Genomic DNA, 72,089 nt, shown 5'->3' with positions numbered 1-72,089 from the left:
GAAAGTCTATACATATGCGTAGAAGACATGATTCTTTGAAATTACTAATCTCCACAGGCGTTATTTCCATAGATTGGACAAGGTCCAAGGAGAATATCGCGGACCCTTTGATGAAAGGTTTGCCCAAGGAGACAGTTAGTAAAGCATCAAAGGGGATGGGTCTTAGGCTCAAATAATTAAACTTGCCATGAAGGATACTCAACCTTGCTGATTGGAGATTCCAATAACAAGGTTTTAAATGAGACAACTAATTTATGGTGGGTAAAGGTAAACACTATCAGAGAATTTCATTCTCTGTCCCTTCCCTATGGTGTTGATGTGATAGTGTGACTGCATGTGGAGGATGACTTTTAATTAAGTCTTAATGAGTTCTATAGTTTCAATTTAAGATTGAACTGGGGTGTAGCAGTAAACACTCTTGATGGAATTCACCTATCTGAATGAGGAAGTGGGTCGCTTCCAATGAGAATGAAGCCGATTCTCTAAAGCATTTTGAGAAACATTATATGTCCAGGGCCAAAATGGACAAAATGGCACAAACTTAGCAACACTTGGAGGATATCATGCATGGATGTTATTAGAATTACACCAAACGCTAGCAGTTCAAGACATAGTTCACTGTCTAGCTAGTAGTTCCGGTAACTTCTCTCTAAGCAAGGTTCAAGACCTCATGGACACCTTTGCCTAAATGGTATTTTCCGTACTCTGATTTTTCGTTTTTTACCGAGATTTCATTCATGTGGGGGATTGTTGGAGAAAATGAGTTATTTAATAAATGATTTTTTGGTCTTGGTGTGGTTTGATCTCATGACCTAAGGGTCTAAGGATACTCACTCATTTTTGAGTGAATGAAATGGAACCTTTAGTCCCACATTGTGGAAAACTAAAGAGGTGCTCCACTATATTACCATGTTCTCATGGATATGTTGTAAAACAATGTGGGTGGAGCGGGTGGGGCGAAAAATACATGTTTGACCCATGCCCATGCGCGTGTACCAAGCACCAAGTCCGTGTCTACTTGAAATTATTTTTTGCAAGTTTTTAACTTGATAAATAATTTATTTAAGAGTTTTATTTATGGAAAAATTCCTTTTTTGTGTTTAATTGTTTTACAAGAAACAAAACTCGTTTTATAAGAAAAAACCTAAACCTAACTTGATTTGCAAGTTAATTTTCCTATAAATACAACTCGAAAATCTCTTTTCAAAATAAATGTTTGGACCCATGCCCATGCGCTTGTACCAAGCACCAAGTCCGTGTCTACTTGAAATTATTTTTTGCAAGTTTTTAACTTGATAAATAATTTATTTAAGAGTTTTATTTATGGAAAAATTCCTTTTTTGTGTTTAATTGTTTTACAAGAAACAAAACTCGTTTTATAAGAAAAAACCTAAACCTAACTTGATTTGCTAGTTAATTTTCCTATAAATACAACTCTAAAATCTCTTTTCAAAACACATGTTTCGACCCATGCCCATGCGCGTGTACCAAGCACCAAGTCCGTGTCTACTTGAAATTATTTTTTGCAAGTTTTTAACTTGATAAATAATTTATTTAAGAGTTTTATTTATGGAAAAATTCCTTTTTTGTGTTTAATTGTTTTACAAGAAACAAAACTCGTTTTACAAGAAAAAACCTAAACCTAACTTGATTTGCAAGTTAATTTTCCTATAAATACAACTCGAAAATCTCTTTTCAAAACACACAAGCAGCAACCATCTCTAGGTATTTTCTTCATCTTCTTGCTTTTATTTTCGTGCGGCGTTTTAAAGTTTCAATTGAGTCTGGAAAACTTATAGTAACTAAGGGCAATGATTATGTGGGTAAGGGTTATAAGACCGGGGGTCTTTACAAACTTAATGTAACATGTCCTGAAGTGAAATTGAATGATTCTTCTGCTTACATGTGTGTGAGTCTGAGTCAGTCTCATTATGTTGAATCCATACTTAAGAAATATAATCAGTTTGACTGTAAACCTGTCTGCACTCCATATGATTCTTCTTGCAAACTCATGAAGAATAAGGGTGTAGGTGTTAACCAACTTGAATACTCGAGAGTCATAGGAAGTCTGATGTATTTGATGAATTGTACGAGACCAGACATTGCTTATGCTGTGAGTAGGTTAAGCAGGTATACTTGTAATCCAGGGCAGAAACATTGGGATGCACTTAATAGAGTTCTAAAGTACTTGAAGTACACAATGACCTTTTGTTTGAATTACGAAGGGTATCCGGCCGTCCTTGAGGGATTTTGCGATGCGAACTGGATAGCAGAATCAGAGGAGTCTAAGCCTACGAGTGGATATGTATTCACTCTAGCAGGTGCGTCTGTATATTGGAAGAGTTCCAAACAGACATGTATAGCTCGCTCAACTATGTAGTCGGAGTTTATTGCGTTAGATAAAGCAGGAGAGGAGGCCGAATGGCTAAGAAACTTTTTAGAAGATATTCCTCTCTGGCATAGGCCTGTGCCAGCTATATCTATATATTGTGACAGCAAATCTGCAATAGGTAGAGCTAAGAATAGCTTCTACAATGGAAAGTCTATACATATGCGTAGAAGACATGATTCTTTGAAATTACTAATCTCCACAGGCGTTATTTCCATAGATTGGACAAGGTCCAAGGAGAATATTGCGGACCCTTTGACGAAAGGTTTTCCCAAGGAGATAGTTAGTAAAGCATCGAAGTGGATGGGGCTTAGGCTCAAATAATTAAACTTGCCATGAAGGATACTCAACCTTGATGACTGGAGATTCCAATAACAAGGTTTCGAATGAGACAACTAATTTATGGTGGGTAAAGGTAAACACTATCAGAGAATTTCATTCTCTGTCCCTTCCCTATGGTGTTGATGTGATAGTGTGACTGCATGTGGAGGATGACTTTTAATTAAGTCTTAATGAGTTCTATAGTTTCAATTTAAGATTGAAGTGGGGTGTAGCAGTAAACACTCTTGATGGAACTCACCTATCTGAATGAGGAAGTGGGTCGCTTCCAATGAGAATGGAGCCGATTCTCCAAAGCATTTTGAGAAACAGGATATGTCCAAGGCCAAAATGGACAAAACAGCACAAACTTAGCAACACTTGGAGGATATCATGCATGGATGTTATTAGAATTACACCAAACGCTAGCAGTTCAAGACATAGTTCACTGTCTAGCTAGTAGTTCCAGTAACTTCTCTCTAAGCAAGGTTCAATACCTCATGGACACCTTTGCCTAAATGGTATTTTTCGTACTCTGATTTTTTCGTTTTTTACCGAGATTTCATTCATGTGGGGGATTGTTGGAGAAAATGAGTTATTTAATAAATGATTTTTTGGTCTTGGTGTGGTTTGATCTCATGACCTAAGGGTCTAAGGATACTCACTCATTTTTGAGTGAATGAAATGGAACCTTTAGTCCCACATTGTGGAAAACTAAAGAGGTGCTCCACTATATTACCATGTTCTCATGGATATGTTGTAAAACAATGTGGGTGGAGCGGGTGGGGCGAAAAATACATGTTTCGACCCATGCCCATGCGCGTGTACCAAGCACCAAGTCCGTGTCTACTTGAAATTATTTTTTGCAAGTTTTTAACTTGATAAATAATTTATTTAAGAGTTTTATTTATGGAAAAATTCCTTTTTTGTGTTTAATTGTTTTACAAGAAACAAAACTCGTTTTATAAGAAAAAACCTAAACCTAACTTGATTTGCAAGTTAATTTTCCTATAAATACAACTCGAAAATATCTTTTCAAAACACACAAGCAGCGACCATCTCTAGGTCTTTTATTCATCTTCTTGCTTTTATTTTCGTGCGGCGTTTTACTTCCATCCCCGTTGCTGAGTTTAAGAGTGGGTAACTTGTATTGTGCTAATACAAGTTATATCGGGCAGTCTTATCCTGGACACATCTTTGCACGTTGGGGTTTAGCATTACTTCAGAGTATACCCGCGAACTAATGTCTTAAGGACAGCTTGTTCAACCTGTGATTCTGCCCTCATCAATTTGTTCGTGGTAGAGTTGTTTGATACGGTTCTTTATATTTATTGTTTGATACATCTGACGTTTCTTCTATTGTTGCAAGACTCCAAAAATCTTAACACATTATGGGTAACTCATCTGCATCAGAGGTTGCAAGAAAAGGAAAGGTCGGTCTGAAGCTCACATCTGGCAAGACTCTCACATTGAATGGAGTTCTTCATGTTCCAGACATCTGCAAAAATCTTGTTTCTTGTTCTGTTTTAGATGATAAGGGTTTTAAAGTTTCAATTGAGTCTGGAAAACTTATAGTAACTAAGGGCAATGATTATGTGGGTAAGGGTTATAAGACCGGGGGTCTTTACAAACTTAATGTAACATGTCCTGAAGTGAAATTGAATGATTCTTCTGCTTACATGTGTGTGAGTCTGAGTCAGTCTCATTATGTTGAATCCATACTTAAGAAATATAATCAGTTTGACTGTAAACCTGTCTGCACTCCATATGATTCTTCTTGCAAACTCATGAAGAATAAGGGTGTAGGTGTTAACCAACTTGAATACTCGAGAGTCATAGGAAGTCTGATGTATTTGATGAATTGTACGAGACCAGACATTGCTTATGCTGTGAGTAGGTTAAGCAGGTATACTTGTAATCCAGGGCAGAAACATTGGGATGCACTTAATAGAGTTCTAAAGTACTTGAAGTACACAATGACCTTTTGTTTGAATTACGAAGGGTATCCGGCCGTCCTTGAGGGATTTTGCGATGCGAACTGGATAGCAGAATCAGAGGAGTCTAAGCCTACGAGTGGATATGTATTCACTCTAGCAGGTGCGTCTGTATATTGGAAGAGTTCCAAACAGACATGTATAGCTCGCTCAACTATGTAGTCGGAGTTTATTGCGTTAGATAAAGCAGGAGAGGAGGCCGAATGGCTAAGAAACTTTTTAGAAGATATTCCTCTCTGGCATAGGCCTGTGCCAGCTATATCTATATATTGTGACAGCAAATCTGCAATAGGTAGAGCTAAGAATAGCTTCTACAATGGAAAGTCTATACATATGCGTAGAAGACATGATTCTTTGAAATTACTAATCTCCACAGGCGTTATTTCCATAGATTGGACAAGGTCCAAGGAGAATATTGCGGACCCTTTGACGAAAGGTTTTCCCAAGGAGATAGTTAGTAAAGCATCGAAGTGGATGGGGCTTAGGCTCAAATAATTAAACTTGCCATGAAGGATACTCAACCTTGATGACTGGAGATTCCAATAACAAGGTTTCGAATGAGACAACTAATTTATGGTGGGTAAAGGTAAACACTATCAGAGAATTTCATTCTCTGTCCCTTCCCTATGGTGTTGATGTGATAGTGTGACTGCATGTGGAGGATGACTTTTAATTAAGTCTTAATGAGTTCTATAGTTTCAATTTAAGATTGAAGTGGGGTGTAGCAGTAAACACTCTTGATGGAACTCACCTATCTGAATGAGGAAGTGGGTCGCTTCCAATGAGAATGGAGCCGATTCTCCAAAGCATTTTGAGAAACAGGATATGTCCAAGGCCAAAATGGACAAAACAGCACAAACTTAGCAACACTTGGAGGATATCATGCATGGATGTTATTAGAATTACACCAAACGCTAGCAGTTCAAGACATAGTTCACTGTCTAGCTAGTAGTTCCAGTAACTTCTCTCTAATGTTCCAGACATCTGCAAAAATCTTGTTTCTTGTTCTGTTTTAGATGATAAGGGTTTTAAAGTTTCAATTGAGTCTGGAAAACTTATAGTAACTAAGGGCAATGATTATGTGGGTAAGGGTTATAAGACCGGGGGTCTTTACAAACTTAATGTAACATGTCCTGAAGTGAAATTGAATGATTCTTCTGCTTACATGTGTGTGAGTCTGAGTCAGTCTCATTATGTTGAATCCATACTTAAGAAATATAATCAGTTTGACTGTAAACCTGTCTGCACTCCATATGATTCTTCTTGCAAACTCATGAAGAATAAGGGTGTAGGTGTTAACCAACTTGAATACTCGAGAGTCATAGGAAGTCTGATGTATTTGATGAATTGTACGAGACCAGACATTGCTTATGCTGTGAGTAGGTTAAGCAGGTATACTTGTAATCCAGGGCAGAAACATTGGGATGCACTTAATAGAGTTCTAAAGTACTTGAAGTACACAATGACCTTTTGTTTGAATTACGAAGGGTATCCGGCCGTCCTTGAGGGATTTTGCGATGCGAACTGGATAGCAGAATCAGAGGAGTCTAAGCCTACGAGTGGATATGTATTCACTCTAGCAGGTGCGTCTGTATATTGGAAGAGTTCCAAACAGACATGTATAGCTCGCTCAACTATGTAGTCGGAGTTTATTGCGTTAGATAAAGCAGGAGAGGAGGCCGAATGGCTAAGAAACTTTTTAGAAGATATTCCTCTCTGGCATAGGCCTGTGCCAGCTATATCTATATATTGTGACAGCAAATCTGCAATAGGTAGAGCTAAGAATAGCTTCTACAATGGAAAGTCTATACATATGCGTAGAAGACATGATTCTTTGAAATTACTAATCTCCACAGGCGTTATTTCCATAGATTGGACAAGGTCCAAGGAGAATATTGCGGACCCTTTGACGAAAGGTTTTCCCAAGGAGATAGTTAGTAAAGCATCGAAGTGGATGGGGCTTAGGCTCAAATAATTAAACTTGCCATGAAGGATACTCAACCTTGATGACTGGAGATTCCAATAACAAGGTTTCGAATGAGACAACTAATTTATGGTGGGTAAAGGTAAACACTATCAGAGAATTTCATTCTCTGTCCCTTCCCTATGGTGTTGATGTGATAGTGTGACTGCATGTGGAGGATGACTTTTAATTAAGTCTTAATGAGTTCTATAGTTTCAATTTAAGATTGAAGTGGGGTGTAGCAGTAAACACTCTTGATGGAACTCACCTATCTGAATGAGGAAGTGGGTCGCTTCCAATGAGAATGGAGCCGATTCTCCAAAGCATTTTGAGAAACAGGATATGTCCAAGGCCAAAATGGACAAAACAGCACAAACTTAGCAACACTTGGAGGATATCATGCATGGATGTTATTAGAATTACACCAAACGCTAGCAGTTCAAGACATAGTTCACTGTCTAGCTAGTAGTTCCAGTAACTTCTCTCTAAGCAAGGTTCAATACCTCATGGACACCTTTGCCTAAATGGTATTTTTCGTACTCTGATTTTTTCGTTTTTTACCGAGATTTCATTCATGTGGGGGATTGTTGGAGAAAATGAGTTATTTAATAAATGATTTTTTGGTCTTGGTGTGGTTTGATCTCATGACCTAAGGGTCTAAGGATACTCACTCATTTTTGAGTGAATGAAATGGAACCTTTAGTCCCACATTGTGGAAAACTAAAGAGGTGCTCCACTATATTACCATGTTCTCATGGATATGTTGTAAAACAATGTGGGTGGAGCGGGTGGGGCGAAAAATACATGTTTCGACCCATGCCCATGCGCGTGTACCAAGCACCAAGTCCGTGTCTACTTGAAATTATTTTTTGCAAGTTTTTAACTTGATAAATAATTTATTTAAGAGTTTTATTTATGGAAAAATTCCTTTTTTGTGTTTAATTGTTTTACAAGAAACAAAACTCGTTTTATAAGAAAAAACCTAAACCTAACTTGATTTGCAAGTTAATTTTCCTATAAATACAACTCGAAAATATCTTTTCAAAACACACAAGCAGCGACCATCTCTAGGTCTTTTATTCATCTTCTTGCTTTTATTTTCGTGCGGCGTTTTACTTCCATCCCCGTTGCTGAGTTTAAGAGTGGGTAACTTGTATTGTGCTAATACAAGTTATATCGGGCAGTCTTATCCTGGACACATCTTTGCACGTTGGGGTTTAGCATTACTTCAGAGTATACCCGCGAACTAATGTCTTAAGGACAGCTTGTTCAACCTGTGATTCTGCCCTCATCAATTTGTTCGTGGTAGAGTTGTTTGATACGGTTCTTTATATTTATTGTTTGATACATCTGACGTTTCTTCTATTGTTGCAAGACTCCAAAAATCTTAACACATTATGGGTAACTCATCTGCATCAGAGGTTGCAAGAAAAGGAAAGGTCGGTCTGAAGCTCACATCTGGCAAGACTCTCACATTGAATGGAGTTCTTCATGTTCCAGACATCTGCAAAAATCTTGTTTCTTGTTCTGTTTTAGATGATAAGGGTTTTAAAGTTTCAATTGAGTCTGGAAAACTTATAGTAACTAAGGGCAATGATTATGTGGGTAAGGGTTATAAGACCGGGGGTCTTTACAAACTTAATGTAACATGTCCTGAAGTGAAATTGAATGATTCTTCTGCTTACATGTGTGTGAGTCTGAGTCAGTCTCATTATGTTGAATCCATACTTAAGAAATATAATCAGTTTGACTGTAAACCTGTCTGCACTCCATATGATTCTTCTTGCAAACTCATGAAGAATAAGGGTGTAGGTGTTAACCAACTTGAATACTCGAGAGTCATAGGAAGTCTGATGTATTTGATGAATTGTACGAGACCAGACATTGCTTATGCTGTGAGTAGGTTAAGCAGGTATACTTGTAATCCAGGGCAGAAACATTGGGATGCACTTAATAGAGTTCTAAAGTACTTGAAGTACACAATGACCTTTTGTTTGAATTACGAAGGGTATCCGGCCGTCCTTGAGGGATTTTGCGATGCGAACTGGATAGCAGAATCAGAGGAGTCTAAGCCTACGAGTGGATATGTATTCACTCTAGCAGGTGCGTCTGTATATTGGAAGAGTTCCAAACAGACATGTATAGCTCGCTCAACTATGTAGTCGGAGTTTATTGCGTTAGATAAAGCAGGAGAGGAGGCCGAATGGCTAAGAAACTTTTTAGAAGATATTCCTCTCTGGCATAGGCCTGTGCCAGCTATATCTATATATTGTGACAGCAAATCTGCAATAGGTAGAGCTAAGAATAGCTTCTACAATGGAAAGTCTATACATATGCGTAGAAGACATGATTCTTTGAAATTACTAATCTCCACAGGCGTTATTTCCATAGATTGGACAAGGTCCAAGGAGAATATTGCGGACCCTTTGACGAAAGGTTTTCCCAAGGAGATAGTTAGTAAAGCATCGAAGTGGATGGGGCTTAGGCTCAAATAATTAAACTTGCCATGAAGGATACTCAACCTTGATGACTGGAGATTCCAATAACAAGGTTTCGAATGAGACAACTAATTTATGGTGGGTAAAGGTAAACACTATCAGAGAATTTCATTCTCTGTCCCTTCCCTATGGTGTTGATGTGATAGTGTGACTGCATGTGGAGGATGACTTTTAATTAAGTCTTAATGAGTTCTATAGTTTCAATTTAAGATTGAAGTGGGGTGTAGCAGTAAACACTCTTGATGGAACTCACCTATCTGAATGAGGAAGTGGGTCGCTTCCAATGAGAATGGAGCCGATTCTCCAAAGCATTTTGAGAAACAGGATATGTCCAAGGCCAAAATGGACAAAACAGCACAAACTTAGCAACACTTGGAGGATATCATGCATGGATGTTATTAGAATTACACCAAACGCTAGCAGTTCAAGACATAGTTCACTGTCTAGCTAGTAGTTCCAGTAACTTCTCTCTAAGCAAGGTTCAATACCTCATGGACACCTTTGCCTAAATGGTATTTTTCGTACTCTGATTTTTTCGTTTTTTACCGAGATTTCATTCATGTGGGGGATTGTTGGAGAAAATGAGTTATTTAATAAATGATTTTTTGGTCTTGGTGTGGTTTGATCTCATGACCTAAGGGTCTAAGGATACTCACTCATTTTTGAGTGAATGAAATGGAACCTTTAGTCCCACATTGTGGAAAACTAAAGAGGTGCTCCACTATATTACCATGTTCTCATGGATATGTTGTAAAACAATGTGGGTGGAGCGGGTGGGGCGAAAAATACATGTTTCGACCCATGCCCATGCGCGTGTACCAAGCACCAAGTCCGTGTCTACTTGAAATTATTTTTTGCAAGTTTTTAACTTGATAAATAATTTATTTAAGAGTTTTATTTATGGAAAAATTCCTTTTTTGTGTTTAATTGTTTTACAAGAAACAAAAATCGTTTTATAAGAAAAAACCTAAACCTAACTTGATTTGCAAGTTAATTTTCCTATAAATACAACTCGAAAATCTCTTTTCAAAACACACAAGCAGCGACCATCTCTAGGTCTTTTCTTCATCTTCTTGCTTTTATTTTCGTGCGGCGTTTTACTTCCATCCCCGTTGCTGAGTTTAAGAGTGGTTAACTTGTATTGTGCTAATACAAGTTATATCGGGCAGTCTTATCCTGGACACATGTTCACACGTTGGGGTTTAGCATTACTTTAGAGTATACCCGCGAACTAATGTGTTAAGGACAGCTTGTTGAACCTGTGATTCTGCCCTCATCAATTTGTTCGTGGTAGAGTTGTTTGATACGGTTCTTTATATTTATTGTTTGATACATCTGACGTTTCTTCTATTGTTGCAAGACTCCAACAATCTTAACACATTATGGGTAACTCATCTGCATCAGAGGTTGCAGGAAAAGGAAAGGTCGGTCTGAAGCTCACATCTGGCAAGACTCTCACATTGAATGGAGTTTTTCATGTTCCAGACATCTGCAAAAATCTTGTTTCTTGTTCTGTTTTAGATGATAAGGGTTCTAAAGTTTCAATTGAGTCTGGAAAACTTATAGTAACTAAGGGCAATGATTATGTGGGTAAGGGTTATAAGACCGGGGGTCTTTACAAACTTAATGTAACATGTTAGAAGTGAAATTGAATGATTCTTCTGCTTACATGTGTGTGAGTCTGAGTCAGTCTCATTATGTTGAATCCATACTTAAGAAATATAATCAGTTTGACTGTAAACCTGTCTGCACTCCATATGATTCTTCTTGCAAACTCATGAAGAATAAGGGTGTAGGTGTTAACCAACTTGAATACTCGAGAGTCATAGGAAGTCTGATGTATTTGATAAATTGTACGAGACCAGACATTGCTTATGTTGTGAGTAGGTTAAGCAGGTATACTTGTAATCCAGGGCAGAAACATTGGGATGCACTTAATAGAGTTCTAAAGTACTTGAAGTACACAATGACCTTTTGTTTGAATTACGAAGGGTATCCGGCCGTCCTTGAGGGATTTTGCGATGCGAACTGGATAGCAGACTCAGAGGAGTCTAAGTCTACGAGTGGATATGTATTCACTCTAGCAGGTGCGTCTGTATATTGGAAGAGTTCCAAACAGACATGTATAGCTCGCTCAACTATGTAGTCGGAGTTTATTGCGTTAGATAAAGCAGGAGAGGAGGCCGAATGGCTAAGAAACTTTTTAGAAGATATTCCTCTCTGGCATAGGCCTGTGCCAGCTATATCTATACATTGTGACAGCAAATCTGCAATAGGTAGAGCTAAGAATAGCTTCTACAATGTAAAGTCTATACATATGCGTAGAAGATATGATTCTTTGAAATCACTAATCTCCACAGGCGTTATTTCCATAGATTGGACAAGGTCCAAGGAGAATATTGCGGACCCTTTGACGAAAGGTTTTCCCAAGGAGATAGTTAGTAAAGCATCGAAGGGGATGGGGCTTAGGCTCAAATAATTAAACTTGCCATGAAGGATACTCAACCTTGCTGACTGGAGATTCCAATAACAAGGTTTCGAATGAGACAACTAATTTATGGTGGGTAAAGGTAAACACTATCAGAGAATTTCATTCTCTGTCCCTTCCTTATGGTGTTGATGTGATAGTGTGACTGCATGTGGAGGATGACTTTTAATTAAGTCTTAATGAGTTCTATAGTTTTAATTTAAGATTGAAGTGGGGTGTAGCAGTAAACACTCTTGATGGAACTCACCTATCTGAATGAGGAAGTTGGTCGCTTCCAATGAAAATTGAGCCGATTCTCTAAAGCATTTTGAGAAACAGGATACGTCCAGGGCCAAAATGGACAAAACGGAACAAACTTAGCAACACTTGGAGGATAACATGCATGGATGTTATTAGAATTACACCAAACGCTAGAAGTTCAAGACATAGTTCACTGTCTAGCTAGTAGTTCCGGTAACTTCTCTCTAAGCAAGGTTCAAGACCTCATGGACACCTTTGCCTAAATGGTATTTTTCGTACTCTGATTTTTCGTTTTTTACCGAGATTTCATTCATGTGGGGGATTGTTGGAGAAAATGAGTTATTTAATAAATGATATTTTGGTCTTGGTGTGGTTTGATCTCATGACCTAAGGGTCTAAGGATACTCACTCATTTTTGAGTGAATGAAATGGAACCTTTAGTCCCACATTGTGGAAAACTAAAGAGGTGCTCCACTATATTACCATGTTCTCATGGATATGTTGTAAAACAATGTGGGTGGAGCGGGTGGGGCGAAAAATACATGTTTCGACCCATGCCCATGCGCGTGTACCAAGCACCAAGTCCGTGTCTACTTGAAATTATTTTTTGCAAGTTTTTAACTTGATAAATAATTTATTTAAGAGTTTTATTTATGGAAAAATTCCTTTTTTGTGTTTAATTGTTTTACAAGAAACAAAACTCGTTTTATAAGAAAAACCTAAACCTAACTTGATTTGCAAGTTAATTTTCCTATAAATACAACTCGAAAATCTCTTTTCAAAACACACAAGCAGCGACCATCTCTAGGTCTTTTCTTCATCTTCTTGCTTTTATTTTCGTGCGGCGTTTTACTTTCATCCCCGTTGTTGAGTTTAAGAGTGGGTAACTTGTATTGTGCTAATACAAGTTATATCGGGCAGTCTTATCCTGGACACATCTTCGCACGTTGAGGTTTAGCATTACTTTAGAGTATACCCGCGAACTAATGCGTTAAGGACAGCTTGTTGAACCTGTGATTTTTCCCTCATCAATTTGTTCACGGTAGAGTTGTTTGATACGGTTCTTTACATTTATTGTTTGATACATCTGACGTTTCTTCTATTGTTGCAAGACTCCAACAATCTTAACACATTATTATTCCTTGTAACAATGGGAAAGAACGACGTTGAAAGACCACATAAGTTTAATGGAAAGGATTTCAAGAGATGGCAATCCAAGATGCTGTTTTATCTAAGCCATCATGAACTGGATTATGTACTTGTTCCACATGATGAATTGATGAATGCTGAAGCTTTAACTGAGGAGGTGATCGAGTATAACAAGCGGTGTAATTTTCTGGCGAAAAATCATATCATGAATGGTTTGGAAGATACGATGTATGATTTTTACAATGCTAAAGAAAATTTCAGTGCTTATGATTTGTGGACTGCGTTAGAAGCAAAGTATCAAGCGGAGACTTCAGGGAGCAAGAAATTTCTGGTGGTAAAGTTTATGGACTTTAAGATGACGAATGATAAGCCTGTTGTTGATCAATTCCTCGAATTTCAACAGATTATTAATGAGATTCTTGCTGAAGGTATGGTCATTGATGAGACGTTTCAAGTATCTGCGGTAATTGAGAAGTTACCAAGTTCCTGGTCTGAGTACAAGAAAAAGCTAAGACATGAAACTGGCGAGATCAACATGGTTGAATTAGGGAAGAAGATTCAAGTGGAAGAGTTGTTGTGCTCCAAAGATAAGAACGTGTCTTCTGCAAGGGACATGAGTAATAAAGCTCATATGACTGAACATAGATCTTCCAAAGCTGGAAAAGGTGAGAGTAACAATCGTAACTCTAAGCGTGGTCCTCCCAAGAAAGGTATGTTTCGAAAACCAGAGTCTAGCATTACTAAAATTAAGGGTGCTTGTTATGCGTGTGGAGTTACTGGCCATATGGAAGTTCACTGTAGACATCGTAAGGACAAGAAGGATAATGCTAACTTGGTTGAAAAGAACAAGGATGAGTTTTCTGCTGTAGTGTCTGAAGTTAATTTGGTGACCAATGTGATGGACTGGTGGGTAGACTCTGGAGATACCAAGCATGTTTGGGGGAACAGAGACCTGTTCACCTCCTACCAGAGGGTAGGGGAAGGAGAGAAACTCTATATGGGTAACTCATCTGCATCAGAGGTTGCAGGAAAAGGAAAGGTCGGTCTGAAGCTCACATCTGGCAAGACTCTCACATTGAATGGAGTTCTTCATGTTCCAGACATCTGCAAAAATCTTGTTTCTTGTTCTGTTTTAGATGATAAGGGTTTTAAAGTTTCAATTGAGTCTGGAAAACTTATAGTAACTAAGGGCAATGATTATGTGGGTAAGGGTTATAAGACCGGGGGTACAAACTTAATGTAACATGTCCTGAAGTGAAATTGAATGATTCTTCTGCTTACATGTGTGTGTCATCGAATGTTTGGCATGGTAGACTTGGTCATGTAAATTACAAATCAATGCATAAACTGGCTAGCGTAGGCTGCATGGTAGGCCTCAAAGATATTATATTTAAATGCAAAATGGTCCCCGGCAGCGGCGCCAAAAACTTGGTGGACCCGGAAAAGCGTATAAAATTGAGTGAAATGAAACGGCGGGCCTACAGTAATACCGCAAGTGCACGGTCGTCAGTTGTAGCTCGTGCAAGTACGGGTCGATCCACATAGACTGGGAGTGTTTTGTAGTGTTTAGCTATTTTGGGTTCTAGTTGGCTATTGGGCTTTAGGTATCAAAGGGTTGTGGTACCAATGGGTTATGAATACCCTTTGGAACTGTTGGGCTTTGAATACCCTTTGAGTAAATTGGGCCTAATGGGTTTGTTGTAATGATGAAGTGCTTTAGGCCTTGGGCCTTCGAATGATTTTAGAATGAACTGTGAACTAGGCTTTGGCCTTAAACTTAGGCTTGGGCTCAGTGTAGTGAACTGAGAATTGGGCTCTAGCTTTTCACAGTTAAGTCCACAGTGGGCTTTTGTTATGAATCTGGGCTTCAGCAGTAGCAGAAGCAGTGCACAGCAGCCGCAGAAGGGTAATGCAGCAGATGCTCAGCAGGGAAAGGGAGAGCAGCAGCAGTGCAAAGGGCAAGTGCACAGCAGCAGGGGGAGACAAGGCAGCAGAGCACTAGGGGAGAACAAGGCAGTAGCAAGTAGTAAAAGCAGTGAATGCAGTAACAAGAACAGGAGAAACAAAAGAGAAGCAAGAGCAAATAGTGGCAGTGAAGCAAAGGTAACAGTGGCAGTTAACAGGAAACAAAGCCAAATAAACCAAGGCTGTTAGCCAAGGGCAGGGGTGTGAAGAAGACAGTGAAGTAAAAAAAAAGGAAGGAAAAAAAACAAAGCCAAGGCAATGGCTTTAGGCATTCAAATGGAATGGAAAGAGAATTAGCTTGCTATGAGCACTAATTTCTCCCATTGCTCAATCAAAACAATGCATCCTAAGCATACAAATGGAATGGAAAGAGAATTAGCTTGCTATGAGCACTAATTTCTCCCATTTCTCAATCAAAACAATGCATCCTAAGGCTCTAACCTAGCATTCCACTATCTAACAGTGAATTAAACCTAACAGTGAACTAACATACATTTACAGTGAACTAACATGGCACTAACATGACATTAAAATTAAACATAATTAACACATTGCATGAGATCAAATATCCTAAACATCAGACAAAACAAACAAGATAGATAGCAACAAACAATACATGAACATTTAAACATTAACAGCACACATTAACAGGAATTGATTTGAAACTGAAATTGAACATTAACAGAACAAAGTTCTGGACACTGGCTAGTCCAGCATATCCTCTCACACACCCTCCAGTTCTATTTATACCCAAAACATCAAATTAGGGTTATCACCCATTTTCCCAAAATCCCAAAATAAACAGTACAATTAGGTTTACTGTTTTTCTAATGCCATGGGTCTAATTGAGCCCATTTCCCTACTCTAATCCTCTCCTGGTACGGTCCCAACATGAATTAGGGTTTCTAGAGAAACCCCAAATTACAGAGAAATTAGGGTTAGTGATACTCACCCAAATCGAGGAAATTTCTTCCATGTAGTCTCGACCCATGCTTCCTCTGACCTTCCTGCTCTTCTCGGCTGCTTCAATTTCTGTCTCTAACCTCACCTATTTCATCAACTTCTAAACTAGGGTTGTCGGGTTGAGAAGTTGATGTAATAGATGGCTAGAGAAGAAGGGGACGTGATGGTGGTATCTGCTACGGTCGGGGAAGAAGTGATGGTGGTGGAGAAGGCGAGGTAGTGACAGTTTGCAGAGAAAGGGCATGGAGGTGGTGGCGATGGCAGGGTATGGGGGTGGAGCAGTTGCAGAGAAATGAAGAGATGGGGGAGAAGTCGATGGAAATGGGATTAGGGTTCGTTTGGTTGAGGGTATAGGTTTCTGATGCTAGGGTGTGAAGCAGGTTCATCGGAGTTTGATGAACAACGAGTGGAAGGCGTTGGATGATCCCATATAGATTGAATCGAACGGCTACGACGTAGAGGTATGTGGCGACTGTTGGATTGTGAGATACAACAAAATTGACGACACCAGATGGAGTTAGGTGTTGTAGTGTTAAGCGGAAGTATCGAGGTTTGATGCGCAGGCAAAGAAGCGACCGTAGGATCTAAATGTGATCTAATCTGAAGGCTTGGAATTTAGGTACTATGGTGTTTTACAGGGACTTCAGATTTTGATGAACGATGAAGAAGCTACCATTGGATGATGAGATGGATCTGATCTAACGGCTGAGAATGGAGGCGGGTATGGATATAGAAAATGGGTTTGGATAAGGGTTTGGGCCTTGGGTATGCCAAGCCCATATCTTCTTAAGAACAATTCTTCCTTCTTGAGCCCATTTCTCCCCTTTTGGTCTTGTGCACAACATTCTTCGCGGCTTCCTTGTGTAATTCCTCCCGGCTTTTCACTACTTTTCTGCTCTTTTCCGCTCTGCTATTCATCCAAACTTTATTTATTACCTAAAAATGCAAAATTAAGTAAAAAAATATTTATTCTTGAAAACAATGAAAATACAGAATATGGGATAAAATGTAGAATTACTGCACAAAAGATGAGTTAAATGCCAACAAAAGGGATAATATATACATTATTTGGCACTCATCAAATACCCCCAAACCTGAATTTTACTTGTCCTCAAGTAAAACAAAAACTAAGGAAATCCTAACTATACCACTGTCGCTGGTCTCTCGAATGCATTTAGCGTATGCACTAAGCCTTTTAAACCACTAAGTGTCCCTAGTGGACGAGTTGAAGTCTCGTGAAGGTTTACCAGAGGTGTACCTACAAAACCTAAGGACAAATATGAGCTCAGATTCCATCAAATGTGACATGTGCAAGTCAGTTAAGCTCACAGCAAAATGGAGATGTCAATCTAGCTATCGAAGGCACAATCCTAGCACTGATAACAAATAGGACATGTGATAAGAGTGTAAAGTGTATCTACACATGTGTAAAGAAAGATCGGATGTTATGACTACTAATCAGAGATAGTTTCTCAGGCTAAGAACCAAGGTCGAAATCTAGCTAGCTGTCCGGACTTTACGAGAATTGTGAATGAGTTGGAGGTATTTCACAATTACTCGCGTGTACATCAATGGCATACACCCTCCTTGCTTATTACAATGAAACAACAAATGACTCTTACATGACTCTTATTTACATTGACTACTCTCTTTTATTTTGGAACAAGAGGATGGAATTGATAAATACTTGATTGATTTTTTCATTTTTTTTGATTTTTTTTTTTTTTTTTGAATATATACATTTTTTTTTTTTTTTTTTTTTTAACAATGAACTTGAAATTGATTTTTACATATGGTAGCTCTTTTGATACATAACAAAAAGAAACAAAAAATTACATGACACTTTGCAAGAGGTAGCCCTTTTTGATGCACCTAGTTAAATTCGATGGTTGTCTTTCTTAATGTAACCTCCACCTTCTATCCCAACCAACCAAAGAACAAGCTAGTCAAGTTTTGTTCAGTATTCTAAAGTGATTGGCAATCGTGACTTCCTATCAAACACCTTGAAGATCGAGGCTATACATGTATTGGTAGATCGTGCGCGTGCAAGTTTCTTATCACTATGTGAATTGTGCTAGAATCAGGGTGCCTAAATATCTAGACTAAGACTCCTAATAATTACATATTTGCACAAGAGTCAACATTTCAAGGTAAATGAGCTCCATTTTTTATGATTTTTCATTTTTTTAATTTTTTTGGAATTTTTCAATTTTTTCAAAAAAGGAGTTCGTTTTCAATTATAGCATATTATCATGGTATCTACTCTATACCCCCAAACCTAAACTAAACATTGTCCTCAATGTTTCAGAAGATAACAAAATTATAATGCAACATATGGAAAGGGACATGCTGAGTAGAGTAAAAGGAGAGAGAATACCCGATTTCGGCGAAAGCAGAATTAAAACTCCGTTATCCAAGGCAAAACTCCAACATATTCGGAGTCACAATGGATGAGCACAAAATATATACAAAAGGAAATTGAACTAACACATTATCTACAAGCAAATTTTGGTTTTTAATGGGATTGGACTTTTTGGGAAAAAAATTTGGTTTTGTCGGGAGACATTTGGTTTTGGCGGGAGTCATTTGGTTTTGATGGGAAAAAGAAAAATTTTGGTTTTTTAGGGAAACATTTGGAAAACTTTGGTTTTTATGGGAGAAATTTTTGGTTTTTGAAATTGGGAGCAAGCCCACTGTTGGTCCTCTAATGGAATGGGAGGAAGGCTGCGGCCCACGAAACACTAAGTTTTAATTTTGAAAGTTTAATTTGGCCCAGTTGTTTAAGGCCCGGCGTTTGTTTTAAAACTTTGGTTTCGAGGTCCACTCTTGAGTGGAAACAAGCCCACAATCGGTTAGAAGCTCAGCTGGGTTTAAACCCAGAGTCCAAAATACAAGTCCAATGGAAGAATTTAAACAAGCCCACAAATTAAACAAACAAGCCCACAAAAATTAATTACAAACCCAACAGAAAATAAGAGAAGCCCAAAAATTGGCTTTAATATTACAAGCCCACAATTAAAAAATTGGAAGCCCACAATTCGGGTTCTCTTAAATGGGTTACCTTTTAAGCACAGCCCAGCTGCTCTGATATTGTTGCAAAAACCCAGTTGGGCTTTGGTTCTTTTCCTTGGTGGCGTCCCAGCAGAGGAAAAACTGGTTCAGAACAGCAGGTCCAACAGCAAATGAAGTGAAGCAGATGCAGATGCAAATGCTATGCAGTGAAATGCAAAAATAGCTAATAAAACTACAAGAAAAACACAGCACCAATCCCCGGCAACGGCGCCAAAAACTTGGTAGGCCTCAAAGATATTATATTTAAATGCAAAATGGTCCCCGGTAGCGGCGCCAAAAACTTGGTGGACCCGGAAAAGCGTATAAAATTGAGTGAAATGAAACGGTGGGCCTACAGTAATACCGCAAGTGCACGGTCGTCAGTTGTAGCTCGTGCAAGTACGGGTCGATCCACAGAGACTGGGAGTGTTTTGTAGTGTTTAGCTATTTTGGGTTCTAGTTGGCTATTGGGCTTTAGGTATCAAAGGGTTGTGGTACCAATGGGTTATGAATACCCTTTGGAACTGTTGGGCTTTGAATACCCTTTGAGTAAATTGGGCCTAATGGGTTTGTTGTAATGATGAAGTGCTTTAGGCCTTGGGCCTTCGAATGATTTTAGAATGAACTGTGAACTAGGCTTTGGCCTTAAACTTAGGCTTGGGCTCAGTGTAGTGAACTGAGAATTGGGCTCTAGCTTTTCACAGTTAAGTCCACAGTGGGCTTTTGTTATGAATCTGGGCTTCAGCAGTAGCAGAAGCAGTGCACAGCAGCCGCAGAAGGGTAATGCAGCAGATGCTCAGCAGGGAAAGGGAGAGCAGCAGCAGTGCAAAGGGCAAGTGCACAACAGCAGGGGGAGACAAGGCAGCAGAGCACTAGGGGAGAACAAGGCAGTAGCAAGTAGTAAAAGCAGTGAATGCAGTAACAAGAACAGGAGAAACAAAAGAGAAGCAAGAGCAAATAGTGGCAGTGAAGCAAAGGTAACAGTGGCAGTTAACAGGAAACAAAGCCAAATAAACCAAGGCTGTTAGCCAAGGGCAGGGGTGTGAAGAAGACAGTGAAGTAAAAAAAAAGGAAGGAAAAAAAACAAAGCCAAGGCAATGGCTTTAGGCATTCAAATGGAATGGAAAGAGAATTAGCTTGCTATGAGCACTAATTTCTCCCATTGCTCAATCAAAACAATGCATCCTAAGCATACAAATGGAATGGAAAGAGAATTAGCTTGCTATGAGCACTAATTTCTCCCATTTCTCAATCAAAACAATGCATCCTAAGGCTCTAACCTAGCATTCCACTATCTAACAGTGAATTAAACCTAACAGTGAACTAAACATAACATTTACAGTGAACTAACATGGCACTAACATGACATTAAAATTAAACATAATTAACACATTGCATGAGATCAAATATCCTAAACATCAGACAAAACAAACAAGATAGATAGCAACAGAACAATACATGAACATTTAAACATTAACAGCACACATTAACAGGAATTGATTTGAAACTGAAATTGAACATTAACAGAACAAAGTTCTGGACACTGGCTAGTCCAGCATATCCTCTCACACACACCCTCCAGTTCTATTTATACCCAAAACATCAAATTAGGGTTATCACCCATTTTCCCAAAATCCCAAAATAAAACAGTACAATTAGGTTTACTGTTTTTCTAATGCCATGGGTCTAATTGAGCCCATTTCCCTACTCTAATCCTCTCCTGGTACGGTCCCAACATGAATTAGGGTTTCTAGAGAAACCCCCAAATTACAGAGAAATTAGGGTTAGTGATACTCACCCAAATCGAGGAAATTTCTTCCATGTAGTCTCGACCCATGCTTCCTCTGACCTTCCTGCTCTTCTCGGCTGCTTCAATTTCTGTCTCTAACCTCACCTATTTCATCAACTTCTAAACTAGGGTTGTCGGGTTGAGAAGTTGATGTAATAGATGGCTAGAGAAGAAGGGGACGTGATGGTGGTATCTGCTACGGTCGGGGAAGAAGTGATGGTGGTGGAGAAGGCGAGGTAGTGACAGTTTGCAGAGAAAGGGCATGGAGGTGGTGGCGATGGAAGGGTATGGGGGTGGAGCAGTTGCAGAGAAATGAGGAGATGGGGGAGAAGTCGATGGAAATGGGATTAGGGTTCGTTTGGTTGAGGGTATAGGTTTCTGATGCTAGGGTGTGAAGCAGGTTCAGCGGAGTTTGATGAACAACGAGTGGAAGGCGTTGGATGATCCCATATAGATTGAATCGAACGGCTACGGCGTAGAGGTATGTGGCGACTGTTGGATTGTGAGATACAACAAAATTGACGACACCAGATGGAGTTAGGTGTTGTAGTGTTAAGCGGAAGTATCGAGGTTTGATGCGCAGGCAAAGAAGCGACCGTAGGATCTAAATGTGATCTAATCTGAAGGCTTGGAATTTAGGTACTATGGTGTTTTACAGGGACTTCAGATTTTGATGAACGATGAAGAAGCTACCATTGGATGATGAGATGGATCTGATCTAACGGCTGAGAATGGAGGCGGGTATGGATATAGAAAATGGGTTTGGATAAGGGTTTTGGGCCTTGGGTATGCCAAGCCCATATCTTCTTTAAGAACAATTCTTCCTTCTTGAGCCCATTTCTACCCTTTTGGTCTTGTGCACAACATTCTTCGCGGCTTCCTTGTGTAATTCCTCCCGGCTTTTCACTACTTTTCTGCTCTTTTCCGCTCTGCTATTCATCCAAACTTTATTTATCACCTAAAAATGCAAAATTAAGTAAGAAAAATATTTATTCTTGAAAACAATGAAAATACAGAATATGGGATAAAATGTAGAATTACTGCACAAAAGATGAGTTAAATGCCAACAAAAAGGGATAAATATATACATTATTTGGCACTCATCACTGCATACCCAAATTCACTTTAGATAAAAGTCATAAGTGTGAGATTTGCGTAGAATCTAAGCATGCTAAGAAATCATTAAGAAAGAATGTCCAGAGAAACACTAAACCCTTAGAATTGATTCATTCAGACGTAGGTAAGAAATGGTTTGTCACTTTTATAGATGATTGTACGAGGTACTGTCAGGTTTATTTGCTTAGAGGGAAGTACGATGCCTTAGAAGCCTTTAAGATATATAAACGTGAAGTTGAAAACCAATTGAATGCTACCATTAAAACTTTTAGGTCTGACCGTGGTGGTGAGTATCTAATTCCTATTGGAGATTTCTGTGAAGAACATGGCATAATACATGAAACTACAGCCCCTTATTCACCTCAATCCAATGGTGTAGCTTAACGTAAGAACCGTACCCTTAAGGATATGATGAATGCCATGTTGATTAGTTCAGGATTACCTTCGAATTTGTGGGGGGAGGCTATCCTCTCAGCCAATTACATCCTGAACATAGTACCCTTTAAAGGATCAGATAAAACTCCATATGAGTTATGGAAAGGTAAACAACCATCTTATGATTATTTCAAAGTGTGGGGGTGCCTGGAAAAGGTGGCCATCCCTCCTCCTAAGACAAATAAGATAGGACCCAAAACCGTTAATTGTGTTTTTATAGGGTATCCTGAGCATTCTAGTGCTCATATGTTTATGGTTGTGAGTTCTGAAATTTCTGACATAGGGTTGAATACTATCATGGAGTTTAGGGATGCTGAGTTCTTTGAGAATGTTTTTCCTATGAAGCGTGATTCTCGAAAGAGATGTTTAGATGATCCCCTAGAATTTCCATCATCCAGTCAGTCATTACCTTTAGAGGAAGATGAACCAGAAATAGAACCTAGAAGAGGTAAAAGGGTTAAAACTAAGAAAACCTATCCTGGTTGCATTACATACCTAGCTGAGTCTGATCCTCAGACTTATAAAGAATCCATGACTTGTCCTGAAACTCCGTGGTGGAAAGAAGCTTCAATTAGTGAAATGGATTCCGTTCGAGAAAACGGTACTTTTGAACTTGTAGATTTACCTCCAGGGTCTAAGGCCATAGGTTGTAAATGTATTTTCAAGAGAAAACGTAATATAAATGGAACTATTGAAAAATACAAGGCTAGGTTGGTAGCGAAAGGCTATAAACAGATAGAAGGTATAGACTTCTTTGATACATATTCACCAGTAAGTAGAATTAGCTCCATTAGGATGTTAATTGCTATAGCTTCTGTCCATAACCTACAGATACATCAAATGGATGTAAAGACAGCGTTTTTGAATGGTGAATTAGATGAAGAAATTTATATGGAACAACCCGAAGGCTTTGTAGTTAAAGGTTGTGAGAAGAAGGTTTGTAAACTGAAGAAATCTTTGTATGGATTGAAACAAGCACCTAAACAGTGGCATGAGAAGTTTGATCATGTGATGATTTCTAGTGGTTTTAGAATTAATGAATCTGATAAGTGTGTTTATACTAAACTTGTCAAGGATGCATGTGTGGTTGTATGCTTGTATGTTGATGATATGCTTATACTAGGTACAAACATGGATGTTATTAATACCACTAAGAAAATGTTGAATGAGAACTTTGACATGAAAGACTTAGGCCCCGCTTATGTTATATTAGGGATGAAGATTAGAAAAACTTCTAATGGCTATAGTCTGAGTCAGTCTCATTATGTTGAATCCATACTTAAGAAATATAATCAGTTTGACTGTAAACCTGTCTGCACTCCATATGATTCTTCTTGCAAACTCATGAAGAATAAGGGTGTAGGTGTTAACCAACTTGAATACTTGAGAGTCATAGGAAGTCTGATGTATTTGATGAATTGTACGAGACCAGAAATTGCTTATGCTGTGAGTAGGTTAAGCAGGTATACTTGTAATCCAGGGCAGAAACATTGGGATGCACTTAATAGAGTGCTAAAGTACTTGAAGTACACAATGACCTTTTGTTTGAATTACGAAGGGTATCCGGCCGTCCTTGAGGGATTTTGCGATGCGAACTGGATAGCAGACTCAGAGGAGTCTAAGTCTACGAGTGAATATGTATTCACTCTAGCAGGTGCGTCTGTATCTTGGAAGAGTTCCAAACAGACATGTATAGCTCGCTCAACTATGGATTCGGAGTTTATTGCGTTAGATAAAGCAGGAGAGGAGTCTGAATGGCTAAGAAACTTTTTAGAAGATATTCCTCTCTTGCATAGGCCTGTGCCAGCTATATCTATACATTGTGACAACAAATCAGCAATAGGTAGAGCTAAGAAGAGCTTCTACAATGGAAAGTATATACATATGCGTAGAAGACATGATTCTTTGAAATTACTAATCTCCACAGGCGTTATTTCCATAGATTGGACAAGGTCCAAGGAGAATATCGCGGACACTTTGACGAAAGGTTTGCCCAAGGAGATAGTTAGTAAAGCATCGAAGGGGATGGGGCTTAGGCTCAAATAATTAAATTTGCCATGAAGGATACTCAACCTTGCTGACTGGAGATTCCAATAACAAGGTTTCGAATGAGACAACTAATTTATGGTGGATAAAGGTAAACATTATCAGAGAATTTCATTCTCTGTCCCTTCCCTATGGTGTTGATGTGATAGTGTGACTGCATGTGGAGGATGACTTTTAATTAAGTCTTAATGAGTTCTATAGTTTCAATTTAAGATTGAAGTGGGGTGTAGCAGTAAACACTCTTGATGGAACTCACCTATCTGAATGAGGAAGTGGGTCGCTTCCAATGAGAATGGAGCCGATTCTCTAAAGCATTTTGAGAAACGGGATATGTCCAGGGACAAAATGGAAAAAATGGCACAAACTTAGCAACACTTGGAGGATATCATGCATGGATGTTATTAGAATTACACCAAACGCTAGCAGTTCAAGACATAGTTCACTGTCTAGCTAGTAGTTCCGGTAACTTCTCTCTAAGCAAGGTTCAAGACCTCATGGACACCTTTGCCTAAATGGTATTTTCCGTACTCTGATTTTTCGTTTTTTACCGAGATTTCATTCATGTGGGGGATTGTTGGAGAAAATGAGTTATTTAATAAATGATTTGGTCTTGGTGTGGTTTGATCTCATGACCTAAGGGTCTAATGATACTCACTCATTTTCGAGTGAATGAAATGGAACCTTTAGTCCCACATTTTGGAAAACTAAAGAGGTGCTCCACTATATTACCATGTTCTCATGGATATGTTGTAAAACAATGTGGGTGGAGCGGGTGGGGCGAAAAATACATGTTTCGACCCATGCCCATGCGCGTGTACCAAGCACCAAGTCCGTGTCTACTTGAAATTATTTTTTGCAAGTTTTTAACTTGATAAATAATTTATTTAAGAGTTTTATTTATGGAAAATTCCTTTTTTGTGTTTAATTGTTTTACAAGAAACAAAACTCGTTTTATAAGAAAAAACCTAAATTTAACTTGATTTGCAAGTTAATTTTCCTATAAATACAACTCGAAAATCTCTTTTCAAAACACACTAGCAGCGACCATCTCTAGGTCTTTTCTTCATCTTCTTGCTTTTATTTTCGTGCGGCGTTTTACTTCCATCCTCGTTGCTGAGTTTAATAGTGGGTAACTTGTATTGTGCTAATACAAGTTATATCGGGCAGTCTTATCCTGGACACATCTTCGCACGTTGGGGTTTAGCATTACTTTAGAGTATACCCGCGAACTAATGTGTTAAGGACGGCTTGTTGAACCTGTGATTCTGCCCTCATCAATTTGTTCGTGGTAGAGTTGTTTGATACGGTTCTTTATATTTATTGTTTGATACATCTGACGTTTCTTCTATTGTTGCAAGACTCCAACAGAATGTGCTCCAACAGTAACACTGAAATTGTAAGAAGAAGAAAAATGCTATTATTGTAAGCATATATCATATAAACAAATGTTAAGATGGTAATGTTTGATATATGATAATAATGTAAAACCTGGATTCCGCGATTTTTTATTGTATTTTTGGTGCTCTCTGACGCAAAGCAATGATGTATAGTGACAGAGGACTAACCTTCGTCTCCTTCTCAACCTAATGAAAGATTTGTCGATGAATAACCAGTCACGAATGGAAACATGAAATAAAACTAAAAAGAAATTACGGTTAGCATCTGTAACATAAAATCCTAACTGTAAATACCTACGGTTAGCTACATGAAGTCGAAACTAACCGTAAACAAATTACGGTTGGCTACTTACCATTATCAACGTAATTCAGGGTTTTTACCGTTACTTAGACAAAAAAAGAACTAACCGTATCAAACTTACAGTTGGTTTGTCTTAAATCAAACCCAACCGTAATTAGTTTTAGAAAACTTTACTCAGGAACATATACGTTTGGGTTTTATGAGACTCGGACCCAACCGTAAAACAATATACGGTTAGAAAATTGGATAAACCTAACCGTAACTGGTTTTTCAAACCTAATTTTTCTACTTATTTCAATAAATCAAACAACTTCAAACACAAAACATGGGAAAAAAATAGATGCGTTTCTGGGTGCGGTTGAGGAGTTTGGAATTCTGCAATCAATTTGCTTCTTCCTCATCTTTAGTAGAGATTTCAATCCACCACGTTAAGTTTTTCGAATCGCCGATTAATAGAAAATGATGAAGTGAATTGAAGTTACTGTGAAGGAGAGGGAGAGAAAGAGGAGAGGAAGAGGAGCAGTTTTTCTTTGAGTTAGAATAGAAAAGATTAGGCTTTTAGTTAAAGGATAATCTACACATTTTGTATTTCTATTAGAATATCCCATAACCATTTTTTTGGACACTAAAAATCCAAATGAAGCCCCTCTATTGAAATGTTACGTCCCAATAATAACCTTCTATTTAAATGAATAATGCTCCTTTCTCCGGGGGGCTGGAGCCGGGTTCGGCTAGAAGTAGTGAGAGCAGAAGAGAGGCGAGACCCGAGCACTAAAAAGCAGTAACAACCACTAGTTCATATGACGTGAAAGCAACTTTCAACTGACTTAACTCAGTGCGGAGAGAGATTAAGAATTTCACCACTTGCATAATCATCCTCCATGAATAAAATCAGCAAAGAAAAACCAGAATTCTGAAATCAGATAAAACAATTACAACTGGAGAAAGAAACAAGTTTCGGTAAGTATATTCACCGATCATCTCATCTTCAAACAAAATAATTGTTTTTCCTTAGTCTAGAATTTTGCTCCTCTCATGTGATTTTCCCGGGAAATTCAGTTCCCTTTTTTTTTCTCTCTATTTTGTGACTTGAAATCAACAAGTTTGATATGTTATCTTCACTTAAAGTTTCTTTCTGATGGTTGATAAGATATTGATGACTTCACTATGATAACTATTTGATGAAGTTTGCCTGTGGATTTCTTCAGTTTTAGCAATTGCTTGTATAGATAAACATGTAATTCTTCTAATTTTCTGGACATGCAAATGTTGATTGACTTGAATTTGATGATGATCTTAGAAGAAAGAAATGTAGAGTGCAAAAGAAATTCGATGAAGTTCTCTCGAGTTTATCCCAGAGACACGAAATTAGAATCTGGCTACTCTATGGTTTTTTTTTTTTTTTGGTATATTTCTTGTTTACTAATTTTATATTTTATGTATAATCTTATGTTTATCAGGTTATCCATGGCTAAAGATAACTCTGTCGGTGTTGAATCTCCACGGCGAAGGTCTGGTCTTCTGAGAGATCAAGTTCAATTATTAAAGAAAAGGGATTCTGATCGGTTTGAGATTGTCCCAATTCAAGATGCCTTGTCGTTTGAGAAGGGTTTCTTTATTGTGATCCGGGCATGCCAATTATTGGCACAAAAAAATGAAGACCTAATATTGGTAGGAGTAGCAGGTCCTTCTGGGGCTGGGAAGACTGCATTTACTGAGAAGATTCTCAATTTCATGCCCAGCATTGCTGTTATTTCCATGGACAACTACAATGATGCTAGCCGCATTATTGATGGGAACTTCGACGGTAAAATCTAATTATATTCTTAAGAGGTTCCACTGTACTCAAAAATGTATTTGGATGTATAGGCATTGACATGGTTTTAAGCAAAACCCCTTCTTAAGTTGATTGCTGTTAATTTAACTGTTTGTTACTTACACAGCTTTATGTAGAAATTCCTTACAAACTCATTTATAGATATATGAATTCCCATTTAGAAAGAATATAAGTAGATAATCAAGGCAGTAAGATTTAAATTTTGTCTTCCTCCTTCAAATGAACATGCCAAAATCAAGGTTGTAAGATTTAATCTTCAAGTGTACATGCCAAAATCTTGCTGAAAATATTTAGGTTTTGACCTTTGGCAAATCAATGTCCTTCTGGTTGTCTATACTTTTGACAATTTTTGGCCTGGGAGTATAAGATTATGCAGGATAGTGGTGGAAAGACTATACAGGTCTAACAGTTTTCATGCATGGAACAGATCCGCGCTTGACAGACTATGATACACTGCTTGAGAATATCCGTGGTCTAAAAGAGGGGAAACCAGTTGAGGTGCCAATATATGACTTCAAGTCTAGCAGCCGAACAGGATACAGGTTGGACTGTACCTGATGAACAGTTAGTAGTTTATAATAATGGTTCTGATGGTTTTAATGATCTTCCACTCGATGTTTATTAGCTTAGGATACTTTCTCATTAGGCAAAAAGGAAAAGGAACAGTATGAAGCAAAACAAAAATGAAACAGAAAAATAACTTCCAGTTAGATAAGGAGAAAGCTACATTTCTTTTGTCTAGTTTAGCATATTGAGGTTGTGACTCCACTGACTCGGTTTCCTTGGTTACTAAGTTCGAGAGTATATGATTGAGCTGTTATTATGTTCAAACTTATTTATTCCAATATAGCTATAGTATATTGTACTTCTCAGCTCTTTTGGTTAATAATTTAGTAGACAATTACATTTTCAGTAACTCTTGTATTTCGTTCTTAAACTCAAGCTTTTTCCTCCTCTTTCTCTACCCAATAAATTCTGGAAATATGACGCTAAGAACTTTTTGTTCCTCGCACCAGGACAGTTGAGGTCCCAAGCTCTCGGATTTTGATTATTGAAGGCATTTATGCTCTGAGTGAAAAGTTGCGACCGTTGCTAGACCTTCGAGTCTCAATCACTGGTGGGGTTCACTTCGATCTCGTTAAACGTGTTTTACGGGATATACAACGTGCAGGCCAAGAACCAGAAGAAATAATCCATCAAATCTCTGAAACGGTTCTTTCACTGCCATTTTCAATGTTACTTAATATAGAAAGAAAAACTGTTACTAACTTGTGTGGTTCTTTTTCCACAGGTGTATCCAATGTACAAGGCTTTTATTGAACCAGATCTGCAAACAGCACATATAAAAATAACCAACAAATTCAATCCATTCACAGGGTTCCAGAATCCCACTTATGTTTTAAAGGTTAATCCCAACTAAATTCCGTGTTTAGTTTTGTTACAATGTTAGTTACTCTCACTGTTATAGAGAGAGTTTCAGTGCCAACTTCTTAGCCAATCTTCATCCTGTGGATAAACTTGTTAATATTAGGGAAGAGGACCTCTTAGCAAGCCTCTCACAACCTGTCCTGAGTTGCTAGAGATTGTGAATAATGATAAGTAAGATAAAGTGTATTACAGGTCTTAGGGTCTGCATTGGCCTTTTGCTGTTTTGTTTGTTTGTTTGATGTCTGAGGCGTCCCAAACCTAGCGAAATATGTCAAAACAACAAATACAACAAAAAGTCAAAAAGCCTTGTTTCTGAAGAGGTGCTGACTATTTAGTTTTTGAAACACTCTTTCAACCGATCTTGTATTTGTTCTTTTCTATCAGCAACTAGTTTATGAAATGATGAAATTCAATAATGTATTGTTCTCTGTCCTGCAGTCGCGAAAGACTCTTACTGTTGATCAAATCAAAGCCGTGATTCCTGAAGTGCATACAGAAACCACCGAAGAAACGTATGATATTTATCTTCTTCCACCGGGTGAAGATCCTGAAGCTTGTCAATCGTACCTGCGCATGCGAAACAGAGATGGGAAATACAACCTGATGTTTGAGGTCTATCCTTCAGGAACTTATATTTCTTTTCATGTTCCCGGTTAAAAGAGAAACTAATCATATTTCAAGGTTATAATGGGGAAAACTTTCATGACTTTTGGTTCAGGAATGGGTTACCGATAGTCCATTCATAATATCACCACGAATATCTTTTGAAGTAAGTGTGCGGCTTCTTGGTGGATTAATGGCCTTGGGTTACACTATAGCAGCCATACTTAAAAGGCATAGTAGTGTTTTCTTCAGTGAAAAGGTCTGTCTGAAGATGGATTGGTTAGAACAACTAAATCGTCACTACGTTCAGGTATTACATCAAGGCTCCTGAGAAGAAAGATTAGTGATATCTCATATCTGATTAAGTGGGCCCACTTTAATATCATCTTCGATTAAGGTTCCTTTATATAAAATACAATGCACTAACATGAAAATGTTTAATGGTATTGGTGAGGTGCAAGGTAAAGACCGTTTATACGTGAACATGGTGGCAGAGCATCTAGGTTTGGGAGGTTCATATGTTCCTCGCACATACATTGAACAGATTCAATTCGAAAAGCTTGTAAATGAAGTTATGGTATGAAATCATAATATATCAAATTGATCGTCCGCGTTTATCTTGTTTACATGTGTTACTAATCTAATCATCTCACAGGCACTGCCTGAGGATCTGAAGTCAAAACTCATTGAGGAGGATTTCGCTTCATCACCGAAAGAAGCTATTTCACGACTATCAACAGACACGGCTGCAACGAGAAACACAAATGCTAAGAGGTTTTGTTGCTCGACCTTTTCTATATTATACTTTACATATTTCTTACTGATACCTTAAGTTGGGTCACCGTCACACATAATGAGCATTACACATTCTGGCCCAACTGAGAGGCATAGACCACAAGTTTCATTCTTTGTTTCAGAGTAAAGTTTCATTCTTTGTTTCAGAGTAAAAACGGAGAAGAAAAAAATCTTATAATGTACTTGTGACTTGTGTAGTTTATTTAGTTTATAATTTGTATAAATCTGTAATTTTTTCTCATTTTCTTTTCTTTTTTGACTATAGAACAATAATTATTTCTCTTATAATTCATTTTTCTTTGGGTTATGTATATCTTTAGCTGTAATTGGTATTAAACGTATTTTAAACAGCGGCGTGTCACAATCATATTCTGCACTTCGGGAGAGGAGTCAATCCAAGTTGGCTAAACTTTCAGTTCACAATTTAAGCTTCAATGCTAGACAGCCAGATTCACCAGCTCTACATGCAAACCAGGTATAGATGCCTTTGCTGATTAGTTTTAGTCTATCTAAAGCATTGCAAAAGTCTAAAGCATCAATTGATAATCTTGTCTTTTCCTCTTTTATAGGGCGTGATTACTCAACTTTCTGAGCAAATTACCACTCTTCATGAGAGGTTGGATGAGTTCACATCCCGAATGGAAGAGCTGAATTCGAGGTTGACAACTGAGAAAGCTTCTTTAAGCCAACAAAACTTGTCCCTGCAAGCTGAAGCTTGCAATGGATCTGCACCTCACCTCATGCCTGGTTTAGGCAATGGTTCTCATTTACCCAAATCCTCATCTTCGTCTCAGTTAGTGAAGGACTCTCCGTTGATGGAAGAGGTATTTGATTGACCCCTCATCCTTCAATTAGAGTCGTGTTTACTTTATTTTCTTATTAGTTTTTCCTGTCATGAACAGATCAACACCATTGTACGAGGGCAACATCAGGTAATGCACCAATTAGACAATCTCAGTAACTTTCTTCGTGAGAGTTTGACTGAGAGGTCAGACCAAGGCAGAACGAACAGCAGTGGTGGACTTGCTGATTTTGAATTTGTCGGGGTTCCTCTTGTTCTCACATTGGCGATTGCTGGTGTAGGAATCTTCTTGTTCAAGAGCTTATCTTCCTAAAACGGATTCCATGGGTGATTTTTCAGCTCTATTTGAAAATGTACAGCTTTTACATTTGTGTCTGCTCGTAAATTTGGTTTTGATATTAATAAATGAAGCAATACTAAATATCAAGGCAAATAATGGTTCTTAAAGAGCATGTATAATGAAATGGATTGGGTTCATATTTTGATTAGAAAAGAAGAGTTGTTTATTTAATTAGTTTCATCACAGAACCCCTTTGATGAAGCTAATCAAAATGCTTGTTGGCTAAACAGACTTGAATCTGAATGTTTTCAATTTTTATGTGTCGATGGATTCCGGGGTTAGTACTTGTGTGGGGAGTCATAACAGCTCTAAAACCATTATAATGTGTTGCACCCTAGTGTTAAAGCTTGAGAAAATGACAAGTATTCTCGGTCCGTGACGAACACCGACACTGGTACCATGTCATGTCATAATTTAGGCCTATTCCTATGTGCCATGTCAAAAAAATGAGTTTGGCATGCCACATGAGTTTCCCCACTATAGTAAATATGGTAAATTTGATTAAAAATATATATTTAATTGTGTTGGGTGGAATCCTAACGAATAAAATATATATTTGTGTTTGTGTGGTGGGGCATTTACAAAAAGTTTAGTATTATAACTAATATGTAACCCGTGCTACGTACCGGGACTGATGAAAATTGTCGACTGGTGTGGAGGGGCTTCGCCCCGCGCCCGTTGCCAAGATGCATTTAAACATCTTCAAAAAATCTTGATTAGTTCGACTATTATTAATGGATATAAAAGTTTGATACTTCAAACTACTTTTTTGTGTAATTAAAATGCTATATATATATAGTTCAAAATGATTTGCACACGATAAAAGTATGAATTTTAGATAAGTGTATTATGTACACCTTTGACAATAGCAACTAAAAGCATCAACTAAATGTTTTATATTACTGTAGCTAGATTTTTGTTTGAATTGTAGTTAATCTGAAAAGGGTTTTCAAACATCATTGGTTGATCAATTACCAACATGTTCACCACTATTCATCCCACACCGTCAAGAAATAAGAATTAAAAAGACCTAATCTCTTTTAAATTGTTTGGTCTGGTCTAAATCAACATGAGAACCAAAAGTTAGCTTTAACTAGAAACTATGCAAAGTATAACTGAAGCATAGAATGCCATCTAATAGATTAATTATTGTAATGAAATCCATTTAATTAAGAAATTTCATGACTTAAGCATAAACTTGATGATCGTCCTTAAATAACTACAATGAAATTTATTTACTTCAAAATTGTCACGACTTAAGCCTAAATTTGATTATCGTCCTTGTAGCCTAGATATAAAATTTTATATTTTTATGTTTATGTGTGTAATTCTTCATATTATGTGATAATTTCTTTCTAGTTGGATTAATGGACGCTGCTTATTTTTGTTTCTTGTTGTAGAGTTAACATTTATGAGTGATTTTTTCTCACTCGTAGAACTCTATTATTGGCTAAAAAGATAAGAGACACTAAAATCTCATAACCAACCAACAAAGGTAAATAGGTAACATAAAACTACATGGAGCACAAATGCAAGAAACTTTCACCTTCATAGATTAACTACCAAATGAGAAGCAAAGCTAAATAACAGTTTAAGAAATTAAGCTTTTATTCATTTAAGTATAATAAGTTTATTTTAAGTATAATAACTTTCACTTGCTTATTTAAGTACAATAAGTTTATTTTCATATATAAATTTTAATATGATGTAGTGATGCTCAAAAACAACGCCATGTCGCCAACCCACTTAAACCGCATAGCCACAAAATGAAGAAAATGATTAAAGAGGTTACATGACTGGATGATCCTTTTTATGGGTATTTTTTCTATTGCTCCACCAACAATCTCAGCTGACGCATCTTGCTCAAACAATGCATGATCAAAACACCTACATTTTCTGCATATATGCACAAAAAGATACACATAAGATATGTTCATGATATGTGAAAGTAAAGTATAAAGAGATCAGAGACAGTTGGGCAAGTTTAACAAATAACTATCTCCTTCGGCAATGTTGCGCATAAATTTTCCTTACTTCCAAAAAAAATATATGTTAATCTGGATTTGGAAGGAGGTAAATTATTGTCAACCTAATCCAAAATATTTGCTCTACCACACATGCTTCTAACTGTTCCATATGTTAAACAAAAAAAGTACATGGAAATTCATTAAACTAAATTAACATAAGGCCCAAAAATTTTCCAACAATAAGATAAAAACGTTTTGCATGTACTCCATCAGCTTCGTTGACCATTCAGCACCATCAACATGTAAGCTTTTCACTCGAATAAGTCAACAATGTCAATTATTATGGCCTTGGTGATGTCTAATCATGAATCAATTTGCTAGGAGATCAGATAACGAAAAATAGTTCAATTATTTTTCATATGAAATATCATGTGGAAAACTTAAAAAAATAGTCCGGATTTGTTGACTCCCCTTCTACTTACCTAAGGACATCTTTCATAGTTCCATAATTAACACCATACTAACATGTCATATCAGTGGGTAGGATCCCACTATAGGCCGATGTTTGTCAGTCATATTCTCAAGTAACCTGATTTTATATTTTACAAACTATACAAACAATGGATGAGTATATATGAGATCATTTTAGGGTTTAAGCAGCTCAACAACCAACAACATACACCTAATAACATAGTACTTTAATATCATTTATTTCTACAAAAATTTCCTTTTACTCCAAAAAACATCACGACTCCACTCTATTACATCCCTAGTTACTAAGGCCGAATCTCATGGACCATATATAGAAATGCAAAAGAACTAATAGAGCATCAATCCTAGTAAATTGGGGATCAATCCCAAACCGGTGTTATGACGTCAATCCTAATAAACTGGGGCTCAATCACCAACCCGCGTTATGACATGATCCAACCTATCTATATATGATTAAAAATCCAAATGCAAACAAAAATAATGAGCATGTTGTGGAAGGCATGCGGAGTTGTTGGTTTTGTTGAATGACTAATGTACAAAAAGAAAGATGATGGGTCTAGACGTTTCAAAGTTACTATTGGTCATAAACCACGTACATCTACATGTATTCCAAGAACAGAACTGATGACAAAAGCTTTCAAGAACAGAACTGATGGCAAAAAAATAAGAATGACTCACATAATCAATGTTAAGTTAACAATACCTTTCCTTCTTAATGAAATGTGAAACCATGTGCTTCTAAAATTTCATTGATCAAACAAACTTATTCTTGCATGATTCACTTTGTTTACCAAATAAGACTTTATCCAGAGCGTAAATGATAATTATAACGTAACCTCAATTTATTAAGAACAAAATCTATTTTAAAAATCAATGCAAAAAAAATCTTGGTGCCTGCAATGTTTTGTAAAAGGAGGGGTATACATACCCTTTGAACTACATATAGGACTAACAATAGATTGAGATCAAAAAATTGTTCTTGGATGTGCACTTTTTTTCCAATCGCATAAATTACTCCCTCTATTTATCAACTCTACTTTATAGACAAATGCACACAAACCTTGTGGAATAGAAGTTTCAGTAAGAGACCAATTGTAGTTTCGAATTTTCTTGATCGTATACTGTATATTTGTATCTAAAGAAACTCAAATTAACACGATGTCCTCCTAGGCTCCAACAAATTTCAATGGGTCTTTCTGATTCCTATCTTTATACTTTAACTGTATTTGATCTCCGTAATTGTTAGAATTGGCATCCCTAGAGTAGTCGACAATTCCTGAATGGTCCAGTCCACAACATCGATTTTATGATGTAAAATGGAGTGATGCTTACCAACTTTGATGCATTTTGTTGATAGGATTGTACATAGTTTTACACGGACTAAACAATTTTATGAAGTCTAATTAATCCAAGCCAATAAGAAAATCCTATAAGCCCAATGTGATTAGAGTGGGAATTAAAAAAATTGTTTCCTTTACATATACTCAAGACCTTTGTGTGTGTCCTTTACCATGACAACCTATCTCAAACTCAAATGACATACTTTTTTGTTGTCATGCACAGTTAGCAATTAGATCCATGCCCATCAAAAATAAATAAAGGAAAAATTGTAAAACGGTCATACTATTAAGACCCGATTTACAAAGTAGTCATACTGTTACAAACTATTAACAAAATGGGCATACTTCCGTTAAATAGAGAGTTAAGTGGTGACTCACAGTTAAATATGATAATGAAATTACCTACATATCCTTCATATTTATCTTTTCATACATAACTTCAATTCTACCTTCATTATAGTTTTTTTGATGGTGGTGTTATTTGTAAGTGATGGTGTCGCCGCTTACATATCGTTACATCGCATTCAGGTTCGTTAGAACGCATTTTGGATCGTTACACCGTATTCACCCAAAGGGTTCATCGCCTCCCCTTTGGGGTTTAGTGAATATTCTTAAGCTTCCACCACCACCACCATCGCTTCATCACCACCACATCAACCAAGTTATTAAATGAAGAGGGTATTTTGGAGGAGGGTATTATGGGAAAAGTTAACACTGTTTTATTCAAAAATGTTAAATCGGGTGGAAGTGTGACCATTTTGTAATCGAAATACAAAAGTATGATCATTTTGTGAACGAATTACAAAAAGTATGACCATTCTGTAATTGGCCCATAAATAAATAGTTATCAAAGACATTCCATAATCAAGAACTCATATTATAGCACCAACACTTCCAAACCAAAAAAGTTCTCATAACTACAATGTTAGAAAAAATGGAAAAAAAGTAAACTCACTAAGTTATATCCTTCATCAAGCCTAGATTGAAGGAGATGGAAATATTTTGTCGGTAGGGCATCCCACCATCAGAGTCTGAACTGCGTTTGGAATCCATATGTCTCTCTTCTCTTGCGTACCCTTACAGATGCAGAATTTCCTCTTTCCTCCACTTGTTCAACTGGTATGAATTATTTTTCAACAAATCCATCAAACCAAACAACGTTTGGAATCTATTTGTCTCTATTCTCTTACGTACCCTTACAGATGCAGAATTTTCTCCTTCCTCTCTACTTGTTCTACTGGTAGAGAACTTTTTTTCAACAAATCCATCAAACCAAACAACAAATATATACTTACCAAGTAGTAAAAGTCTCAATTGTATATACAATTCGCGATGCAATAAACTCAACTCGTGCTTAAAATAAGGTTTTGGTAATTAAAATAAGGTTTTGGTATTTTCTTTTCGTGATCGTATCCCTGGGCATTCGAGTATTTACCTTTGCTTCATCTAGATGTATTCTTGGTTGTCTACCAACTGCTTCTAGTTGCAATCATACTCCAGGCACTTCAAATACATTGGTTTCAAACAAAAATAATACAAAAAACATATAGACAACTAAATGCACATTGAACAGCCATGTACACCCCTGCATTTGAGCCAAAAAAATACAAATATTAATTCAATTTCTCTTGTTTGTCTTCTCCATCATCGCACCCAACAAATTAGAACTGACCATTTACTCTTGCTTCTTCAGGCGTTGACAACCATCATTGTATCGACAGAAGGAAATTCTAATCCTACTCTTACATTATTATATGATGCACATGAACCGTCCAAGGGATTATTAGAATTCCTAATGATAAACGTCTGAATAAATTTTTCTAAGTTGTAGCATCTAATAATCAATAAACGATGATAAATGGTATCTACGTACCCATGAATTGTAAATATGCTCTCTAAAAGAATCAAGGATTTGACACAATTAAGAACATAATATAATGGAATCCACAACTTTAAAAATGAAATGGAGATAAGCTAAGCCGGTTAGTGGACGGAAATATGAATATCACTACTCATTCTTAAAATATTTAACGATTATTCAAACATTAATAATCACCTGCAAGGCAAAAAAAATTCATGAAAATTCCAATGAAAATTGAAATTCCAACTACAAATTCATAAAAGTCCACCCATAATCTTACTAATATAAAAAAAAAGGTATTTTGGTTGGTCACAAAATGACAAAATAGCTTGGTGTAATCTTGATATTATTAATATAACCTTAAATATCAATCATTACATAAACAATCTTATATATTCACATGTTCACATAAATGTCATTGTTATAAAAATGCATCAATTTTTTTAAAAACTTGATATCTTTCGAAATACACAGGGGATTTTTGTAAAATTAACATATTTGGAAAGCTCTTTGAAATACCTATGTAATGAGTACAAATAAGAATGTTAAATTTTATTTTACGAAAAAAATATCATTATTATCGAATTTGATATTGTTAAAAGAGAAAAATTCAAGCATGTGCATCGCACATGTGGCATCACTAGTAATAGGAAAGAAAAGAAAAGGGAACTTCAAACTTTAGTATAAATTCAGTACCTCATAATTGTTGGCTAGCATTGTACAGCAGCCCAACATTAGTATAGCAACCATGTATATTAGGAACATCTTGGACCTATTTGTTGTTGAATTTGAGGTCTGATCTAAAGAAATCTCAATTGATGACGAAAAAAATAAATCAAAAGAGTTGATGATGTGGAAAGCCAAAATTTAATATGTAAATTAATGTTGTGGAAAACCCAAAATTCAATTGTTTCACACGATATTTCATGCAAATCAGATCAATTTGGATTAAAATTCAAATTCAAAACGATTGCGTAAGTAAATAAAACTTCAAATTAAATAAAAACATAAATCTGCCCTTGCTTAGCACGTTTCTCAATTCCCATAATAAGTTTTTTTCCTTAAAAATGGATAAAAATAAGAAAAAGGGTTTACCTAATGAGAGATAAAAATCCTGATTTTTTTCTTTTTGACAATTTTAAGGTTCGTCAATTCCATTAATCAATCCTACAAATCAGGAAAAAAATGTCGTTAATAAAAGCCACCGAGTAAGTTGGCATAAGATAACACAACCATGACCATACTCCAGTAGTTAAGATAAACTTGAGTTAGCAACTTGACAATTAATGCATGGAAGTAAATCTTTAGGCCAAACAGTTATAAATCTCTATTTGTAATTAAACTCATCACCTTTCACCACAATCGGTTCAGATACTTGAGAGGAGAAGTCACAATAGCACTCAATCGGATTGAAGAGGAGTATATTGGTTCCATTACCGCGTTCCCATATACCAAACCACCTCTGCGTCTATTTGTGTTCAATCAGTTATGGTCACTACAACGATGAGACATACTTTATGTTATGCAAGACACATTTCGGTTAATCACTATATCCAAGGATTTTGACATACATATAAGAATAATGGCAAAGCAAAAGGTTGGGACATCGACAAATGGAATCAGTATGCCTAAAAATCAGAAAAACATGAATAAAAATAAACCTGGCTTGATTGGGGTATACCCAGATTAATTGGGGTATACCCAATTTTAAAGGGACTCTTTTTAAGGGTTTTAGGGGGAGTCCTAATGGGTAAGTTACAAAACTACCCTTACCCTTTCAAAAACTATTACCCTAAATCAGTTTTAATCTTTTCATTTCATCTTCTTCTCCTCCACAACCATATCGGTTCCATCACCCCCACCACCATCAAAACTCGTCGATTAATTCATTGAAATCGTCGATTCGAAAACTCCGATTAATCTTCATCAATGGATCCACCACGACGGAAGGGAACTCGTATGAAATAAGCTAATCGAAAACCCAATGAGTATAACCCTGGAATTGCAAGTTTGGCTCAAAAGAAAGTGAAGAAAAAAACCGTCGAAGAAGGAGAATTCGCATCCGCTGAAACACGAGAAATGGTGCGCTTAAGAAAGCAAGGGCTTACTTAAACTCACTCTAGTACTTCGATTTCATGTTTGCATGTTAAATTAGGTCAGCAAAATCGAAATTGTGAATTGGAAGTTGCGACGCCGGCAAGGTATTATGTTATCGACCTTGCCGGATTTTCATAGTTAGGGTTTGGCCGGCAGGCTCTTAGGTTGAAGAGCTTGCCGGCTGTTGAATACCTGTAACTGGTACTTGCAGGGCCGGAAAGTTATTAAACCTTAGACCCTGCGGGCGGTAGTTTTTTTTTCAGCCGGGTTGGTTATAATTTTTTACCTTGCCGGCTGTATTTCAAGTTTTTTGTGTCTCCTGATGCCTTGAATTTTTAAAACCGGAATGGTATTTGGATAAAACCATGCCGGCTGTTAGTTGGCCGGCAATGTATGGGTAATGGACCTTTCCGACAGGTTTAGTGAAAAATCCTTCTTTCTACTGTGTTCATACTTGTCATAAGCCGGAAGGTTATGTGAATAACACCCTGCCGGCTGCGCTTTAGCCGGCATGTAATTTGGATATTGACCCTTCCGGCCGTTGTTCCGCCGGATAGGTTATATATGTCGACCATGCCGACCTGTAATTTTTTTTTCTTAATTGTTCTTGTTCAAGTTGGAAAATGCAAAGAAGAAAGCTATGAAAGCTCTTAGTCCTCCTTCAAGACCTCCTCGTGTTGGTGATAAACTCTTGACTTCAACACATCGAGGGGCATGCGTTGTGCCGGGAACGCTCAAGATCTGTGTACTGAATGATTCCCAACCACCATCGGAATCCAGTGATTCAGACGAGACTCCAGATGAAGACCAATCAATTCCATCTGGTAGAAGAGGTGATGATGATGATGTTGATGAAAGCACTCCGGCTGCTGGAGGAGGTAACAATGATGATGATGATGGTGATCAAGAAATGCCTAATGTTGGAGGAGGTGATGATGATGATGATGATGATGATGATGGTAATGGAGATAAAGATAAGGATATCGAAGATGAAATTGTTGAAGAGGCAGTAGAAGAAGAAGGAGATGGAGAACAAACTCTACCTACGCATTTATAACAGTCTCTTGTGTGTCAAAAAATATTACAGCCTGCATCTTCTTCATTCGTATACCCTGCCGGCCATACTAGGTCGGCACTTTCTTCATTCGTCTACCTTGCCGGCCTAGTATGGTCGGCATGATCTTCATTACTCGACCTTGCCGACCTGTCAAACCTTCAGAACTGAAAGTGTGGATTTTTTCTTTGATTTTAAGTATGATTTCATACAACAGATTTGCAATCACCTTTTAGAAGTGTTTCGGTTGTGTACTTCATTTTCGTTGCAAGAGATATTCTAAAAAAAAAAAAATCTCATCAAAATTCATCCCACAAAAGTTCAATCAAAAACAAAGTTTCATAACTTCAATTCCTAAGTTTTAATCTATTCAATCAATCTAAAGTCAATTAATTAACCTAATCAGAATTTTTAGTGTTAATTAAATAAGGGCATATTAGCCATTTAAAAGATATAAGGTTAAGGGGTGGCTTGGTTTTACTTCATAATGACCAGATTTTGTCTTATTGGGTATTACCCCAATTAATATGGGTATACCCCAATCAAGCCAAAAAAATAAAAACCATAAAACCTAAACAAAACAAATAAGAAAGAAACGAAGAAAACTCTAATTAGTTACCTTGTCGCGGATAAGAGAAATTCTATTCATTATTACCATTCGAATCTGCAAACAGAGACTAAAAAATCATTGAAACAGGAAAAAAAAATCAAACCGAAATTGTGCACAAAAATCTTAAACTCTCAATTGAATACAATATAGAAGGAAAGATCAAGAGACACAATATTATTTGAGATAAAACATAGGAAGCTTAGTATTACCCGTTTGCAAAATTATGTTATGAATTACGGTTGTTTCTCCTTGAGAAATAAAAGCAGAGTTGTAGTTTATTAGATAAACTCCCAATAATGCAGGTTATCCTAGAAAGGTACATATGTTATATTCAAGCACATCTCTGCAAACATAAATTATAAAAAAGAAATTATAAAAAGCTACTTTGGATAATTTTATGTTCAATCAGTTGTACAAATCAACGGCATCTTGAAGCATCTACTGATGGTATAGAAATTGAAACTGCAAAAAATCTAAATCAAAACGAAATCCCACAAAAAATAAGAGAACAAAAGTTACCTTGTTATAGATTAAAGTAGGGATATGAATGATTTTTCATATTCATTTGTTAGGGCTAGGTTTTGTCTTTGTTTCGTAAGAAGTTGAAGATAAAAAAAAATAGCTTAAGGCTAAAAATATAATTCCTAAATTGGGGCCTATGCCACTTAATTGGGGCCTATAGCTATATGACAAAATAGGGTCACTAACAAGTAATTTCTAGAAACCCCTTAACCACTATTTTTGTTAATACCTAATATATCCTTATTAAATTAGTGATGATTAATTAAGTTAGTATTAGTTAAGAAAATTAGTGTTTGAGTTTGATTATAGTGTTAGGATTAGAGTAGAAATTCATTTCCTCTTTTAAGGTTTGGAGGGAAAGAAGAAGAAGAGGGAAAAAGAAAAAGTTAGGGTTTGTGATTTTTGTTAGCAAAATGAAACTTTATAGTGATGATGAAGACTCTAGTAGTGATGAAGAAGTGGGCGCATCATATTATCATGATTTCGATCCTACCGAATTGGATATTTTGTTGAAAGAAGAAGAGGATGTCAACCAAAGAATGCTTGAGGATATTATTCAAGCACAAGAACAAATTCGTCGAGAAGAAGAAGGTGATAATGCTTCTAATAAACAGGTATGAGTTGTAACGATCTACAAACATGCATTTGCACGTCTTGATCGCCCAAAAAGGAAAAAAAATTCAAAATAGTTTTCCAGAATCGGTTTATTCGATAACACCACATAAACCGATTCTGTGTAAAATCCCCAAATTGGGTATCATAATCGGTTTTTGTTCATCACCATATAAAACGATTGTAGTAAATTTTTGGAGAGTTGGGTACGTGACCAAAATCGGTTTATGTTGGTGATGTGCATATTCCGATTCCTTAACTTGAATAATCACGTAAGTGGACAATCGGTTTATTTTCGTATATATGTAATCTGATTCTTAAAGTTCCAGGAGAAATGTGAACAACAATCAGATTATATGACACGAGACGTGAACCGATTGTGGACTTTGAAATTTTTTACACAAAACTTTAATCGGTCTGCACATATAAACCGATTGTGGAAAATCGGTTTATTCTGTAACATATAAACCGATTTTGAATCATCAACTTGTTGATATTTGTTGTAGATTGTTGCGGCGTTCGACGAAGATCAGCCCAAACCCGTAGGTGTTGATACCTCTACCCACTATTACACCGATTTGGAATGGAAAGAAAGGAATGATGCAAAGCAATGGTTTATAGACAAGGGAATAGAGATCAAATGCGCCTTAGTTTTAGGCCGTCATTCAAGTGAAGATCGTTTGGAAATTTTTTGTGAGAGAGGTGGAAAGCAAGAAAGTCATTGGGCAAAGGAAAGATTGTACGTGAAGAAGACGACAAGGGAATACATTACTAAATCAAAAAAGTATGGTTGCCCGTTTAAGATTATAGTTAATAGACCCAAGAGACCCGATGGTAATAAGGTATACAAGTTCTCTAAAGTGATGAATGGTTGTCACAATCATGATGATCCGGAATCTCTTGTTGGACACGCGTCCGTTTGTGGGTTGAAACCACATCAATTGGAAACGGTGAGGTCGATGAAGGATTACAAATATTATGTGGATAAGGAGAAGGGGAGAAGAAGATGAATGCAAATGTATGACGATGACAGCCTTCGGATTTCCGTGTCATCACATGATCGCGAAGTACCAACAAGGAATTCCTTTTGAAATCATTGATCCGTTTTGGAAGCAACTTACTTTCAAACTACCCCCAATCGAAAAACCACTCAAATCCTTTGTGGACACGGATATTGGAAGGGAAATCATTGAGAAATTCGCAAAAAAGGATGGCTTGGGAAGAAAAGTTTTGATGTACGACTTAAAACTAGCCGTGAACCCCCATATGGTACCGGTCGGAGAACCAACGGTGCTACCGCCGATGGGAAGACCACCTACCAACATGGATAGGAAGGAAGAAAGAAAAGAGTTTAAGGTTGCAATGAGTACTGAAAAAAACCCGTTATTGAGTCATAAAAGAATCCTTTGTCGACATGAGAATGAAGACGTTAAATATGAAGATGCTAAGGTTCCAAAGAAAAGAGGTCGACCGAAGATGGGGGAAAGCGGGAAAAGTAGCGCACAAGCCAAGACAAATGTTTCAACCGTTCCTTCACACATTGAGAATGAAGAGGCACCGGCTAAGAGGAAAAGGGGTCGACCAAAGAAGGGAGAAAGCGGGACAAGTGATCCTTCGTAACATGAGGATCCAATCGCTCCTTCGCAACATGAGGATCCAGTCGCTCCTGCTCAAGAGAGTCAAGCGCCAAACAATCTATTCGTTCCTTCTCAAGAGAGTCAAGCGAGTACAACAAGAGTATCAAGGTTACATGCATGTAAGGGAGAAGCAAGACAAAAGGGTTCTATGGTGACTCTAAGGGCCGCTCTTGGTGATGGAAACACGTCTAGGGATAAATGAGGTAGACCCCATCGAACTTGTTACACCATATTTGAGGAGTATTACTCGAAACTTCCTGAAATCATTAAGCCCTATGTGTTATCCACCGACGACGTGGATGCCGATGGGAATTGTGGTTATCACGTTGCACCGGAACAAATAGGCCATATAAGTTTGGCGGACGATGAGAACCTAACCCAATGTCAATATTTTAGAAAGATGATGGCCTTGCTCCTACAAGAAGACAAGGAATTTTACATATCGATGATGAAGGAAGGAAAAACAAGAGAAGACAAAGAAGTGATTTTTGAAGAAATGGTTGTTAGAGTACAAGGGACAAAGGGGAATGGACCAATTACCCGAGAGCATTGGATGCAAATGCCTGTATGTGGTCATCTCTTGGCGGAAATGTGGAGTTGCGTTGTTCATCTATTTGGTAAGGGATCATGTTATACATACGCACCAAAATACACCATTTGGGATGAATTTCTTAAGGATCGGAGAATTGTTTTATTCAACCATAACAACATACATTATATCGGTCTTAGAGTACGTGATGATTGTCCATTACCACCGGTAGATAAGTTAAATGAGGTCTCGGAGCTCACCAACGACTGGCTTAAAAAATACGATGCCAACATGAGGCGATGGGAGGAATTGATCGAGTCGGATCAATTCGAGGGTCTCCATTTGTTGGAATGAGTATTTTCCTTATGTTAAAAACTTGATCTATCGGATGCTTATATTTTGTCGCTTTCTGATATTGTATTTTGCAAACTTGAACCAAGCTTGATGAATGAAAGTGGTTTTGTTTTTTTGGGACTCATGAAATTTGTTCCAGAATCGGACTTTAAGTTTATTTATAAAATCTGACTCTTGAAGTAGTTTGTTTCAGCTTTTTCAGAATCGGTTTATATGGAGTATAATGTAATCCGATTATTGGATACAGAGATTTTTAACTAAACAATCGGATTACATATGGTCCAAAATGATTCGAACATGAATCAAGAATCGGTTGATTTGTGTATTAACGTAATCCGATTATAGTTGATGTTCATCACATCAACTCAGAATCGGGGTATGTAGGTTCACAGTAAAATCCGATTAGCTTAATAATCGGATTACTATGGTTTATATATAAACCGATTCTGGGTGATTTTCAGATACCTTGATGAGCGAATTTCAAAGTTTTAGAGGTAAATCATTGTAGAGTATCTCTTAGAAGGAAGGGGTTAAAGGGATTTAACTCAATCACTTGAATTGTCTGTTTTTGGTTGTTTTTTTGTAAACCAAAAGGAAATTAGATTATAATTGTTGTTTGTGATTGATTAGGATTTAGTTTTAATTTTGATGGAAGTTGAGTTTTGATTAATAATTTTTGTATTTGTTAATTAAGTTATGATTTTGTATTTGTATTTGTGTTAGAATAATTAAAGTTTTTTAAGGTTAATCTAGTAATTTTACAATTTTTAGACATCCCTTATCATTTTCAATTAGGTGGATGAAGAAATCCATAGGCCCCAATTAAGTGGCATAGACATAGGGGTGTACAGAATTCCCGGAAGCCTGCGGCCTGCCATGTACCGCCCGGGTCCGAAGGAGCCCATGGACGCCTGACGGCTGTAATGGGCTGGCCCGGCCTGCCCGATAATTATAAGTGGGCGGACCCGGGTTTTTGTTCAAAAATTAGAGCCCAGCCTGTTTACCTGCCCAGTAGCCTGTTTAATTACCCGACCTGCCTGATAGCCCGGTAGCCTGTTTAGTTACCCGACCCGCCCAATAACTTATCTAGATAATACCAAAATTATATGCTTTAAAATATTAATACGTATAAAATATTAAATTATACGGAAATTTGACTTTCCCTTTCTCTCGTTATCTCCTCCTAATACTTTCCCTTTCTCTCATTATTCTGTCGTCATTTCCTCCTAAAAACTCTAGGTTAGAGAGATTTGAGCCAAAATCTTGTCTGTTATTAGTATAAATTTCACAAATTCAGAATGAATTTTTATACGCTGTGCAGAATTGATTTCTCTTTTAATCGTTCTGCAACTGCAATTGCCTTCTTTATTTCTAGGTTATTTGTTATCGTCGATTCATTCGCTACTGTTAATTTCTTTTGGAGAAGAAAAGGTTGATAAAATTGTAAGTTCTTTTCTTCTAATCTAAATCTATTGCAGTTCATGTTTAATTAATTTAGTTATGTTCTATGCTTTTATTTTGGATGGTGACGGTGTTAAAAGCATGATACTTTAGGATTAGTTGATTTGGTTTTCATGGTCCCGATAGATTGATACTTAAAATATTGTGTCATCTCCTGTTGGTATAAATTCAGAATGGTGTTTAACCTTCTATTTTGAATGGTGTCGAAAGCATGATACTTTGGGTATTGGTTGATTTGTTTTTTTTGTTTATTGTCCTGATAGATTTACATTTGATAATTAAAATTCAATTTTATAACTAAGATTTGTTAGTTGTATGGTTCTTTTGATCAAAAATTTAATTTTAATTGATGTTTTTTGATAGTTTTGTGACACTTACTGAACATAAGTTTACTAAATTTTTTTTTTGGTTGACCAGGTTTGTAATTTTTCTCTAATTTGAAGCATGGATGTTTCTGATTTGGTTGAAACAACACCCACTTAAAATGTTACAGACTCACAATTACCATCCCCTGCTACCGGTGGAACTAAAAAAAGAAAACTAACGTCAATAGTATGGAAAGGTTTTGAACAGATTGAAGAAGTGGATCCAGATGATCCACAAAAGATAAAGAGGTTGAAGCTTGCACAGTGCAAGATATGTGATCGGAAGTTTTCGGGGGATCCAAAAGCAGGCACTTCTCATCTCAAAAGGCACATGGAAAGATGTTTGAAAAAGAGCCAACCTGCTGATGAAACACAGACATTAATAGCTCAAACTGGGTCAGGTACTTTTACTGCATTTCGATTCTGTCAAGCAAGAGCTAGAAAGAACATTATAAAGTTGATTATTTTGAGGGAGTTGCCATTTCAGTTCGTAGAAGATCCATTTTTCCAATGGTTTATAAATGATAGTTTTCACCCTGGATTTGTGAAATTTTCTCGAACCACTGTTAGGCGTGATATTTTAAAAAATTTTGAAATGGAAAAACAAGTTTTAAAGAGAACTTTATTAGAGGCACCTGGAAAAATATCTTTGACATCAGATTTGTGGTTGTCGTGTCAGAAGTTAAGTTACATGTCTATCACTGCTCACTTTTTAGACAAAAATTGGGTCTTGCATAAAAGGATAATTTCTTATACTTTACTTGACAAGTCCCACACTGGAGAACATATTGCTGAGTTACTTATTCAGAAACTTGCCAATGATTGGGGGATTTCTAAGAATATTTTCTCATTATCCTTGGATAACGCTAGTGCAAATACTGTTTCGGTTGAACGGTTAAAAGTGATGCTGCCTGACTTGCCATCGAAAGGAAACTTATTTCACGTAAGATGTTGTTGTCATATCTTGCATTTATTCATAGATGATAGCAGGAAGAAAGTTAAGGATTTTCAAGAAATGATTTCTCATGTTAAATCTAGTATAGAATTCATTTTTGCTTCATCTGTAAGATATGACCAGTTTCGAGCTTTGTGCAAATCAATGGGTTTGAAACCAAAAAAGCTTCAACTAGATGTCAAGCACAGGTGGAACACTACTTATTTCATGTTAAAAGATACACTTCCTTATCGTGCTGCAATTTCAATCTTTCTCGCTGATAGGACATGTTCTGATTTAACTGATTATGATTGGGATATTGCTGAATTATTATGCAAGTTCTTGAAGCCTTTCTATGATGCAACCAAACATTTTTCTGGTGTCGATTATGTGACAAGTAACTCTGTTCTTAATTACTTATTTAGAATTGGGAGGGTCTTACAGAAACACAGGCATATGAATCAGCTCAAGGACATTATTATTGTTATGGAAAATAAGTTTGTCAAATATTGGGGTGAGACTCCTATTTTATTCGGCATTGGATGCATTCTTGATCCCCGTCTTAATCTCAGAGGATTGGAAACTACATTAGCTGATATAGAGAGTTGTTTTAGTACTTCTGCACATGTCATTCGTTGTCATGCCGAGCAAAAATCTTTGATAGTAGCTAAACTTAAAAGTTTATTTGAAGAGTATATTATTATGTTAAATGAGCAAATGCATAATGGTTCTAGTATTAACTCAATTTCTACTAGTGATCAACCACCTTTACAGAGTGTTCTACAGATGCAAGAAGACACAATCTCTGACGACGAAGATGACTCCTTTTGGCAATCCCGAAGTCATAATAGGAGGGATCCCCTTTCTACAGCATCAGAAGAACTGATGAGATACTTCGCAGAGCCAGAACCAACTTTTGAAGATATGAAGAATTTTGACATATTGGGTTGGTGGAAAGCTAATGAAAAACGATATCCAGTCCTTTCTTGCATTGCACGAGATGTACTAGCAGTCCCTGTCTCCACAGTTGCTTCTGAATCTGCGTTTTCTCTCGGCAAGCGTGTGTTGAGTGATTATCGCAGTAGCTTAACACCGCAAATGTTGGAATGCTGTGTGATTCTAAAAGATTGGTGGAAAGCTGAACTGAAAAATCGTATGATGACACTAGATCCACTAAACGACGATATTACTCCAGTTGATGATGAGAATGATGTCTCTGAATCATCATGTGTCTCTTTAAGGTAAAATTTATGCAATTTTTTCATTTTATTTTCATGTCTATGTCTGACTGTTCTATTTTCTTATCAACTCTTTAGATACAAGCAGGCTATAACTTGATGCGCACTGAATTTACTTCTTCTCATCTCTTTAAATACAAGCATGTTATAACTTGATGCGCACTATTACAATTTGTTCATCGATATTATTTTTTGTGTTAATTTATGTTATTTGAATTGTTGATTAAATTTTTACTTTTCTTGATCTGTGTAGGTAGACGGTAGAGAATCTGAAGTCATGTGGTGTCAGTGGTGAAGAGCTAGACAAAGAGGAATAAAGTTTTTAACTATTTCATTGTTTTTTTTAGTAAGATGAAATAAAGTTTTGGAGTAGTAGTGTTATGAATTTGTTTGCTAGTTGCCTAGTAGTGGTGTTATGAATTTTTGTTGAAGTTTGATTTGAACAATCTACAATTTTATGCAATTTACTGATTTGAAGTTTGCTAGTTATTATCTTCTCATTTACTGTTGTCACTTGTCAAGGCCTGATACCCGCCCGGCCTGGCCTGGCCCGTCTTGTTTCACAGGCTTGGACAGGCCATGGGCAGTAAATTTATGCTGCTGCCCGGCCCGGCCTGGCCTGTGAAACTTAATGGGTAGTTAGGTTGCTAAGCCCGTCCAGCCCGGCCTGTGATATATTCGGACTAGGGCCGGCCTGCCCGACCCGATGTACACCCCTACATAGACACCAATTTAGCCTGAAAAAATATTCACCTTCATTTCCACTCTGCAGATCGTGTTTTGCGTGTTTCATTGATTAGATTTAATATGAATAGCAAGTTAGAATATTGATTTGGCAGTTTTAAATTTGTTTCTCAAAGTAGAATGATACGCGTTTATAAAAATACAGTATATAGTTTGTCTCTAAGTTTAGCATTAACTGCCCAGAAAGGCAGAAAATATATTTCAGAAGTTCTCGAATTTTCAATTCAAAATTTTTTAATTTATTTTAAAAATTATTAGTATGAAATATTAAAAATCAAACAAAATATATATATATATATTAACTGAAATATTCAAAATATATATATACTCATTAACTGAACGTATATTTGGATATATATACTCATTAACATATTATTAGTATGAAATATTCAAAAAATATATATATTAACTGAACGTATATTTGGATATATATACTCATTCATCCGTAATTATATTTTCAATATTTACAATAAACATAAATATTCTTTTTCCATATATTTTAGGCGAATTTATGCAAACTATATATATTATTCATAATTATTGATACTTGTTGTTTGTGTTAAACCTAATTTGAGAAACAGATTTATCTCATGCCTAATTTACCAAACAAAAAAAGCATTTTTAGAAAATCTATTTCCGTGCTAACTGTATATATTCAACGTAAAGATCTATTTACGTTGTTTAAAGATCGTTTTTCTTTTTAATATGGAAATTATTGGATTTCTCGGGAAAAAAAAATCGTTTTTTCCCAAAGATTTTTGTAGATTTTTTTTAGCATCGGATATATATAGCACTTTATTTACGCCCAATCCGAAGGTCTAGATTTTATTAAAATCATGTAAACACGGTGTAAGAATTCAACTAAGCTATTGTTCGGTTTGGAGCGTCAGATCGAGCCAATTCTATTAAAAATTAACAGCCACGAAATGTAGGGGGTATAAGTTGCTTTTCAACCAATCAGGTGCGAGGGCTTTGTTCACCGGTCAATAAGAGGGGAGGTTACCGCAACTCTCGACGTGGAGTGAGAGATGGCGTGGGTTTTTTAGGTTGTTGATATAATCAGTGGGACCCTTTAAATATAAAAATGTATTATAAAAGTGAAAAAGTAGGAGAGAATGAGAGATTATATCTATATTATAAAAAGAAGTGGTGTGTGTGTAGCCTTACAAATCCGACCATCGATTTCGTCATCCCACGGCACGGATCGGTTCGTTATATGTTCTATATAAACGTCCGTCCGACCCGTTGAGTTTCCTGTTATGGCCATGTTTCGATTATATGTAAAATAAACTCACATCCCTTGAGTTTCCCGATTTCGAACTGTTGCTGTTTTGGTTTCCTTAATCGGTACCAGCTCATGATATTAATATACATCACTCCATTAAATTCGTCATCATTTCCAATTATTTGTTTCTGCATCTCAGAAGAAGAATTGTTTCTTTTCAACTAAAGTCTTCTCCCTCGCCTTCTGCTAACCAATAATAACCATCCGCTAATGAGCCGGACAGAAACTAAATATGACCTAGCTACTAACCCTAAACATGGTTAACCTAATTTCCTAATCTAAGCTGGTCACTGTAATAAAACAAGTAAGGAAAATCAAGCTACTCATTCCGGAAAGTAAGACCGTTGACGTAGTAAAGAGAATGTGATTTTTTTACCACATGCGGTCCCACTAATGGTTCTCTCTATATCTCTACACCATAGGTTGCTATCATCTTATACAATTGCTATTAACTTTCCAAAAGATTAAGATTAGATGGGAAAATAGTCTATAAATAAACGAGGATATGATCAGTACAGGATAGGAGTTTACGAAGAGTTTGTATAATTGAAAATTTTGATCCTGGCCAAAACAAGTAAGAAAAAGCCCCCACCATTATTATCCGATGAGCATCAATGTGAGCTATTATTTATTTATCACTTCCTTTAAATTAATCCTTTATTGGCGTTAAATATACTCCATGTGCCTCATTGTGTTATTGAGAAAGAGGACCTACCATGATAAAAACCGACTGCCACTTCTAATACTACCAAATACCAAATATGAGATTATTAAGCATATATATATATATATGTCGGAACTTGCGTAGGGGACTATGGACGGGATGCAAGCCCCGGACTAATTTGGCCCGACCAACAAAATACCGGAATATGTGTAGGGGATTACGACCGGGGCTGCAGGCTCCGACCAATTTGTCCAGACCAACAAAATAAAGGAATTTGTCTAGGGGGCTACGGTCGGGTCCATAGGTCCCGGCTAATTTGACACGACCAACAAAATACTGGAATTTGCGTAGAGGATCACGGCCAGGGCTGTAGGTCCCGACTAATTTGACACGACCAACAAAATACTAGAATTTCCGTAGGGGACCACGGTCGGGGCTGTAGGCCCCGACTAATTTGACACGACCAGAAAACACTAGAGTCGCCCCAAACAACAACGAAAAAAATCGAAAAAAGGTTGAGCCCCGGCCGTAGGCCGGGGTGATACCTAGTATATATATAAAATTACTCGGAGATAAAGTCTTTATCACCGGAGATAAAGAGACCATCGTTGAAGATGGAAAGACCATCGAGAGATGAAAAAACCATCGAGCGATGGAATCTTTATCGCCCGATAGAAACTCCATCGTGTATGCCTATATGTTATAACTGACATATAGACATATGAGTTTGGCACTTTGGCATACCCATAATGGATGCATATATGGCAAATATATGAATTTGCCATACCCATAGGAATAAGCCTTAAAACAGAGTTAGTTTAATAAAGAGCCCAGTTACAAATTGAGGTAAGATGCATCCTGCCGATGGCAGTAAAAGATCCCAACTTTGAAGCATTCGGACCCCAAGTAATTATAGGCTGAGTTTTTTCTTTTCTTTTTTATCTTTTTTTTTTTATTTTTTTTTTAGGAAATGAGAATTGTATTGCAAAAATTAAACCATAACAGATTATATATCCCTCTCCAGATCGGCTTGTATGAAGATAGGAGGAGATGACCATTCTAAGTTAACTAAATTTTTCCTAATAAACTTGCTAGTATATCTGCACAAGCATTTGCTTCTCTCTTGACAGACTCACACTTCCACTCTTTTATTAAAACTAATCTAGAAAGACGGTCCTGAATTACATTTGATGTAGTCCATTTGACGCTCCTAGTGGAACCATTGATTGCATCCGCAACATTTTTGTTGTCAGTCTCCAAATGCAGCTTTTGAATTCCTTTCACAATCGCGCATTCCACCGCTTCCAGTAACGCTACTGCTTCTGCTTGTTCTTCATCTGCAGCTCTTGACGTCTTCCCTTTTGCTGCTTCAAAGACCCCTACATCATTTCTCAATATTAGTCCAATGCCAACAATATCTGAAGTACGTTTACTATCAAAAGATGCGTCTATGTTGATTTTTTCATATTGTAGTTCCCACAAACACCAATGAATCATTTTCTAACATCAGTGTTTTGTAGTCTGTTATCCTTGGATAAAAAGGATTCTCATTCATTGATTTCCTTCTTTGCATGACTGAGGATATCATTTGGATTCACCTACAAATTCTCAAAGACAACAGTGCATCTATATTTCCATATTGCCCACATTGCTAAACATATAAATCTAATCTTACTCTGTATCACATCATTAGAGAAATTAGGATCATTGAAAAGATTGTTGAACCAAGAATAAAAATTAGTACATATAGCAGGTAAGAATAGATTACTATCAAGACTATACCAGATTCTATGAGTGATTTGGCACTCACAAAATAAGTGTTGGATACTTTTTTCATGTCACAGGATTTATCCTTACCAGAACTGAATTTAAAGGTTCTTTCTCTAACAGATAGACAATTCTGCATACATTTCCAAACAAACATCAGTACTTTGGGAGGTAAATTCAATCCCCAAAGTCGTTTCCAAGGAAAAGTTTGAGCCTGCATTTGTAAACTATTATTAGTTTCTTGTTCTCTAAGCCAGTTATAAGCACTCTTGACTGAAAAATTACCATCTCTGGTTCTTTTCCATCTTATTCTATCCTCTCCCTGCATTGGTATTCTTATTCTTAGAATCTTGTCTACAATCTCGGTTGGAAAAGGGGCTTTGAGCAACTGAACATCCCACCATTTGGTGTCCTTGTCTATTAATTGACTCACTGTTTTCATGTGGCTAGAAGCACTATGAGAAGGCAAATAACCTTCATGATCTGGGACCCAAATATCTTTCCATATTTTCACTTTCTCACCATTCCCAATTTCCCAACAATAGTTTCGTCTTACTATTTCTACACCTTGCATAATGCCTTTCCAGATCCAGCTACCATTATCTCTCAACACATCAGAAATGGGATTAGCATTCACAAAATATTTATGTTCAAGAAATTGAACCCATAAAGCATCAGGGTCAACATTCTCCAAACTAATTTAGCCAGAGGAACTCTATTAAAAGTGTCACACTTCCTAATGTTTAAGCCCCTTTTGCTTTTGGAGTTTGCTGTAGTATCCCAATTAATAATATAACCTCCCCTATCATGATTGTCTCTACCCCACCGGAACCTTCTAGTTATACCATCCATTTTATCAGTGACAGATTCCATAAAAATATAGAAAAATTAAATTAAATTTAATGGACTAATGATATTATATATACTGTAATATATATACCCCAATCAATATAATATTGGATATTTTCAACGAACCCTTAATTTATAGGCGATATAGCAGAGTACGAGACAGCGTCTCGTAGGAATTTTTCTGTTTTATGGTTTTTAATGACAGTTAGAAAAACTGAACAGAAACATCGTTTTCCCAAACAGACACCATTGTTGGAAGAGATGTCTATTCGCACTGAAAAGATGCCTGTTGGAGATGAAGAGTCATCTTCAACAGATGTTAAACTCTCTATAAATTGCGTCCTTGTTTTCCATTCAAAACACATCAAAAACTCTCTTTGTTTTCTCTCTAACAAGCATCATCAGAATCAAAACATGTGCGTTCTTGGCTGGGTCAAGGTTGTACAAGCTTTGAATCCAACATTGTTGTAGGGTTTAAGTATTCTGACGACAATATTCATTGACCTATTTTTGCTTAGTTGTTAATATATTTCTCTTTATCAAAAAAAAAAAAAAAAAGTTATACCATCCATTTTATCGGTGACAGTTTTGGACATAAAAATATAGAAAAATTAAATTAGATTTAACGGACTAATGATATTATATATACTGTAATATATATACTCAATCAGTAGGGAGAAGGATTCGATCGTGAGATCTCGTCCTCAGGCCCAAAATACTTAATCACTGGGCCAAGCTCTAATTGTTCAAAAAAAAATAAAAATAATTAATAATGTCTGATGTCTAATTCCTTCTCCTATCTCGAGTAGTCGACAGCCTTTAGTTATCTGAATCAGATATTGTGGCGAAATACACATTTTGTTCAAGTAGGCCGGAGCAGGGAAGCATTTATGACATATTTCGGCGGTTTCCATTCTCATTTCTTTTTTTCGAACCGAGTGTCATAATTCTACTCCCTCCGTCCCTATCAGTGAACTGAGTGTCATAATTCTACTCCCTCCGTCTCTAAATTACACACAAACCTGCTTATCTTTTAGAGACGGAGAGAGTATTTAATATCGAAGTTCTTGTCTTGGCGCACCATCCTTACTTTCTAATATCGAGGTTATTTTCACTTCTCGAAGCTGCTACACTTCCCCCATTCCCTTTCCCCATTAGGTGGTAGCGATCTTAGCCCTTGATCCCTTGGTTTGGAGTTTACATGGACCCTTTTGTGTGGCATCACACCATCTGCTTGACACGTAACGGGGGAAGGGGATGGGGAAGACTAGCATTTTCTATTTAATATCGAGGTTCTTGTCTTGGCGCACCATCCTTACTTTTTAATATCGAGGTTATTTTGGCTTCTAATGACTTACTATCCTTACAGAAAACCAAAATAACAGTCTTATTGGGAAATGCCCAGGAGTTGTATGGCCTGCGGTTGTTATCTTCATGATCCAAAAGCTTAGTTAAACCAAATCTGAAGCCGTTCTTATCTTCATGATCCAAAAGCTTAGTTAAACCAAATCTACAGCTTCGCAGGTGTGAATTGTGTATTCCAGTCCAATGCTTGTTCTCCAACTGAAAGCAAAATATTGGACACCTACTCTTATCTAGGTCACTCATACGCCTCTACTCATCTCAGTCATCCAACTTTTGTTGAATCACATGGTTGAACACATAATCAGACATTTCGTTCCAGAGAAAAAAATAAGGATTTGACAGAAAACATAATTGTTATTATTATTGTAATAAAACAGCATTTAAGTTCGAAAGACCAACCAACAAGGCCTATCAGATGACACTGGTGTTACTGCTTACTCCAACAGAATTGACAAACAAACTCCAAAGAAACAAATTGATAACATATCAAGAACGAATATAGCACTCATGACACTTCCTACTCGGAATCGTCTTCATCTTCAGATTTCCAGCAGGTCTTCAAAATAGACCTGGGAGATCCACAGCTGCCAACCTTCACAAAGCTCTGGTAAATGACAGATCCACCATCCTCCAATTCTTGTAGACTCCTGTCCCCACAACTATATCCTTTAATATCAAGACAGCAATCCAATTCAGGAACATTATTACCAATATCAGCGTGCACAGCAACAGAGAATTCATTTGGCTCAAAGCAAGACAGAACCCTCCTTACAAGCTGTTCCAGATCAACAGCATTCTTCAGATCATACCCTGCTGCTTCAAAGCTTGCATAACTGAAACCATCCTCTGGTGTAACATGAATAGTAGAAATAGCAGGTCCTTCAATACCATTCATAGAGTAGCCGCATGGGTCAAACTCAAAGTCATTTATGTTAGAATCTGGAAGAATCTTCCTTATGCCAGAGGCTTCAGTCATCTCATTAGCTGTGCTTGATTCAGTTTTGTAGAACACGGATGCACACTCCTTGTTTAGACCAGTCATACACATCTCAAGAGTGAAATTGGGGTTAGTCTGATCACCAGTTGCTTCAGCATAAGCAGAGTACACATGCCAGTTTTGTGCTTCATTATCACCCATCACGTATGCGCTGCTTTGCAGACCAAGCTTAATAAACTGGCTGTCTAGAACTGAAACTTCCTCTGAGAAGCTGCGGTGTGGGAAAGTTTGAGCACCTGGGAAAATGAAGTTGCCACGGGTGTAATTCACAGCTTTTACAGTGAGAGATAGAGTTTTTGCTAACTCAAGGATAGGTGGGATTGAAAGCAATAACTTGGTGGTTCCACAAGTTTTGATGATCATCTTGTATGGGTAGACAAAGAAGCTAGACTCAGAGAGTATGTAGGAGTCAAGATGAGCATTGGACATGGACCCTACAATAGTGCACTCAGCTGGTTCTAGTATCTCGTCCAGTTGAGATTTTGTTAGAGCCCTAAGGCCATTGCCTGCTGGGTCAGCAAATACCCCAGGCTCAAAGAATGAGATTTCGAGTCTTTTCTCGAAACCTTCAAAACCAATTGCAGAGGTTGGTGAGGCCATTTCTTAAAAAGAAGTAGGTTGTTGACAGATGAGGTGAAAATTTGGCTTGAGGTTGGGAAAGAGTATTAAAAAACAATGAAGGAAACTGAACAGCTAAAGAAAATTCCACTGAAAGTGGTCAAAAGACGGCTTAAAAGATATCAGGATGGTTTCCTGGAGCACTGCACAATAAGAACACATGGTGGAAAACAAAGTTAACTTCTCAATTTCATTGCCAAAATAAGTGAAACCAAATTATCCATAAGCAGACATAAGTATAACATATATGAATTATATAAACTTACGTTGCAGTAAGCAGCAGACTTGAATTTCTTGATTCCACCAGCTGGTCGGATGTCTTCGATACTGTAACCGAGAGGAGCTTCATAAACTAAGGATTTACTACTAGAATCTTCACCACCTTTAGCCTCCATTAGTTGGGTAATATCATTCAGTCTTTTTCCTGAAAAAGAAAATGTCAAAGATGAACAATCTACCAAACGACACAATTTTAAGACAAAAACAAAACCCTATGTTGAATCATCGAAGGGAATAATAAATCAAAGAAACGGTATTAGATTTAATGAACTACAAAGCAATTCTACTATTTTTTTTTAAAAAAAAAAAAACCTATGTTGAATCATTGATTTACAGGAAACAATCTCCTCAATCATAATAATAAGAAAAATAATCGGGGGTTTCAGACCTAATGATCCTGAAAATCTGATCATATGTTAATAAAATATACAAATCTCATCGATCACTCATAATATAATTTGCTCAAACCCTAATTTCATGATTGTATCGTTTTTTCAAACATAAATCATCATAATCTTATCCAAATTAATCAAAATCAAGAAGAAAAGCATATGAATAGAATTAACTTACAAAGCTGAAACGATTTCTGATCAAAACGAAGACTTTGGCAACTCCTCCTTTTCCTCAAAAGAAACAAACCCTAGAAATTGCTATCGAACTTCGAACAACACAAAGAACAGATTAGAAACCTTTGATGATTTGAATTTCAATACTTGATTGCAGAGAGCTAATGAAAGATGAAAGCTTTTCTCTTTTTATTTTTTCCTTGGATCAGAGGCGTTCTTATATAGACCAGCAGCTGACCAAGGAAACAATGCAGAAATTACCTACTCTTCCTCGCAAATTAATGCGATTTTAACCCTTGCACACTCGTGGAGCTAACGTTTCGTAAAATTCTACTGGCCGTTCATTTTCTAGTTGGACTATTATACCCTTACAGGTACCGTTTTCCTAAACAGGGGGCCCCACATTTTGTAGCAAATAGTCATTGCAGTTAACGATATACTGAACGGCACACCGGGTAAATCGGACGTTTTACTCAAGCAGAGAGTCCCCAGTATATGGAATTACGGCTATTGACCAACCAGATGGTTCCGTTTTCCAGCTTTTGTGTCTGAGTCAATTTGCTCCTGCGACCAAACGATTCAACCCAAGAAAAGGCTGACCACGGGTTTCAAATTTACCAACACGTGTCAAGTAGGTAGAGGCAACAGTGTTACGTGGTCTAGGTACCGGGCACTTGGTCCTACGCTATCTAACACGCGCTTGGCGTTGAATGTTTGTTGAAACCGAGATTCGGAGATGCGGATGATTGGCGCTTGTTATCCATCCTGGGAGTGGGGACTGGGGAGTATTGAAGTATAACGCGACCCTATACTCGTCGAAAAAGATTCTGTTGAGCTGGGTTTTGTGGTGGAAAAGCGGACGTATAATTTTTAAGTGTATTATTATGGGTCCCATTTTCTGAGGATTTCTTCACAGCCACGAATGAAGTTTGTGGTTACTTGGCTCTCACTTTCTCTCTCTACTCTCGTGGAAGTAAAAGAAAAAGACAACGGCAGTTCAAAGACTCTTAAAACTTGAAAATGCTAGAAAAACCCTAAAAGTTTGACATCAAAATTTTACCCCACTATGGGTTAAGTTTCTATTGGTTTACTTTTAAAGCGGACCCATAATTTTCTCTGGTGGGATAGGGTGGGGAAGAAATCTATGATAGATATAGATGACACATTGGGGTGTAAAATGGTGGTGTAAAGAACCGTGGTCTCCCTAGCATCTTCCCTTAAAACTAATATTCATAAGCAGCAAGGCCTGCGCACAACAAAAGTTCAAAACTTTCGAACTAAAATTCAGAAGCAGTTGATCGGAATACTAGTCCCTTTAATTAGAGGATGTACCTACAGTAACAAAGGTTCACCTAGCCACAAGCACAGTAGGCAGATCAACTATAATATTCAGTTAGTGACTCAAAGTGTTCATGATTTCTCCCACAGATTCAAGGCATAGTATTAGGTTACAATAATAATGATACAAACACACACAATCAAACCGTCTCTGGAAACCAGTTCTAAGAAGTGAACTTTATCAAACAAATATAAGACAAGTAGAGATGAAAAGTGTGCACCTAGATAATGGAAACAGTAACCAAATGATCAAATGGGTGTATTGAGGCGAGTAATCTCTTTGCTTAAGACATTTGATGCCCTGTATATAATGTTGTTACAGGTTAATAGCATATGTCTCTAACATTCAACAATACCTCGATGTTTTTCGCGGCACTTCGATAACACCGAACGACGAACACGAATTTATAGCACGAAATTCTCTTACAGACTCTTGAGATGAAAATCAATGGAAATTATTAAGTTTTAAAAAAATATCTGTGTAAAACGAAAAATTGGGTTTTCTTCTGTGTTCTAAAATGGGAGAAGAGAATTGGCTTTATAACATATGAAACAAGGTGACGGTTGAAACCTGACCATTAGATGATGTCCAATCAATTAAGGTTGCAACTGTCCATTTGGTCCAACCTTTCTGTAAAGTCGCGACTGTTTGTTAATTGACTGCCATCTATCCATCTTGTTTCACCAAACTAAACCTCTTTGTTTAGTTAGCCCAATTTTCATTCATTTTGGAAATAGTCTTGAGTGGTCAAATCAAGACTGTATTTCCTACAATCCCCCACATGAATAAAACTGTATCACAAAAATAAAAAATGATAACTTTAATCCTAGACTCTAATTAGAGCTGGCAAACGGGCGGGCCGGGGCTGGCTTGTTACGGGTTAAACGAGTTCGGGTTAACACGAGCCAAAACCCACGGGATGATATTCTTCACGGGTGGTCATTTCTTCAACCCGCACCCGTAATGGGTAAAGCTTGCGGGTTCACGGGTTAGTTGGTTTCTGGCTAGTCAACTTGCCGGAAACCAATTTTGACAGAGTTTCTTCTGTTTTTTGGTTTATTTTCCTTGCCTAACATTCATATAATTCATTCATTGAAATCGCACATTCAAGTCATTACACACTCCTACAATCTCTGCAACAATAGCAACAACAACTGCAGACGAAGAAAAAGAAGAAAGAAAAGAAGAACATCACCACCATTATCTTCTCAAGCCAAAGTCACAACTTGAATTTAGCCTTCCCTGACTTGTTCTGCAACACTGTCACAGACTCACATCCCACCTTGTTTCAGCTAACACAAACTATTCTGCATCTACAATTACTCAGAATCTCCTAACCCTGGCAGTAAACACCAATACCAACAACCACCAATTTCATTCAAAGTCATGATCTTCTCGTCCAAACCCTTCTGCTTACAACTCTGCATCACCAAAACCAATAACATCAACTCCATCAGTACCACCAACACCTTAAGCTTCCCTGTAACAACCGTTATCAATTGATTCTTTCAATTTTTCTCTATCTCTCACCGCCACAACAACTCCATCTGCTACTAACACAAATCCATTGTTGTACAACTAATCAACTCCATCAAACCCTGTCATAACAATCCATCAATCTCCTTAATTGTTGATCTGAAGCTCTCCAAACCCATCTTATTTTGATTCCTCACAGATCCATTAATCATCTCATCCAATAAATTCCTTTATCTCTAAAATCGAGCTTCAGTTTCTTCTTCCAATTCACAGACTACCAGTTCATTATCCAAGAATCCTAATTTCTCTAATTTCTGCACTAATAAAACCTCCATCAACTGCATTCTCATATTCACTATTCTTTAAATCGATCTCAAACAGAACCCTAAATCATCAATTTCAGCAGCAACAGATCATCTCTTCATCAATTTGATTTTCTGAGCGACAACAACTTCTTCTCGATCTCTCCTGAGTTTATTATCACCACCGACAGTTTCATGATTACTCGTTTCTGTATTCACATAAACATTAGAAAATCAAAACCCAAAATATTTTAGATCAACACCCATCTTCGATTCAATAAAAGAATCTTGATAGTTGAATTTTTTTCTTCTGAATTCTTAAATCCTCATCAATTTTAGATCTCAGTTCACCAATCAAACCCTACTTCGATCCATATGAAACAATCTATCGAACTTATCATCTTCTTCCACTTCAATTTCTCTCACTTTCTATGAATCTCTCTGCGGACGAAGAAGGAAAAAGAAACGAAGAAGGAGAAAGAAAAGATGAAGAAGAAAGAAACTGAGGGGACAGTTATCCTGAGGTGAAACGCGGCGTAATAATGCGAGGAAATAGAATTGCGGGTAACGGGTTGAACCCGCGGGTTTTACAAACCGGTCCGGGTTAACCCGTTTCCCTACAAGCCGGCTTTTCTCCAACCCTGACCCGGCTTGTTTAGGCACCAGCCGAGCCGGGTGCGGGTTTTTTACGGGCCGGGCCGGGAAAACCCGCGGGTTTTGGCTTGTTTGCCAGCTCTAACTCTAATGCAGACACTAGAGACATGCGCGGAACATCACTACATAAGGAGAGATAGTTTTTGGCTTTGAATCTTCCATAGCGAACATCTATCGGGTTTACTAGTTGTTCAATGAACACGATGTCTTGAACTGCTCAACTTTATAATGTAAATCGATGCAGTAAATGCCACATAGTTTATTTACTTACAAGTTCGGTTCTCGGTTGTGTTCATTTCGGCCCTGAACGATGTTGGTTTTTCATGAGTGCTCTAGATTAACTTAGCCTTATAGTTATCATAGAAGCGGCACCACTTCTCACTCATATAGGTGATCTCCTATTTAAAAAGTTTCCTGCCATACTTTGTTAGTCAAACTAAGAGAAATTCTCAACCTCTCACTTGACAGGCAACACTGTTTCACCAGAGAAATGGGAAAGAGAGTAAACTCTAACAGTGTTTCCGGTGAGTATAAATTTATAACTTGGTTGTCCCTTTTGAACCTAGATAACCATGGGATCTCCAATCTCTAGGTTGGGTGTCCGCTATAAAACTACTCTATATAAAATAGGCTATCCCATTTCCCTCGATGACGCAATTATACGCTCTTCGGAATTCGTATCATTTGTCGGACTGATACAATTCACATACACTTTTTCTTTTAGATACGCACATTTGAGAGCAATTGCTTTGTGGTGCTAAGCCATCGATTTACTAATCGAGAAACATACCATACACTTTTCAAAACACCTCATTCCGATGAATTTATGGAAACGCTTCGTGCTTTCCACATTCATAAACAAACCTCTCCCTAGTTCCTCGTGGGTAACTGGATACAGAAATTTTTTTACGCGTTCCAAACAATTTCTGAGGTATACTAGAATTTTTCCATCAAGATAGTTGTCATCTACTTGACCAACTGTTTTCCACTTGATGGTAGTATGGGTTTTAAACACGCTTCGATACCAATGGATGTGGATTCAAATTTCATACTCAAAATTTCGGTTTTTTCCACATGGTCGCATACATCAGATGCCTTTATCTGAATGTACCCATTCGAACTAATTTAACGACATTAGCATTTTTAGAATCATCTAAAGTAATTAGTTGCAGACTTGATATTACATCAATCTGGTTAATTACTTATCATCCGGTTTAGTATCCAAATTTATACAAGGAAATTCTTATACCTTGATACAAGACAACAAATCTTCTTGTGTTACGATTTTGCCCTTTTGGTTTTAACCAAAATGATGTCCAAATCCAACCTAACATTCATATACAATAACACAGTATACTTAAACTTAGGGTGTATCCTCTTTTGTTACTGATAGCACTCGTATCCTTACGGAATCAGGGACAAAGCCCAATATGGCATCCTTGTGATCATCCAATACGTAACTGGTTTGATACTTGTACAGATACGCAAAACGTTGTTGAAGCTTGCGTATTTTTCGCATCATATCTCCAGGAGTCAGAAAATTGCTCTGAACTGGAACTGATTTTCCTGTTCGTTTAAATTTTCCATCACCGGACTTTAGTAATTTCGAAAAATTACTTCCACGAGTTTAAAAGTTGCGAAATTTGGTATGGCACTTGTCAAGATGTTTTCTATACTTAAATAGCACCCATATATAAAAACTTAAACTTTCAAACCATGTTAAAATCTCTCTGATATATTGATCAGATTATTGTGGACTACATAACCCCCATATTTTTCGGAAGTTATCATTTATAAGCGACACCGAACAATGTTCTTTAACATGGAAGAAAAGACTTAGCTCATTCACAGAACTAAACGGTGGTATACATTTACCATACCAACAGAGATAATACGAAATCTCATGCTTGTTTGTTCAAAGTACCTTTATAAGACTAAGGTACACTAGACTTATCAAACTCAAAGTGCCAGCAACTCACTACCTTTACCTAACTGCCTAAACTGCTATATTATCGTAGTGCTTACACAATGTGCTTTACTGTACACAAATTAAATATTGCATAATTCCCACATCTTGGGAAGTCACTGCCTATAAGTTCACTATTTATAGGTTACATCAAGCAACATATATTTTCCCTTGCGTTTGGTGATCATGTCAGAATGCTACTACATACTAATTTAAAAATTGAAATATAGATGGACCGAGTTTCATCAGACCCTTGAGACAAATCGTCTAAAATTCAAATACACCCATCACCAGTAAACTCCTTACCTAGGTGTTAAGGCAAAGAAGACATTTCTGCCTGCTGCACTGTCACTTGCTAAAACGTTCTTATAAGAGAACTTTACAAACACTTATAAGGAGAAAGAGTTGCCTTTAATTAAAGACTAATTATCGGTCCAAAAAAACTACTTCTTCGCATTGTGAAACTAACCGCAAATAATAACCACAAAGATTGATTTTTTGTTTTACTTTCCGAAAAGTTTTATTTTCCGTAACAACAAACGATTTGATAGTTGTGACTAACACATGTCCTCAAATAATCAACTTAAAACATTTAAGTTGAGAATTTAATCTTCTCAGATTATCATCCCATACATTTTGAAGTAGGGAGCCGAGACCATAAAGTTGTGTTTTTCATGTCAAAACTGACGTAGCCTCATGTATCCAAATCCAAACCATTAATGACTATATATCCCAAATAAGTAATTCAAGATGTATATCCGTATGAGGGTGTAACCATGGTTGTTCGTACGTCTAGCCATAATTCACCACACCTGGCGTATATAATATGCCTCCAACAATCTAAGATTTGCATCTCGTGCCTCCAACTAAGCCGAGAGGCAACACAATTCTATCTCTTATAATATCATTCCCTAATCTCAATCAAGCATAGAGAATACATAACCTGCACCTAAAGCACATCTAGTTTAGGTTCCAAAGTGACTCAAGATCACCAATAACTCCAAGCATATGTGGATTACGTCCACAGAGCGCACTCACACTCCTATTTATGTGAGTCTCGCCATTAAACGACAATTCCTATAAGTCTTCAAGGATCAACTTTGTGGCTTCACAATTTCTCCATTGATTTCCCGATCCATAGGCCAATAACTCCAATTTAGTTTTCTCACTGACTAAACATTGCTTCTCTTAAAAAGTTACATAACTTATATCCATGGTATGTGTCCATTATAACATGGTATGTGTCCATTATAACACCCCTTCATACCAAAGAAACAATCAGTGACGATGGAGTTGACTGATATCCTTATACAAGAAAGGAACAAACATTGTCGATGGAATTAACTAATATTCTTATACAAGAATTGTAAAGAGTCTGAACAACTATCCTAACACAAAAGCTAGGACTACTGCTTATGAATTTTGTTCCGTGTAGTATATAATTACTTTAGTATTTTTTTCAAAAATACTATAATATCATCCACTGTATAGTAGCACTAATCAAAGCATCAAGTACTAACGCAATGTAGAACTAAACAAATGCAAACACAATATATAACTACTTCTTTTTTAATAGGCTGGTTTGTATAAATAAATGTTACAAAAAATAGGCTGGTTTTTTAATTGGGAAAGTCAAATATTACTTTAATTTTTTGGGACCACTTTTCTCTTAACTTCTTTTGATGACAAGTGTCATGTGGACCATTTCACTTCACTTCTTTTGCTAACAAGTGACATGGGGACCATTTCACTTCACTTCTTTTATCGACAAGTGTTATGAGGACCACTTTCAATGATTAGCTCTCTTAATATCTTTAATTTTCTCTAAAAACAAAATCAGCCTATTAAAAAAGAATGGAGGGAGTAGTATATAGTCAAGAATTAATTTACGAATTCTGCACCACTACTGTGTATAAATCAACCAAGATCATATAAGGGAAGTAATAAAATGTCTTAAGATTGTTAGAAGTTTATACTAATCTTGATTAATCTGTTTACTCTACCATGTAAAACAAAACTAAAGATGTACATATAGTAACAAAGGTTCACCTAGGCACAAGCACAAATAAATTGTAGGCAGATCAATTATAATATCCAGTTACTGACCCAAAGTGTTCATGATCTCTCATATAAATTCAAGACATAGTACTAGGTCACAATAATAATGATACAAACACACACAATCAAACTGTCTCTGGAAACCAGTTCTAAGAAGTGACCTTTATCAAACAAAGATAAGAAAAATAGAGATGAAAAATGTGCACCTAGATAATAGAAACAATAACCAACTGAATAAATGGGTGTATTGAGGTGAGTAATCTCTTTGCTTAAGACATTTGATGCCCTGTATATAATGGTGTTACAGGTTAATGGCATATGTCTCCAACATTCAACAATACCTCGATGTTTTTCGCAACACTTCGATAACACCGAACGGCGAACGCGAATTTGTAGCACGAAACTCTCTTACAGACTCTTGAGATGAAAATCAATGGAAGTTTATCAAGTTCTACAAAAAATTTCGTGTAAAATGAAAAATTGGTTTTTCTTATGTATTCTAAAACGGGAGAAGAGAATTGGTTTTATAACATATGAAACAAGGTGACGGATCAGACCTGACCAATGGATATATGCAATCCATAAATGTCGTTGTTGACATTTGAATAAAAAAGCTAATACTCCCCCTAAAGGAAACATAGGTAGTTTTTCAATCCGAACATCTTTGTTATTCCGCTTTTTTAGTCAAGATAACTACAAAAACAATATGATATGTTGCTCCCCCTTAGTCAATGCTTTACTATTTCTCAGATATAATTGTTAGATCATTGCTCGGTCGAACTCGAAAGCGTTGCTATCTCAAGCTTGTTTGTCAAGTTTAGTTGCCAAAACTATAAGTCTTGATTTCTAGTCTACTTATAGCTAAGTCTCGGATTATGATAGTAAGTGTAGTTGAACGTTAGACTCCACTGCGTTCATCGAATGAAGACGAAGAAATACTCAAGGGAACTTGTGGAACTTTATCAACAAGAGGTATGTGGAGACTTGAACTTATCTATCACTCAAAAGTCTATCTATTATATCTCCTATTTTGAGACAAAAGTCGTATTGCTATATAGACTTCGATTATACACATTTGCTATTTCGAGCCGAGTTTATCTCGCTTATCTATTTCTCGAAATATGTGTTGGTAAGATTTCTCTTTGGCCAAGTTCATCTTTACTCCTGACGAAAGTCATGTTGGTTATTTCAATAACTTGAAAATCGCTTTGATGAAAATAGTTTGTGGATAACAACTATTTAACATCCTCTAAGAAAGTTTAAATGATTGAAATGAGAGTTTAGAACAAGTAACCATGTTTGGATATAAACATAGTGTGTTTTCACATTTGTGTAAAAGTCCAAAATCGGGAAGCTAAAGTATGCGTACCCGTACGCGTACTGGCGGTTGTTGGAAACCCGGGAGTGTATGCGTACCCGTACGCATATTGGTGGAAGTTTCACGTCCATGAATTTCTGCTGGAGTTTGGAGTTAAAAAACAAACTCGATCCGGTCACTTAAGTATGCGTACCCGTTTGCATACTTAAGAAAGTTACTTTCTTAAATCGATTTGTTCACGAACTAAAACATTTATATAATAAGGAATGCAATCTTTGCAAACCGTGGCTATAATGTTCATAAGTTGATTCGAGTGAATCAAAATCGATTTTGCTTCGACTGTGTCTTGTATACTTCTATGAGATCTACGCAATTGAACAACTCTCTAACTAGTTCATTTGAGTCATTTGAACTAGTTGTGGTGAAGATAAATAAGGTTGATATGAGAGTGCTCATATGGATAACCATTGGTTAACTATTGTTGGACCAACTAGGTGTATACGTTTAGGTACGGTCACTCAAACCTAAATGAAGGTGAATTTCATTTGTGTGTAACAAGCTAAGTTCGATCTAACTGTTGAAATATATTAGCTTGAATCTAATTAGGTTTTCATCTAACGGTGAATATTGAATGCTTTGTTACCAAGCTAACTTAGATTGCAAACCCTGATTTGAAATCTATACAGAGGAGAACTCTAGTAACTGGGAAGCCTAATCCCCACACCTCATGTGTGATACTAGTTGCATAAGCTAGAGTTGATTCTCCTTTAACCTTAGGTTTTTCACGTAACCCTGTAGGTTAACGACTTGAAGACTTCATTGGGATTGTGAAGCCAGACCCAACTATTTTCTCTGTAGTTGCGTGATATGATCTTGCTGTTTTCTATCGTGTTTGAGTACAATCGTAAGATTGGATTGAGATTTATATCTCCGATAGGCAAGATAGAAAAGTAGTCACAAACACCTTTGTCTCATAGTTTGTGATTCCACAATATCTTGTTTCGTTAATCGATTAAAATTATTGTGAGGTGATTGATAATACTAGGTTGTTCGTGGGGAATATAAGCCTGGGTTATCAATTGGTTCCTGTTTACCTTAAATCAGTGTGAGATTGATTAGGGTTCAACTGAAAAAGCGGGGTTCTAACAACCACACCCAATATTTCGTTTAGCAATCTGTATGGACAAACTCCAATATACTTTTAAGAGAATCAACTAGACAGTCAGACTCAATATTAATAAAAGTATATCAAAGAGTTATATCTCACTTTCTCGATTCAATACTTACTCAAGAAAATATAAATCTGCGAGTCTAATTGAATACAAGAGAAATCACTTGAATGGTAACAAAGACCAATGTTCAAGGATCAATCAATTTCAATCAACAATCAAAGGTTGGATTTCCCAATTGATCGATTCAACGCACAACCTGTGATATTTCAATTATATAACAAAATATAATGCGGAAAAGAAATAACACAGACACCAGAAGTTTTGTTAACGAGGAAAATGCAAATGCAGAAAAACCCCGGGACCTAGTCCAGATTGAACACACACTGTATTGAGACGCTACAGACACTAGCCTACTACAAATTAACTTCGTCCTGGACTGTAGTTGAACCCCAATCAATCTCACACTGATCCAAGGTACAGTTGCTCTCCTTACGTCTCTGATCCCAGCAGGATACTACGCACTTGATTCCCTTAGCTGATCTCACCCACATCTAAGAGTTGCTATCATCCAAAGTCGAAGACTTTAACAAACAAATCTGTATCACACAGAAAAGTCTACGGTAATAGATAAATCTGTCTCCCACAGAAATACCTACGAGTTTTTGTTCCGTATTTTGATAAATCAAGGTGAATATGAAACAATTGATAACCCGGACTTATATTCCCGAAGAACAGTCTAGAATTATCAATCACCTCACAATAATCTTGATCGACTAGCGAAAGAAGATATTGTGGAATCACAAACGATGAGACGAAGGTGTTTGTGACTTCCTTTATATCTTGCCTATCGGAGAAATCAATCTCAAGCCAATCTTACGATTGTACTCAAATACGATAGAAACAGCAAGATCAGATCACGCAACTACAGAGAAATTAGTTGGGTATGGCTTCACAATCCCAATGAAGTCTTCAAGTCGTTAACCTACAGGGTCTCGAGAAGAAACCTAAGGTTAAAGGAGAATTGACTCTAGATAATACAACTAGTATCACATAGAAGGTGTGGGGATTAGGTTTCCCTGTTGCTAGAGTTCTCCTTTATATAGACTTTCAAATCAGAGTTTGCAATCAATGTTAGCTTCGTAACAAAGCATTCAATATGCACCGTTAGATGAAAACCTGATTAGATTCAAGCTAATATCTTTCAACTGTTAGATCGAACTTAGCTTTTTACACACAACTGAAATGCATGTTTATTTAGGTTTGTGTAACCGTACCCAAACATGTACACTTAGTTGGTTCAACAGTAGTTAACCAAATGGTTAGCCATATGAGCACTTCCATATCAACCATATTCTTATTTACCACATCTAGTTCAAATGACTCAAAAGAACTAGTTAGAGAGTTGTTCAATTGCTTAGATCTTATAGAAGTATACAAGACACAATCGAAGGAAAAATGATTTGATTCACTCGAACCAATTCATGAACTTTATAGCCACGGTTTGCAAATATGCATTCCTTAGTTTATATAAGTTTAAGTTCACGAATAACCGTTATTAGAAAATAACCAACTTAAGTACGCATACTGGTACGCGGACTTAAGTACCCGGAATAAGTTTGTTTTCAGTTCACAAACTCCAACAGAAATTCACGGGACGTGAACTTCCGACAGTGCGCGTACTGGTACACGGACTTTAGTTCCGATTTTCCTGAGTAGCAAAGTACGCATACTTTGGTTCAAGGAATAAGGACTTACACAGCATGTGTTACCACACAATGTTTATATCCTTCCAAGGTTATATATTCCAAACTCTCATTTCAATGATTGAAACATTCATAGAGGACGTTATATAGTTGTTATTCACAAACCATTTTTCGTCAAAGCCATTTTCAAGTAATTGAAACTAATATGAATTTCCTCACTAGTAAAGATGAACTTGGCCAAATCGAAAGCTTACCAACACATATTTCAAGAAATATATAAGCGAGATAAACTCGGCTCGAAATATCAAATGTGTATAATCAAAGTTTATATAGCAATACGACTTTTGTCTCAAGATAGGAGATAGAGTAGATAGACTTTTGAGTGATAGATAAGTTCAAGTCTCCACATACCTTTTAGTCGATGAAGTTACACAAGTTCCTTGAGTAGTTATTCGTCTTTGTATGATGATCGCCATGGAGTCTTGAGCTCAACTACACTTTCTATCCTAGTCCGAGACATAGCTATAAGTAGACTAGAAATCAAGACTTATAGGTTTGATCACTAACATCGACAAACATGCTTGAGATAGCAACGCATGCGAGTTCGACCAAGCAGTGCTCTAACAATCTCCCCCTTTGTCAATTTTAGTGACAAAACTATCAATACATATGGAATACAAAATAAATAAATAAACTTTGTAGCTTCTCTTCCATATGTCTGATCTCCTTGGTTCTTCAGCATTACTCGAAATCTTCGTCACCTCCAAGTACTCCAATGATTCCAAAGGTTGTAAGTTTAGTATCATCGTTGTTGCAAATCCGTAGCTATAACAATGAGAAAACAAGAATTCTCAATCATTGTTACACAATGTCATGGTATTATTACACAACATCAAAGTTCAATTGTATCACAACTTTGACAATAATACTATGTTGATATGTATCACTCCCCCTTAGTCAATACTCCATCTCACATGGAAACCACTCCCCCTTACATAATGATCCGAAAACCATATGTATTTGTAGTGTGAACTACACATTAATTCTCGCCCTTTTTGTCAATAAAATTGGCAAAGGTACGAAAAATAGTGGGATCCTAATGAAATTTCCATAGAGACATTTCATGACCAAAAGAAAGCACATATCAACTTTTTAGATGCAATCATATAGCCGAAGCTAAATGCTTTCATCAAGGATTTTGTAAAGATACAAGATAACCCCTATGATATTCCACAACCGCACTCGCCACAAAGATTTGGCAATTAAGCACAAGTTCAATTAAGAACTCTCCCCCATAAAATGTCATTCCCGAAAGAACAACAAGAACGACCTTACTTTCACAAGAAAAGAAGGATTTCTTTGGACATAACAAATTACATACGAATATGAATTTGAATCCAATAATACTCAATTAAATTAACCATAAGAAAACCCATGATCAATTTAATTGTAAATGCTCAACATAAGAGAACTTACGAAGCCTCACAGTATATACATAAAAATATGGATCAGGGAAGATCAATACTACGAAATAGACAAGGATTCGTCCTATTTTCCATCACTATTTGCACAATGACATACAATAGACATAATCCTCGTAAACAAAAGTTTTATCCTTTATTCCATCAAAAACTGACATAAAAGGATTTAACTTTTGTAATTTCAAAAAGTTCATTCATTCTTTTATCAATACATGCATATCGACATACGAAATACTTAACTTTTGACAAAGTATGGTGTCTGTGTTATTTCTTTTCCACATTATATTTTGTTATATGATTGAAATATCACAGGTTGTGCGTTGAATCGATCAGTTGGTAAATCCAACCTTTGGTTGTTGATTGAAATTGATTGATCCTTGAACATTGGTCTTTGGTACCGTTCATGTTATTTCTCTTATAGTCAATCAGGCTCGCAAATTCTTATTTGTTTGATTGCGGATTGAATTGAGAGATTGAGATATAACTCTTTGATATACTTTTTTTAT

At 36.8% G+C, this 72,089-nt stretch overlaps 2 protein-coding genes across 2 annotated transcripts; one reads left to right on the top strand and one right to left on the bottom strand.

The window, feature by feature from the left end:
• Positions 1-26,888: 26,888 nt before the first annotated feature.
• On the top strand, positions 26,889-32,138 carry LOC113298491 (inorganic pyrophosphatase TTM2-like). Its single transcript, XM_026547255.1, has 12 exons — positions 26,889-27,062; positions 27,563-27,909; positions 28,367-28,481; positions 28,956-29,151; positions 29,231-29,344; positions 29,806-29,979; positions 30,086-30,280; positions 30,425-30,547; positions 30,626-30,744; positions 31,117-31,240; positions 31,335-31,589; positions 31,668-32,138. Exons 2-12 carry the CDS (start codon positions 27,570-27,572, stop codon positions 31,878-31,880), a joined length of 1,968 nt encoding a protein of 655 aa, XP_026403040.1. The 5' UTR covers positions 26,889-27,062; positions 27,563-27,569; the 3' UTR covers positions 31,881-32,138.
• Positions 32,139-55,988: 23,850 nt separating this feature from the next.
• On the bottom strand, positions 55,989-58,376 carry LOC113298490 (S-adenosylmethionine decarboxylase proenzyme-like). The gene is made up of 3 exons (XM_026547254.1): positions 58,119-58,376; positions 57,536-57,693; positions 55,989-57,412 (listed from the first exon to the last, which is right to left on the bottom strand). The coding sequence occupies exon 3, from the start codon at positions 57,249-57,251 to the stop codon at positions 56,172-56,174; it is 1,080 nt and encodes a 359-aa protein (XP_026403039.1). The 5' UTR covers positions 57,252-57,412; positions 57,536-57,693; positions 58,119-58,376; the 3' UTR covers positions 55,989-56,171.
• Positions 58,377-72,089: the final 13,713 nt, after the last annotated feature.

This window comes from Papaver somniferum, chromosome 7 (assembly GCF_003573695.1).
Source record: "Papaver somniferum cultivar HN1 chromosome 7, ASM357369v1, whole genome shotgun sequence".
NCBI classification, from domain to species: Eukaryota; Viridiplantae; Streptophyta; class Magnoliopsida; order Ranunculales; family Papaveraceae; genus Papaver; species Papaver somniferum.
This window is presented reverse-complemented; position numbering and strand designations above follow the sequence as displayed.

Excerpts from the sequence above, each read along its gene's own strand:
- LOC113298491 (XM_026547255.1), top strand. The coding sequence starts at position 27,570 with ATGGCTAAAGATAACTCTGTCGGTGTTGAATCTCCACGGCGAAGGTCT. Across the intron at positions 31,241-31,334 it reads CAGCTCTACATGCAAACCAG|GGCGTGATTACTCAACTTTC; the intron begins GTATAGATGCCT and ends CCTCTTTTATAG. Across the intron at positions 31,590-31,667 it reads ACTCTCCGTTGATGGAAGAG|ATCAACACCATTGTACGAGG; the intron begins GTATTTGATTGA and ends TGTCATGAACAG.
- LOC113298490 (XM_026547254.1), bottom strand. The coding sequence starts at position 57,251 with ATGGCCTCACCAACCTCTGCAATTGGTTTTGAAGGTTTCGAGAAAAGA.